This window comes from Alligator mississippiensis, chromosome 2, assembly GCF_030867095.1.
Source record: "Alligator mississippiensis isolate rAllMis1 chromosome 2, rAllMis1, whole genome shotgun sequence".
In the NCBI taxonomy this organism is placed as follows: domain Eukaryota; kingdom Metazoa; phylum Chordata; order Crocodylia; family Alligatoridae; genus Alligator; species Alligator mississippiensis.
The window spans coordinates 175,197,231-175,268,971 of record NC_081825.1 but is presented as its reverse complement, the minus strand read 5'-3'; the positions used below and the strand labels follow the sequence as shown (position 1 = coordinate 175,268,971).

General features: G+C 47.0%; 3 protein-coding genes and 1 pseudogene across 3 annotated transcripts; all 4 read right to left on the bottom strand.

The window, feature by feature from the left end:
• Positions 1–4,256: 4,256 nt before the first annotated feature.
• LOC102571911 (olfactory receptor 4S2-like) lies at positions 4,257–9,978 on the bottom strand. Its single transcript, XM_014594491.3, has 2 exons — positions 9,316–9,978; positions 4,257–5,420 (listed from the first exon to the last, which is right to left on the bottom strand). Exon 2 carries the CDS (start codon positions 5,375–5,377, stop codon positions 4,508–4,510), a length of 870 nt encoding a protein of 289 aa, XP_014449977.1. The 5' UTR covers positions 5,378–5,420; positions 9,316–9,978; the 3' UTR covers positions 4,257–4,507.
• Positions 9,979–28,626: 18,648 nt separating this feature from the next.
• LOC102572138 (olfactory receptor 4S2) lies at positions 28,627–38,826 on the bottom strand. The gene is made up of 3 exons (XM_006278496.3): positions 38,688–38,826; positions 34,064–34,198; positions 28,627–29,777 (listed from the first exon to the last, which is right to left on the bottom strand). The coding sequence occupies exon 3, from the start codon at positions 29,731–29,733 to the stop codon at positions 28,816–28,818; it is 918 nt and encodes a 305-aa protein (XP_006278558.1). The 5' UTR covers positions 29,734–29,777; positions 34,064–34,198; positions 38,688–38,826; the 3' UTR covers positions 28,627–28,815.
• A 12,307-nt stretch (positions 38,827–51,133) lies between these two features.
• Positions 51,134–52,069, bottom strand: LOC102574719 (olfactory receptor 4S2-like). The gene has a single exon (XM_014594485.1). The coding sequence runs from the start codon at positions 52,067–52,069 to the stop codon at positions 51,134–51,136; it is 936 nt and encodes a 311-aa protein (XP_014449971.1).
• A 13,506-nt stretch (positions 52,070–65,575) lies between these two features.
• Positions 65,576–66,517, bottom strand: LOC102574949 (olfactory receptor 4S2-like; annotated as a pseudogene).
• Positions 66,518–71,741: the final 5,224 nt, after the last annotated feature.

Sequence of the window (71,741 nt, the reverse complement as noted above, 5' to 3'; positions counted from 1 at the left end):
TCCCCCTCCATCTCTGACAGTGTGTGTGGGGGGGGGAATTAAATGGCTTTTAAAAAATGAAAAAAAGGAAATAGGTGTGGACAGAGTGGGGAGTGTGGCATTCATTCCATCTGCACCTGGATCTTGGGGAACCCCAGCTGTGGGAGGTTTACCTTCTGGAACACCAGCTGCTCCACCAAAACAGGATCCAAGCAGGTGCAGTGGGGTGTCACTACATCCACAGCAATGCTGAACACCCTTCCACTCAAAACACTGGTCGGTGGACAGGACAGGTGTTCATGGGGAACTGTGGCCAGATCCTGCCACATCTGGCTGTGGTTTGCCCAGCAGGCCAAGGGGTCACACAGCAGTGGCTCCATGTCCTTGGCAAGATAGGCAGCCACCAAGACCTGAGTACTACCTGCCTGATGGAGGGGTCTGGTGCCTCTGGACCCCACCATTGAAGCCATGCCCTTGGCCCATATTGACATCACCTGTGGTGAAGGAGGAAACTGGCTGGTGGATAGTGTGCTAGCATGGAACAGTGGATCCCCCTCTTTCACATCCCCCCATGAACACTGTGCTGCCTCCCTGACTCTCTTCACCAGCACCTCCATCCACTAGTTCAGGCTTTGGCTTCTGCATATGCTGTCCTGCACCCTCAGGTCACACATGGAGGCCAGCACATGGACCGTACTGGACTGCAAGGGATCCAACCACTTCCTGATGCCCCCCTTCAGCTGCCTGACCAGTGTTCAGATGCCTGGTGACAGTGGCTTGCCCCAGCCAGGAACATGGATCCCCTGGAACTTCTCCATTTGGTTCTGAAATTCCCTCACTACAGGAATCACCTGGCTAAGAAGGGCATCACCAGCGCTGAAGGCCTTGGTGGCCTTGAGGAAAGGCTTGAGGACCACCAAGATCTGGGAGATAGTATCCCACTCAGCTCCATTAAGGGGGCCACTGATTCCAATCTCCCCGAGCAAGGCCATCTCATGGATGGCCTTCTGTTGCTCCACCAGCCTTTTGAGCATCAGGTATGTGGAGTTCCACTGAGTCTCCACATCCTGCATGATTTTGTTCTGTGGGATGTTCAGCTCTGCTTGTTTGCCCTGCAGCATCTTGCCTCACTTGATGCTCTGCATGCCTCATACAGGGAGGGCACCACCATCCTGCTGAAGGTGGTGCATGTGGGCACTTGGTAGGCTAGGGCCATGAGCGCCATGAGCCACCTGACCTCTGGCCACTCAACTAAAGAGAAGTGCTGGCCATTCACAGCAAGCATCTCCCCAATTCACCTTTCCCTCACTGTTCCAAGTTGCTATGCCTCTGGTTTGGGGGCGGGGGGGATGGGGACTTTGGAGCGAGAGTGGGACATTCCTTTGGGCACACTCCCACTGGTGCCAGGCTGAGGAGGAGCAAGGGCAAGGGTGTAGTGCCTGAAGAGATGCATCAACATCCCCATGGTGCTCATGTGTTTTGTTCCCTTGCCCCAGCTGGTTTTGTTTCAGCAGTGCAGGCAGATAGCATATGTGGGATAATTTGCCAGCTCAAAATGATCCCAGACCACACTACCCGCTTGCTTCTGGGGTGCGGGTGCATGTATGGATGCTGTAACTTCCCACTCCTCAGCAGGCAAAGGCACAGCAACAGGAGGAACAGACTCAGTTGGCCTGCATACTGCTACCTCAGCCTCCTCTGAGCTGCCTTCTGGGGAAGGAGACCTGACTCTAGGGAAAACTTGAGGGGTATGGAGCACAAACTCAGATGATTCCTCCTCCTTCCCTAGAATTTCCCTTGCTAGGGCACTCAGATCCAGATCTAGCTCTTCCTTTGGCACTGGAAGGCTCAACATGGGAAGTGAAATGGGGGTGGAGGAGACTGTTACGCTGGTGCCTGTGCTGGTGCTGCTGCTCATTGTCATGGTGGGGGGGGGGGGGGTTTATGGCTTGTGCCCTTGGAGGGGATACAGACTCAGGCACAGGCGGTGGCACGGGCACTGCTCCCCTCTCCTTGCTGCTCTTGGAAGCCTCAGCCCTTCTAGTTGTAGGAAAGAGGTTGCATCTCAGTTTGTGTGTGTGTGGTGGGGGTGGATTTACACCTCTACCCCCTCTTCCACCCCTCCCTGAAGTCTTGCCAGATGCCTTTCCACCACACTTCACGGTGTGTTTCATAGTGTCTTGTTTTTATACAAATGTATAAATGTATCTACGTTCCTATATAAATTCTATAAGGTGTATAGTATATGCTGCAAGGGATAAATGTATAGACATAAAATATAAATGTATCTCCCTTCCTATTTAAATTAAATTCTATACTGTAATATCTAATATAATTATAAAATTGAAAAGAATAAATCAATGAGTATAATACTAAAATTAAAGGGTCTAGAAGCAAGCAAAAGGTATTTTGGAATCCCACTTGCTAGGCTAGCAAGTAGGAAATCATTCAAATCAATGCTAGCCTTTGTTGTCTAATGCTCCTGAGCTGCTGAAAGACACAGCTCAGTAACTGTCAGACCCTAAGGCAGAAAGCAGGCCAGTTCAAACAATGCTGCTTTTTTTGCTGTTTTCTCATCCCACCCTTACGCTGGGTGCAGCACAGGTAGGGGAAAGTCCCACCAGGCTGGAGCCATTTTGGCTGGAACAGGCAATGCCATTCTGGGCACTGGGGTAAATGCAGAGCCACCCTGCCTGCTCTCTGGGGGGGAACTGCACCTCCGGCTTCTAAAGGCACCTGAATCCTGGGTGGGCAGTGAGGCATCCTGCTGCCTGCAGTGCTGCATTGCTTGGACAGGAACCCCAGCCCAAGGAAGACACTAGCAGCAGAAACACCCCTGCTCCCACCCAGTCTCATCTGTTGGGGAGGGGCTTAGAGACAGGTGGTGCAGGGTGCTGTCCAGGAAGCCTGCAAAGGCATTCACCCAGCAAGTTGTGTTAAGGTGCATTAAAGTGTCCATGTGTAGAAACCTGACTAATGAGCCTTAAGGGGCATTGCCCTTAAAGTTTATTAAGCTTAATTGCAGGTTAATGAATGTGCAGACACACCCTTTTAGTCACAAGAAAATACACATTTAAAAGAACCTCACAAAGTGCATATTACTAAGCATTCAAAAAATAGAATGACAGATGGTAAATACAAGTACTATTCTGCTGCAGAGTAAAAAGCTCCACAGCAGCACACACGTAGATGCTGGCTGGTTCGGGCATAAAGGTGTTTCAATGTAGGGGGTGGGGAGTGCCAGCTAGTCCCATGCTGAAACTCCCTTTTGCCCCAGCCAGCTCCTTCACACCACCTTGAACCAAGGGTTACATCCCTGGCTGGCAGGCTGACCCCTGGGCCTCCTGCCATTGGGGCTGTTCCACCTGGGCTCCATGTGCTGTGCCTGAATAAACTGCAAAGCTTATTGCTCTGGAGTTAATTGCTCTCAGGTGAACACTCAAACAGCACACCTGGCAGCAATTAATTCCGGAGCAGTAAACTGCACAATTTATTCAAGCACTGTAATTACACACGCAGGCATACCCAAACATAATTTCACAGGCAAGGTCAGCAAGGTCAGTTCCCAAATCACTGCCCCAGGCAGCCCAGTTTGGGGAAAAGGTGATCAGCTCTCAGTGGTGAAAGAATAGGTTAGGGACTATTTAGAAATGCTGGATATGTCCATGGGGCCAGATGCAATGCATCAAAAGTGCTGAGAGAGTTGACTGATATGATTGAAGAGATGCTGGCCATTATCTTTGAAAACTCATGGCGATCAGGTGAGGTCTTGGATGATCAGAAAAAGGCAAATATAATGCCCTTAACTAACAAAGGGGAAAAGGAGGATCCAGGAAACTAGAGTCTCACCTCTGTTACTGGAAAAATCATGGAGTGGGTCCTCAAAGAATCTATTAGTAAGCATTTGGATTAGGGCCCACATAGATTAGGGCCCACTTTGCACAACCCTAATGCACATATCTTCATCTTGAGGCTACCCACGGGCCAACTTAAAAGGGTGTGTCAGACAAGGGCAATAGCTGACCTGTGACATAGCAATAAGGGTGTTTTGCAGGAAAGTAGAGAATTCAGGGCTGCAGGTCCAGGAAAAGAATATAAACCTACACATAAGTGTCATTTCTGGCACAGAGAAAACTATGTAGCTGACCAAATGGTATTTTATGTAGCCAGTAAAGAATGGAATGCCAACATTAGCATGCTCCATTATAATGATGATGCTAGTAATAATAACAGTAAATTTATCAAATTAAGTGAACAAAACATACAAAATAATCTACTTTTCATATTTAAATATTGCAAGCATTGTATTTAAAAAGGTGCACAGTAGCAATATTCATAGGAAACTTTTGTCAAGTTTTCACGGTAAAAGAAATAGACAGTAATATAAAAATGACTTTTCTCTGAAATGCTGGTGAAATCTAGTTCACCCATCAGTTTCTAATTGTACTATATTTACACCTTACAATTTTTATTGATCTTCTCAGTCCACTTTTTGGATCCACATTTTTCTCATGGCATTTTTAACTTCTTAATTTCTCAGGGTATAAATCAATGGGTTCAGCATAGGGGTGAAGACAGTGTAGAACACAGAGATTATCTTATCCTCTGAGAAAGTTGTTGATGGTCGTAAGTACATGAAGATACATGGCCCAAAAAATATAATTACTACCGTGATGTGTGAGGCACAAGTAGAGAGAGCTTTGAGGTGCCCTTCAGAAGTGTGTCTTCTCAAAGAGACTAAAATGACAACATATGATATAACTAACACAACAAAACAGGTCAAGGAAATCATCCCGGTATTAGCAACAGCAATGAAGCCAACAGTGTAGGTGTCAGTACAAGCCAGTTTCAGCAAAGGGTGTACATCACAGAGATAATGATCAATCTCATTAGGCCCACAGAAGGGGAGCTGGGTAGTCAGGAGAGTTTGTATAATGGAATGCAGAAAGCCCCCTGTCCAGGAACCCAACACCATCCAGCCACACACATGCCCAGTCATGATGGTCATGTAATAAAGTGGTTTGCATATAGCAATGTACCGATCATAAGCCATGACTGTGAGAAGGAACATCTCAGTACCACCAAGGAAATGGGCAAAGAAGAACTGTGTCAAACAACCAGAGAATGAGATGGTTTTCCTATCAACAAGGAAATCAGCAATCATTTTGGGAGCTATAACTGTAGAGTAGCAGATGTCCACAAAGGAAAGGTAGCTCAGAAAGAAATACATGGGAGAAATCAGACTCCGGCTGCCCTTGATAGTGATAATGATGAGGAGGTTTCCCACTATAGTAACTGCATAGAACAATGAAAACAACACAAAACAGATTTGTTCTGACTCTTGATGCTGAGTAAGCCCCAGTAAAATGAATTCAGACACATTATGTACAGGTGCCATGTGCTCAGTGCAGGAATCAGTATTCTACAAGATGTTAATTCACCTGCCAAGACACAAAATAAATAATAATCAGTCATCAGCTATTCCACAATGATGAGGGAAATATTGAGATTATTATTATGAAAGGAGGATATTTGTATTAAATACAGTGCTTTAGATTCTATGAGGATGATTAATTTACCTTACTTTTGAAAAAAAATGAACAATATAAACTCAATTAATTGGGAGGTCATTTCAGGATTCACTACTTTCTCTTTACTCAGAAAAGGGACTCTAGAAAGTCTTGGTGAAAAAAATCCACCTTGATTATCCTTTGACACCAACCTCTCCCTTGTGTTTCTTATATTCTATTAGTACATTTTCAACATCTTTTCAGGGCACCTAGGGATGAATTTTATTTCATTTATGCATGATAATGGATTGTCCACAACCCCCTAAGTGCACTTTTTGGCTCTGGATATGCAACCATGCACACCACCGCTGAGCTTCTTCAGTGAGGCTCCACTTTGGTCATTCAGGTATAAAGTTAAATAGAATTGTCCAGATACATACATAATGCTAGGTAAATCCTGTAATTTTAGTTGCAGAAAAAACAGGACCAGCAGGTGTTCAGTGTTAGAGGAGGGTCTTCCCATAGTTTAGACCAAACAGTCTTGCCAACTGAGTTGCCAATATAGGGAGATACGTAGGACCAGGGGAAGAGAGCAAGGCAGCAGGTTTGTCTCTTATCAAGATGGCTGCTGCCATAGATGAATAAGATGAAAAGGCCCTACTTTCTGGTGGGCACTTCTACCCAAGACACTATATTGCTATAGTGATCAGCTATGTTGCCATAGCTTATTACTACAGGATGTAGCGTCAGCAGCAAGGAACCATGATGCCAATGCTACTGTTCAGTAACTCATTGCTACTGCACAGCAGCATTGGAAATGATCTAGTAGTACCAGGGCTGTGAAGTAATAGTGCTTAAGTAAGCACTAAATGACTGCACAATAACAATTGCACAGTCCGGCACATGTATAGATGTGCCCAGTTTGAATGTTTAGTGCTAGAAACTTTCACATTTTTCACCAGCTATTTTATCTAATGAATTTTAAATGAAGAAAAATATAAAACTTCTGTTCAGGAGGAGAGGCTTAATTAATCACTCTGCCATGTTGCTTAGTTCACTTTACTTGATAGCTAGAAATACAGGTTCAACCCCCCCACCAGATTACTGCACCCTAGAGCCAATGTCTCCAGGCCTCTGAGCAAGTGATTTAACATCTAAGTAATAGGGATTAAACATAGAACATCCTGTCTCCTCCATTATTTCTGTTCTGGAAGGCATGGAAACAGAAGCCCCAAACTGTGTGTAATGGCAAAAGAAATGTTGTTTCAGTGCAGAAAATTAAATAGGATTTTGCCCATAGTCTGCAACACTGGGGTAGAGTGGGGTACCATCTCTCAGATCTTGGTGGTTCTCAAGCCCTTCGTCGAGGTCACCAAGACGTTCACCCCCCATGGTGAGGGGGAGAGTGGGGTGGAGCAGATGCTGCACAGCTGGGGTGGGGCAGGCATGGGACAAAGCTTCAGCTCATCTGGGAGGTGCAGGAAGGGTGGCTTCCACTGCTGTGTACACCCTGGAAGGGCAGCGGGGGTTATGCCCCAAGATCTGCGCAGGGTGGTGCAGGTGGGCTGCAGGAGCTTTGGCTTCGCTGGGCATTTCTCGGTGGTGGTTGGGCTCAGGGCAGGTAGTGGTGGTGCTGGGAGGGGGCTACGGGAGGGTGCCGCAGCCACCCCAATTTTCACTCTAGCCCCCCCATAACCCCCTTTCAGCACTGCCACTGCCCACCCCACATGCAGCCTCGGCTCAACCCCCACCTCCACCCACATACCAAGAAGAGCCAGGGCTGTGCCAGGCAAGCAACAGCAGTGCGGGAAGGGCACTGGGGGGGGAGGGGCTACAGCAAAATTTGTGGTGGCTGCAGCCCCCTCCCGTAGCCCTCACCCAGTGCCGCTGTCACCCACCCCATCCCAGCCCCCAATGAGAAGCCTGGCATAGCCCTGGCCTCAGCCCACAGCTGCAGCCTGCCCACTCTGCCCCACACAGATCTGGGGCACATGCCCCTCCTGTACCCTCCTGGGCTGTGCAAAGCTGTGGGAGCCATCCCCCTCCCCCACAACCCCTGGATGAGCCGTAGCTCTGTCCCACACCTACTCCACCCTAGCTGGGCAGTGCCTGCCCCAGCCCCTGCCCCACTCCCTCCCTAACCACAGGTGGCATTGACCTGTCCCCCCATACCTCTTCTCCCCCCACTCCCTTTCCACCACAACAGAACACACTTACCAGCTACACACACTACACCATGTAAAAGTGAATCCATACCATGTACAAAAATATAGGGTCACAATTAATTTTGCATAACTGAAACCATGCAAAAAGTACCATGTAAATTGAGGCCTGACTGTATTTTATAAAAATCATAAGAATATGTTCAGACCTGAATTTGGGGAGAACAAGTGCTTAGTTTCATCAAATAATATTTCTTATATTTCTGTGAATTGAAAGTAACAATAACAAAGACAACAACAATGGTAATGACAACTTCTTTTCTAGAAAAAGAAAACCCAATTATTTTTCTTTGACGTTCTAGAATTTCCATTGCCATAGCTCTGCTTTGAAACAAAACTAGTGCAGATTTTTAAACCCAAAAGCTTCCTAAGAATTTTTTTTCCCCAGCTATTTAAGTTGGTCTAATAAAAGATATCAGATTCACCCAAATAACCTTGTCTACCTATGGAATGTCCTGTGATTCTAGTAGGGCAATTATAAAAGTTTTTGGTGGGCCATAGAAGGAGAGGAGGAATTTTCCTTGACATCTTTTATGTATTCTGGGATATGGAAGGTGTAGAGATAGTTCTAGGCAGGGAACTGAAAACATCGTTGTGATCATTAGGGGATAGGGATGTTATTTGATGCATGAGGGGCTATGTGGGTTTGTCAATACTGACCCTGTCATCATCCTAAGGTGCCACATCTGCATTATGTCCATTCGTCCATAGCTGAGGGACTCCTATCCCTGTCCCTAACTGTTGGCCCTAGAAATGGTGGGAGAAATGGAAGGCTGCCCACCCTCACTCTAGCCATGACTTCCACCTGTGTCTGAGTTTGAGGGAAAGGGTTTAGTTTACATCAGCCTGACGAAAGTCCTGTGGATTAGGTCACTATGCTCAGAGAACTACAAAGATATCATCTAAAGTGGCCCACATCATGAAGATGAACTCTGAATTGGCTCTGCATTTCTCCAGGATTTTTAATTTAAATTTATTTTACTTGGCACTCTTCTAGCAAGAGAAAGCCACTTTAAACTGCCATTTGTCTGAAGTTACATTGAGTATACGGCTACTTAGTATAACCAGAAAAATGCAAGGTATCTGACAAATGCTTCACCTTATCAATATTTTCAATTTAATTGAATTTAATTAATTAAATTTCCTTTGTGCTAAAAAAAAAAAAAAAAAGGTTTGGGTGTTTTTATCACTAGACATGGATTGACATTTTTAATAATGAAAAAGAAAGCCCAAGGGAGAGATGGAGCAAGAAGAAGGCTATGAGGATGGACAGGTGGACATATATGTTTTTATAGTTTATGTGCCCATTTTTTTATTATTTGGATTAGCAAATATCATAAATTAGAATACTGAAAAATAAAGAATAGTGATTATTAAAGGATGGGGAAAAAGATTAAAACAGTTTTTCAGAGTCATAATTTAATTAAATTAATTCCAATGTGATGGATAAATAGAATCAGATTATACCAAAAGGCTTAAAAATAATTTCCCATTTGTTAAAATATGTGTGCATGAATGTGGCTGGTTGGGGAGGGAAGGGGAAGAAGAAATATTCAGGCATGCTAAATTAAAACAAAGATTGAACAAGCCATGATTATAGTTACCTGGAAGATGATAGTTTTTATATCGTCATAGCTTCAAAGTGTCTTGGTAGTGAAGTATTACCGTCTGATCAGTAGTAAGCACTACTGATGAATGACAAAGTTGTTCACTGCAGGATCAAATTCTCACTCCACTGCAGAAGTTACAATTTGTTAATTTACAAGTCTTGAGTTCAAATATCTCTTGCCCTCTGTCAGAATATGAGAGAAGTAATTGAGTAAAGCAGAGATGTCAGGTAGTGAAATCAGAATTGAGAATCTTTTAACATCAGTATCTCTCCCTGCTCAGAAAATCTCAGAGGCCATTTCTGCATTTAAAAGAAACTGATTGAAAAATACATTTCTGTCCTTCATTCTGGAAAAAGCTGACTGCCTCTCTTGGCTTTGCAGTTAAGACAGAAATAGTTAAAAGCAATCATGTAGAGGTAGCATGTCAGTCTCCTGGATAACGAGGTCCCAGAAGCATTTCAAAACTTGTCAGTTGGAACAACTTGAAGAATCAACTAAACTAGGCTGCCGTGGATATGTAATAGAGGCAAATTTTTAATACTCTGCTGAATTAGTTACTTTTCTCAACCTCACTCATTCCATTAGATGTAAGTCTCTTCTGCTTCTTTCATTTTTGCTGTAGGCTTGAGGCTTTTTATCCTGAGCATTACCCTGTTTATACCTGGTTTATTTTCCCAATGCCTTACTACAAAACAGGAAGTTCTTTAGTAACTTTGTAAATCTTCAGCAAGGGGGACTTGACCCATTTAGGAATGAGCAAATAGGTCTGCATAAATTGCCCTTTCTGAAAATCCATAGGCCTTTTTTTTTTTTTTTTTTAAGTGAATAAGTAACCCAGTGAGTCACATACGTGGCATTTGGCTACTTAGGTACATTTTGGATCCAGCTTCTCCCTGCACAGTTCATTTTGTGCCCTAACCACTTGAACTCCTTTGAGATCTTATCCCTTCATGTAAACTCTATGTAAGGTCCTGAAACCTTAGTCACAGGGAAAAGTGCATGTGTGCGAACGCACGCACGCATGCACACACACACACACACACACACACACTTCAGAACAATGGAGGAGAGTGTCTGAGTGAAACAGGCATAGCCCTATTAAGAAATGGTCCATGAGTTCTGGTCCTTCCTGCCCCATGAAAGAAGGTAATCCATTACAGCCAATAGCTAAATGTGATAACAGCAGGGACCTGAACCAAAGACCCCCTAATTTCTGGGAAATAAAGCGTTTATTTCACTGAGTTATCCCATCTTCTTTTTTCCTGGGCCAAGAGATCTTCCCCTTTTGTCTACCAAGTGGTTAAATTTTACCACTAGGAGTAGAGGAAGGTGCTTGGGGCAGTGTCTAAACTTTGCCCTAATGATTGAATTAGGATATATATGGTCAGAAGAGATAGAGGGACTCTAGCATCTAATTAGGTATCCCACTCCTTGGGCAAGGGTCTACAAGCAATGAACTTTTAGGCTAAAAAATTCTTTCCAAAATTATGTAAAATTTATCTGTCAAATGAAGGAAAGTATGATCCAAATAAAGAAAAGCAGGATCCAAAACACACACAATTCCACTCATGTAATAAAGGTTGTCTGCTTAAATGGGTGCATCTACATGAGACGCTTCAAGTGCAGTAGACTAATTCTGTGGCACATTAGCGCGGTGGGCAAAACCCATGCTAATGTGTTAATGCATGGAAGGTTTAGTCTACTGTGCATTAACATCACAAAAATGCCATTTGTTTGCACTAATGCACAGTAATGCTGATTCCAGGGTATTAAGTTACTACCTGTCATTACAGATACTAGATTCACCGTAATTATGTGGCATTAAGGAACATGTAAACGTGCCCACTGTTACTTATCCATATAGAGACATAGTCAATGTTGAGCCCCAGAATTTGATCTGTTGCCCAGTGAAAAAAGCCACTGGCAAATCTTCGAGTAGAATAAGGCCCATATTCACTAACAGGTGGCATTTAAGAGTGCTACCATTTCTGCTCTCAGTGGTAATGTGGTTTGGTCTTGGCACAATATCATGGCCTGTGACAGGGGCAAGATCCACTCATGGGTCTGTTTTTGGAAGCTTTTGACTGTACTGAAACACTGTGGGGTGGATTTCCACTTCATTATCTCCGGGAAACAGAAGCATCTGGATAGATGGGGGTCATGTACCCATACTGATCTCATAAAGTTCATGTTAGTGAAATGCACCTGGTGGTCCTTAATTGCCTGGGGTTCCAAGGAAAGGAATCCCTAACAGTTTATGGAAACTTAGGCATGGTAAGGGGGCATATAAAGGGTATTTGGGTCCCATTTATGGCCCTGACAGTTCAGGAAGTCCAATTGTTCAAACCCAGCAAGGACTTCTGCAGGTTTCTCAGCTAGATGAACCAAACTCCAGCTCTTCAATTATGGCTTCATACACTTTGTACATTGATGTTGTTACTGTTGTTTGGCACTGGTTGGCAGTGGAACAGAGGCTATTGAAAATGTACTGACATCCAAATCACCAGGGTCATATTTTTCTTGATGGATGGGGGCATGAACACCTGGCACTGTAGCAGGCGGGAAGTCCTAGGGGCAAAACTCCATGAATGTGCCACAGGACATCCTAAAATTCCAGAGCCACTGCTTGTCATCCCAGGTTCCAAGCATGAGCAACTTCCACCAGTCCAAGCTCACTGGTAGTGGTTGGCAGCAATGAGATAGCACATGATATCAGACTTGCACTTCTGTGACTTTTCAACAGTATCTTGTGCCTCTTGCAAATGGGCTTGAATGATGCCTTTACAGCAATTACATGGTCCTCAAAGTAGCAGCACATTAGAGAAGGAGCTTGCCCTATTGGTGCACAGAGCATCTGTGGATTACATAGGTGAGATCAAAGATATGCTCAGTTCTGCCATTCAGCATCTCCAGGAAGCTACTGGAGATCTGATTCCAGCTGGGACATTTAGCTAAGGAGGGATTAGAGATCTTGTTGCAACCCAAGAATGGATTGGAATTTGCATCTTCAGACAGACAATGCTTATGTTTTCCTCCAGACTCAGTTGTTTTTGGCTTTTGTTACAAATATGTAAAAAAGGTGCTCCAGCAAAGCATCTGAGGCACATGCTCACTGGCCCTCTAGCAGCTCCCTAACTTTAAATCCACATAGAATTCCACAGATCTAGAATGGGCTCAGTGTAAAATGTGATGAGGCCCTTTCTTCTGGGATCACCCATCTAGGCCCAGAAGTGTACATTGATATATTGGCAACTCAAGGGTCTTCATATGAACTTCCCAGGCCATTGCAGCCAAAACTGAACGGAGAGGACAATCCATCTTTGCTGCTTGTGTGGGCACAACATGGAAGGGGGAAGCCACAGGTTATAAGATCAACTCAACTGGCATAGAGTTTAGCACCATGCATCACCTTTGTCAGTGCAAAGAACCAGTTGTGTTCCACTTGTCAGCTAATACCTGCCTTAAGCTGGGCAGCCCTCAGTCAGTTAGGGGGTGGCCTGCCATGGTCTGCCTGCCTCATTTGGGTGCATAGGACTAGACCAAAAGTAAAAAAAAACAACCCAAAACAGATGGCAAATCAAGTACCAGGCAACAAGAAAAACTTTAAACCTTTTGGCTGGGAAGCTGGAATATCAGAATTATGTGTCCTGGCATGAATGCTAATTTAGTGATTATGAACAATGTCTGGAAGACCACATTGATTGCTTGACAGCTGCAAAAACATAACATCAACATTACAGCCATATGGGAGACAAGATTGGCTACCTCAGGCTACATTTGTGAGACCAACTACACCAGGGGTGGGCAATTGTTTCAGCTGGAGGGCCACTTAACAAGTTTTGGCAAGCTGTCAAGGGCCACAAGGGTAGCCCTGCCACTTGACAGGTGTCCAGCCCCTGGTTGCTATCTTGGAACTGGAAGTCCTGCCCCCTAACCCCTGACCTTTGCCATGTGAACTCTCTCCCCTTGCCCCCAGAAATACTCCTTTTGGCTAGGGTGTTTGCCATCTTGGAACTGGGGAAAAACATTTTAAAAGTCAACCAACATACATTAATTTGATTTAAAAAATATTTTTGTCCAGATTGTATGTGTTTGTGTAGTGTACATAGAGGTGATTACATAATAGCTTAAAATAAGTTTTACTTTTTGTATATTGTGTGGGGTATGGAGAGTTGGGGGGTATGGGTGGGTGGGTACAGGGTTTGTGGGGGGAAGTGGATGTATGTGGGTATGTGTGTATATGGGATGTGGGGAGGGTGTGAGTGTAGGGTTTGTGGGAGGGTGCATAGGTGTGGGGGGTGAGTGTGTGTGTGGATGTGTGGGGTGTGGGTGGGTATGGGGTTTTGGGGGGGATGTTTGTTGGGGAAGAGTGGCTGGGGGATTGTGGCATGTGTGAAGGGGGAAGGTGGCTGGTGGGTATGGCTACATGTGTATGGCAGTTATGGCCTGTGGCAGGCAGACACCCCCGTCGGTGTGTGGTCCCGGTAAGCAACAGGAATGGATGTGGTGGGACACCAGCAGGGAGAGTGGTGGAGCTGGCCTGGCTCCATAAAGCTCCTTCCAGCTCAGGCTCTACATTCCTTCCATCCAGCCCTGGGCCTCTGCTAAGCCTGGCCCCAGGGTACTGAAGTGGGCCCCGCACTCCTACTTGCTATCACTTTCCCCCCACCTGCCACCACTGCCACTTCCCCCATTTGCCTCTGCTGCCCTTCCCTGGCCACTTCCCATCCCGTGCTTCCTGCCCAGCACCACCACTCCCCCTGTGAGCACCTGCCAACCACTCCAACACCACACAGTTCCTGGCTGCATAGCCAGGACTGAAGAATGCAGCAGGAGCCATCCCAGCCCCATGGTTCCCATTTGGATCCTGCTGCTGCTGACCCTGGCCCAAAGGCTGCGCTCCCATCCACCCGCTTGCTGCCAGTTCTCCTCACTGTGTGCCACTGCTGCCCTTTCCTGGCTGCTTCCCTTCCCTTACTGTCCAGCCCACTGCCACCAATCCCACTTCCCCCTGCCCACCTGCTGGCCACACATGGTTCCTGGCTGCATGGCTGGGACAATAGGATAAACAGCAGGAGCAAGCCTGGACTGGCCCAGCGTTGCCCAGCCAGGCCTCTTCAGTTCCTGGCTGGTTCCTGCTGTGCCCTGTGATCCCACATGCAGCCAGGAACCACGTGGTGCAGAAGCCAGTCTGGGTTTCCCAGTAGCATACAGTTCCTGGCTGCGTGGTGGGACCACACAGTGCAGCAGGAGCCAGCCAGGAACCTCAGCCGATGAGCCAGGTTGGCTCCTGCTTTGCCAGCCATCCTCCTTGCCCCCTGGTTCCTCTACCTGTCCTTATCTCAGTTGCCCTCTCAGGAAGAGGAAGGGAAGGGGAACAGTCACAGGGTTCCAGTCCAGAAGCCTCTAGGCAGAAGGTTCTGGTTGGGGGCTGGGGATGGGGAAGATCTTGCTACTGCCACCGCTGGGTCCTGCCACCAGCTTCCCCTGGGTCCTGCTGCTGCTGGGGCCTTGTCATCTTTGATAGACATAAAGGGCCAGATAAATATTAATTTTCTAATTTTTTTAGGGGCACTGTGGACTGGATAGAATGGCCTGGTGGGCCAGATCTGACCCACATCCATATTTTACCTGTCCCTGAACTACACATTTTTTTCTGGGAAGTCTGGAGTGCAGAAGACACTTGCCAACATAGGGTCAGTTTCACAGTTCAAAGGCTAAGTTGAAACATGCCAGGGCAATGTTACAGAAAAAAGCCAGACACTGCACAAACCAGTATTGGACTGGCCTATGTCAAGAGGTACAATTTGCCTCAGACACAGGAAACCTGTAAGTCATGTATGCTGGCCTGAAGAAAGCCTTTGGCCTAACTTACTAAAGTCACTCCCCTCTAGTCCTGAGATGGCAAAGTAAAAATCACTGACAAGAGCAAGCAGATGTAACGCTAGGTCAAACATTACTTAGAGGTTTACTTCCAGAAAACAGACATTTCACAAGAGGCACTGGATCAACTTCCAGCTCCAAGTGTACTGACACAGCTAGACAAAAAACCTACAGCCAAAGAGCTTAGCAAGGCCATAAACTCTATATCACACTGACCCTCTTGTCACCAACCTTGGCAGGTGAGATAGGTAGAGAAATACGTACCTTTACAACATGGAGGTTAATAAGCATGTGATGGGCAGCTCGGGTCCATTAACAATATGTTGCCACTGAACATGCCCAGAACTTCAGAAACCTGAGGAATGTTAATGTTGCAAACTCAAGCACATATGCACTCTACACACTGACAAAATTTAAAAGGTGGTGAAATGATATAGCAGACCCTGATGACAAGGCCATCTTTAAAAGGCAGCCCTGCTTCCTGTTCCCTCCTCCCTGGCCATCTGTGTTTCTGACCAGAAGCAGCATGTGCAGAACAGGGGGAGCATATCGCATCTCTCATGCTGCATCCTCTGCTTCCCCATTCCATGGCTGCTCCAGCCCCTGCCTCTGGCAGCAATGCCAAGTGACCAGGGATCCTTCTGGCTGCTGCACTGGATCTGCTAGCTCACTGCACTGGTTGCAGGCTGGCCCACAGCCATCAGGGCCCTTCCACCTCCCCTACATGCAAAAGCCATCTGCCCAGTCCCATTGCACCATATCAGGGCTGCTGCCACTATGCAGCTGCCTCCTGGGCCCCATTTTGGTGGCCAAACCTTGGAAGAAACACTGACAATGGGCTCCAGGACTCCACCATTGGGGCTGTCTTTGCCCTCCAGGGTCTTGAGTCCCACTGCCTCTGGGCCTGCTGGGCCAGCCAGGAGTGGTGGCTGCACATTGTCCAGCACCCCTTGGAGAATCAACAGTTGCTGGAGGCATTCTGGCCAACCTGGGCCACCTGTCTGGACTTCCCTTAGCAGCTCTGCAAGTACCTGGAGTGACAGGTCACCACCATGAAGCAGCTACTCCCCACAGACACCTGGCTGGCCATTGCCCTGCTGAACCTGACCATGTCCACCCACCTCCACTATGTTAGTGACCTCTTCATCATGAGCAAGGTGACCACCAGGGAGGCTGTTACGGAGGTTTGTGATGCCCTCCAGAACATGTTGCAACACACGGAGCTCCATGTGCATGACCTCCATGGAGGAAGTGGTGGGATTCAGTGCCCTGGTATTCCTCCAGTGCATCAGGGTGCTGGATGGGATGCACATCCCCAACACCTGCCTGCCCCACAGTGAAAACCCCTACTAGAGCCAGAGGGACTTTCACTCCATTGTGCTCCAGGCCATTGTCGTCCTCTGTAGATTCATAGATTCATAGATGTTTGGGATGGAGGAACCTTAGCAGATTATCGAGTTCTATCCCCTGCACTGGAAAGGAAAAAAGTGCTGGGGTCAGATGACCTCAGCCAGGTGTATGTCTATCCTCCTCTTAAAGACCCCCAAGGAAAGGGAGAGCACCACCTCCCTTGGAAACCCATTCCACATTTTGGCAACCCTTACTGTAAAGAAGTTCTTCCTGATGTGTAACCTAAATCTGCGTGGGAAGGGCCTGGGGAAGTCAGGCTGCCTGCTGCCAGCACCCAGCAGTCCACCTGCCTGGCACCATGAACAGAGATGGGGGGCTTGGCCAGTGGCTGCCTGTGCCAGAGCCTGCCCAGCTAACTTAGCATGGTCCATGGGCACCCATGCACACACTACCCCTGGTCTGGGACTGGGCAGAGCACAGCTCCCTGGAATAAAGTATACTGTCTCAGAAATGTTGCAAAATCTCAGAAACCTCATTTTCTTCGTAGCTTTGCAGGTTCTGCAGCTGATTGTCGGAGAGAGGCACTAGCCAGTAGCTGGGATGCACTTTAAGGTCACCCTCAGCCTCAGTTAGGGCCTTCCACATGCACTGGATCCAGTAGTGGAGGAACCAGGGCTGGACCTGACTGTTAGACAGGCTGGTTCATAGATTCATAGATGTTAGGGTCAGAAGGGACCTCAATAGATCATCGAGTCCGACCCCCTGCATAAGCAGGAAAGAGTGCTCGGTCTAGATGACCCCAGCTAGATGCTCATCTAACCTCCTCTTGAAGACCCCCAGGATAGGGGAGAGCACCACCTCCCTTGGGAGCCTGTTGCAGACCCTGGCCACTCGAACTGTGAAGAAGTTCTTCCTAATGTCCAATCTAAATCTGCTCTCTGCTAGCTTGTGGCCATTATTTCTTGTAACCCCCAGGGGCGCCTTGGTGAATAAATACTCACCAATTCCCTTCTGTGCCCCCGTGATGAACTTATAGGCAGCTACAAGGTTGCCTCTCAACCTTCTCTTGCGGAGGCTGAAAAGGTCCAGTTTCTCTAGTCTCTCCTCGTAGGGCTTGGCCTGCAGGCCCTTAACCATACGAGTGGCCCTTCTCTGGACCCTCTCCAGGTTATCCGCATCCCTCTTGAATTGCGGCGCCCAGAATTGCACGCAGTACTCCAACTGCGGTCTGACCAGCGCCCGATAGAGGGGAAGTATCACCTCCTTGGACCTATTCGTCATGCATCTGCTGATGCACGATAAAGTGCCATTGGCTTTTTTGATGGCTTCGTCACACTGCCGACTCATGTTCATCTTGGAGTCCACTAGGACTCCAAGATCCCTTTCCACTTCCATGCCACCCAGCAGGTCATTCCCTAGGCTGTAGGTGTGCTGGACATTCTTCCTCCCTAGGTGCAGCACTTTGCATTTCTCCTTGTTGAACTGCATCCTGTTGTTTTCTGCCCACTTGTCCAACCTGTCCAGATCTGCTTGCAGCTGTTCCCTGCCCTCCGGCGTGTCCACATCTCCCCATAGCTTTGTGTCATCTGCAAACCTGGACAGAGTACATTTCACTCCCTCGTCCAAGTCACTGATGAAGACATTAAAGAGTATCGGTCCAAGGACCAAGCCCTGAGGGACCCCACTGCCCACACCCTTCCAGGTCGAAACCGACCCATCCACCACGACTCTCTGGGTGCGACCCTCCAGCCAATTCGCCACCCACCGGACTGTGTAGTCATCCAAGTCACAGCCTCTTAACTTGTTCACCAGTATGGGGTGGGATACCGTATCGAAGGCCTTCCTGAAGTCTAAGTATACGACATCCACCCCTCCTCCTGTGTCCAGGTGTTTCGTAACCTGGTCATAAAAAGAAACTAGATTGGTCAGGCATGATCTGCCTGCCACGAACCCGTGCTGATTTCCCCTCAGCATAATTTGTCATGCCGGGCTCTCACAAATGTGAGCCTTGATAATTTTTTCAAAGACTTTGCCAAGAATGGAGGTGAGACTGACTGGCCTATAGTTGCTCGGGTCCTCCTTCCTCCCCTTTTTGAAAATGGGGACCACGTTGGCCCTTTTCCAGTCCTCCGGGACTTGGCCCGTGCACCACGAGCGTTCAAATATTCCCGCCAGTGGCTCTGCAATGATGTCGGCCAGTGCCTTCAGCACCCTTGGATGGAGCTCATCCGGGCCTGCCAACTTAAAGGCATCCAGTTCTTCCAAAAGACTCTGCACCATCTCAGGGTCTACGCATGGTAGTCTGGCACCTTGCTGCTGCCTCTCTACAACCCCAGTGAGAGACTTGTCATGTCCCTCACTTAGGAACACTGAGGCAAAGAACTCATTGAGGAGTTCAGCCTTGTCCCCCCTGTCCATCACCAATTGCTTCTGCCCATTTAGCAGGGGTCCTATTCCTCCCTGGGCCTTTCTTTTACTCCCTATATATCTAAAAAACAATTTCTTGTTGTCTTTTACTTGGGTTGCCATCCTCAGCTCCATGGTAGCTTTGGCCTGTCTAACTGCCTCCCTACAAGCACGAGCAGAGGAGGTATATTCACCTTTGGTGATCTCTCCCTGTTTCCACTTTTTATGTGCTCCCCTTTTGTCCCTTAGGCTGCTCTGGATTTCTCTGGTCAGCCAGGGAAGCCTCCTGGCCCCTTTCCCTCTTTTGCCTCACTCGGGGATCGTCTTGCTTTGTGCCCGAAGGATCGTTTCCTTAAGGCACAGCCACCCTTCTTGGGCTTCCATCTCTTCAAATCTCCTACTCTGCAGTGCGTCCTTGACTAATCGCCTGAGTTCATTGAAATCAGATGTCCTAAAGTCTAGTACTTTCACCCTACTAGTTATCTTACCCACTCGCCGTCTTATGGTGAATTCTATTATTAGGTGGTCATGGTTGCCACACAGCAGGTGGCAGACATGTGGGCCTAGCATGGAGAGAACATAACATATGGGTCAGAGAGGGAGGGGGAAGACCAGGATTCCTGGGACAGGCTCCTAACCCTCAAGGAGAGGCATTTGGAGGCCGATGAATGTCAGGCTGCCATGGAAGCCAGGGTAGTGGAGGTCATGGATGAGGACTGCAGGGTGATAGACACCATTCTGTCCCTGGTGGTAGCTTTTGTCCTTCTCATTGCCCAGAAGCAAGCCCCTAAGTGGCTTTTGGCTGATGTGCAACCGCACCTCCATCAACCAGGTGCCCCTGCCCTGGCTCCCACCCTGGGTCCCCTGCCAGCTAGTTCCTGCATCTAGGCCATGCCCCCCAACTTTCCTTGGTGCTCAGTGGCCCTGGAGCAGGAACTGCCTGCAGCAGGGACAGCACCATGCTTGGGTCCTGCTAGCCTGGCCAACTGGCTGAAGGTAGGGGAGTCAGACATATCAGCAGAGCAACTCCTGCCATCAGGGCCCCACTTGATGACCTAGCTCTGGAGTTGACACTCATGGTGGTGTGGCCATAGGCCAGGGTGCTGGGCACTTTTCTCCAGGCATACTCCCCACCTCCCAGTGCCCCCAAGACACTGACCTCCACTCCAGGAGGGCACACAGAATGCACACTGTACATATGCTGCACAGGGAAGAGGGTACTTTTCTGGGGAAAACAGGAGGGGTTTGTGGTTCAGGATGGAGTGGGGGGGGCTTTGTCATGGGGGAGGGGATGGGAAGGACTCTGCTGTTGGTGGGGCGCATGGTGTGCTTGTGGAGGGCTGTAATGTGATTTTCTGAGAACTGCCCACAGTGAGCATGGTGCTGGGGATGCATGGTGAGGCTGGGGTATATGAGTAGTCATCGAGGTGGCCTACAGCAGGGAGTGCAGGAGAAGGTGGTTAGCCAACACCTCTTACACCCAGTTCCCTGGCCCCTACTTTGAGGTCAACAGCTCATCCTGGGTTTCAGTGGGGAGGGGAGGAGTGGGTACTGTTGCTATCAGTGTCACCACAGCTGGAACCTCCAGTGACAGACTTCTTTGGCCTGTTGTACCTCGTCTGCCCAGAGCTCATGGAAAGATCCCTCTCGGCTGCGCAGATATTATGAAGCTCACACGCTCCAAAGATGACCCAGGGAATGCTGTCCTCAGTGACCTTGATCTGGGGAGTGAGGGTGCACTAGCATCTCTTCAGGTGGCTGAAGGTGAACTCCACTAGTGCATAAGTCTGGAGTCTAGCTAGTGCTGGAGGTCAGGCACCCCTGGCACAGGTAACACACTCTCTCCACCAAAGTTGGCAGAGCAGAGTTCTTGAACACGCCATCATCATGGGTGCTACCCACCTAGCCAGCCCTCATATTGGTAAAGGCACAGCAGTAGTCAATGAAAGCCTGAAGCACAATGGAATGGAAACCAAACCAGCTGTCATAGGGGTGGTCACTTCCAGGTGGGCAAGTGACAGGGATGTGGGTCTGGTTTAGGGTTCTGATGCATTGGAAGAAAGCCCAGAGTATGGAACCTTGCCACCACCTCCAGAGGGTTGTGCACCTGGAGCCCAGTGTGTGCTAGCACATCCTGGAGGGCTCCACAGACCTCCAGGATGGCAACCTGGGTGGTCAGATTTCTTCATACACACCCCAAACCCATTCTTCAAATGTTAGAATGAAACACTACTGATAAAGAGATTCACAGAGAAATAGTTTTTCTCTTTATCAGTTTCCTGCAAGCGTCCTTCACATCCTTGATCTTCAAGCTTTAGATCAGGAGGTTGAACATGGGAATGACCACTGTGTAGATCAGTGAGGCTTTTTTGTCTGTGTCCATGGGATAACTGGAAGAAGGTCAAAAGTATATGAAGAGGAGTGTCCCATGGAACATAGTGACAGCCATCAGGTGGGAGGGACAGGTGGCAAAGGCTTTGAGCCTGCCTTCAGTGTAACAGATCCTCAGCATAACTACAATTATCAGTGTGTAGGAAGTGAAGATTGTGAAGATGTTACTAGCTTCAACCAAGCTGCCAAAAGTGAATAGCAGCATCTCAATGAGGCAGGTATCTGAGTAGGAGATTGCTAATAGTGTAGTGAGATCACAGGAGAAATGGTTGGTGGCATTCTTCTTGCAGAAGGTAGAATAAGTATGTATGAGAGAGCTTACAATTCCCCTGAGTTATACCCTAGAGACCAGACAGATACAGAGAAAAATGAACATTGTAGCAGTATAAATCAGTGGGTTGCAATAGCCACAGAAGGGTCATATGCCACTATAGCCAACAGGAAGGATTCTGTGTCTACAAAGGAATGGAACACATGGAACTGAAGAACACATCAAGTGTAAAAAATGGCTATCCTTGTTGCTAGGAAATGCAGCAGCATTTTTTTGGCCAGAGCTGAGGAGTCGTAGGCATGTACAATGGAAAAAGTTGCTAGGGAAGAAGTAGATGGGAATGTGAAGGCAGTGTTCACTCCAGATTAGCATGACCATCCCAAGGTTCCCCGACAGCAATACTGGCAATACTGTGGATGATCCAAAACACCACAAATAAGGTGACTTTCAGCTGTCTGTCATCCATAAGCCTGAGGAGAATGGATTCTGTCATCATGGTGCCATTTTCTTGGGCCATTTCCAGAGTTAGGGGCTTTATCTACTGATAGGATGAGATGGGTAGTGAATCTCTGAACTGTATGGTGAGGTTACTATCCTATAAGTGGTAGAAGAGAGCTCATAATTGAACCAATAAGTCCTCTGGGACTTAAAAATAACAAATACTTCAATGTGGAAGCATGACAGGAGGTCAGAGAGAGTCACTGTGGCCTTGAAGATGCAATACCAGTCCTCAATGGCCATGTCCAGACAAGAGCGCACATGCATCTTGCAGCATCTCAAAGCCCTTTGAGACACTGCAAGAAGCATGTGCAGGAATGTGAAAACATTCCCTGTGGGGGGCATAATTAGACCCCTGGATGTCCAGGGGTAAAAATAAAAACAGAGCAGAAAAAAGCGGGGCAGGGCATGGTACTGGACCATGCCCTGAGGCCGGCAGAGGCTGGGTCCTCCACACAGATGCTCTGGTACCAGCCACAGAGTCTCTATGGCTGGTCCTCACCCTGGTGCTGAAGCACTCTGCCTGCCCATAGGGCAGGGAGCATGCCAACCACAGGGAAGTGGACCTGGGGTCCAGTGACAATAAGTAAGGGGCAGGGGGGTTGGAAGAGGGGGGAGGAGACCATGGGGGAGGAGACCCTGCCCTGCCTTGCCCCACCCCCACCAATTGGGCCTAGGAGGACATGCTTTGACAGTTCAATGCAAGCCAGCACACCCAAAACAACTTCTGGGCAATAGCTGCCTAGGTGGCCAGGCAGGGGGCACACACGGCAGTGGTGGTCAACTTTGCAGCCACAGTCTACTGGCAGATGGCCCAAAGGGGCAGATGTCTCTACTGCTGTACAGTCCCAAGCCGGGCCTTGCAGGTGCACAGCAGGTCACAGCCAGGCAACAGCCCCCAATGCCGCACTGCTGCAGTGGGTAAAGGGTGTAGGGAATTTTCAGGGCTGCTTCAGCAGTCCAGCTGGCACAAGGTGTAGTGTCCCCAGGTTACAATTGGCTGGACCACAGAAGCTCCTGAAAGCAAGTAGCCCTGAGCTACTTGACAGGGCAGCTTTTTGTACTGATGGGGCCAGGACAGGTACTGGCCCCCGGCTCTAGTTCCCTCCTGGCTGCAGATCCAGGAGGCTCTGGGCAGGGTTATTTTGCTCCAAGTAGCACAATTTGTCCCACACCAAAGTGCATGTCTGGGCATGTATGCTGAGGCAAAAAGCACCGGCTCAAATTTGCACCCCTTCTATTTGAGCTGCTGCAAGCACACATGTTTGCATGTGTGGTTGTGCCCAATGGTTCTAATGTAGACCCCATCATTAACCTTCTATGACTAAGGAACAGCAGTTTATTTGGGGTGAAGGGTAGGGGAGAGAAATGGGTGGCAAATGGGGTTTCAGCACTGGGAGTTGATTTAGAGTGGGGCATCAGACTTACAGTCTGGGGGGGCTTGTGCACTGGCTACTGCAGCTTCAGTCTTTCCCCTGGATGGAGCATCCTGAGCCCTCACTGTCATAGTAATAGCAATGGCACTAGCAGCTGCTGCCAGGGAGAAGAGGGCATGAGCTGTGTGCAGACTCCCCACTCACTTCCTGTCTTTTTTCTCTTTACAGCCTTTGGTTCTGTTTTGCATCTGGACTGCAATCCCTTCCGGTCAGGGCATGATGCCTACTTTAATGAGACCATGAATTTCCTTGAGATTTTTTTTTTTTTTATTGTAATCCTTTAGTTGTAATCCCCATAATCATAAAAAAAAAGCAATTAAACATTTCCTGTTTCAGAATATAAATAATATTGTTCTTCTTAATTTGCTGGCCCATATAGAAACAGCTTATTTTGACCAACATTTGCAAATGATTCAGTATAAATTATTACTGAGAGGGCTTTTCAAAAACATTTAGCAGTAGGTTATACCCTAACTGAAGTCAATTTCCTTAATTTATGAAGGAGCAGAGATAAGTCAGTACCAAGCAATTTTGGAAAACTACTTAATACAATTGTACTGATTAATTGTACATTCTACTATGTCTATATTGAGTCCATGAGTTTCTAAGGTAGTACTATACAACAATACTATACAATAGTATTATAGTAATAAATAGTACCATTTAGTAGGGCTGTGTGAATCTTTGGTCACTGATTCGATTTGACAGAGATTTGGCCCTATTTGGTGGCCAAATCTCCAAATCTGAATTGAATCAGGAGACCCTTTAATGTTTCTGAATTGAATTGGAACCCTCCGAATCAATTCAGAGAGACACGCTTGGCAGCAGACCCAGAAGTGGACCAGAAGCAGTTCTGGTCCACTTCCGGGTTCACCAGGGAGTGTGCAACCCCCCCTCCCCCACACTTCTGTGGAAAGTTCCATCTGCCCCACCATCACAGAGTTCACGAGCCGTGCCTGGTACCATGAGGTATGTAGAAAAAACATTTAAAGCTGTGTCTATGGCCGAATCATTGATTCTGTGAATCAGCATCGAATCTTCAGATTCAGATTCGGCTGAATCGAATTGGGACAGTGATCCGAATCAACTAATTGAATCACTGTCCCTGATATGGGCCAAATCTGAATCCAGATCGAATATTCCCCATTTTGTACACCCCTACTATTTAATACTATATATCTATATTGAGTCCATGCATTTCTGTATCCAGGAGGTTGATGAAGTGAAATTCATAGGCTCATCTGTGAAAAGTGGTTTCTAAATTCCCTTTGAGGATCAGGCCTGAGAGATTGGAGAAAGGTAGTTGGGTATTCTTGTCTTTGATACATTTTTGGTGTGTGCTTATTCTGGGGTGCAGTTGTTGCTTGCTGTCTTCTATGTATTTGCCATCAGGGCACTTGGTGCCCTAATGGAGATATGTATTGTGAAGATATCTCCATACTGGAGATATTGTTGGCAGGTTTTGCATGTCTTCTCATGGCATGGCCTGGATGCATTCAGTGTGTTTTGGGCTGTAGGAAGTTGGCTTCTGGTGATAAGGTTAGCGAGCTTCAGTGCTTGTTTGAATTTGCAAACCTCTTTTCACAGATGAGCCTATTAACTGCACTTCATCAACCTCTTAGGTACAGAAACTCACGGACTCAATATAGACATAGGAATTCTGACAAAATACAACCTGCCAGACATCTAACTCCCCAGGTACCTCTCCACTTTTACTTGCTACATCCCCCCTCCCCCAACCTGTCTGTCATCCCCTGATGACTATTTCCATTTGCACAGACTAGCTTTCTTGCCTGCATTGCATGCCAGCCTCTGGCTTCTTTACTATTCCTTCCATCCAGGAACAGCACACACATCAATTGCAGGTGCTTCCTCAGCCTGACGAAGGGTTTTTAAACCGAAAGCTTGCTAAGATATATTTCTCCAACTATTCAGTTGGTCTACTAGAAGGTATCAGATTGACCCAAAGAACCTTGTCTCTCATGTCCTTAGACCAACACAGCTACCACCTACACCCTGAGCACCTGCCCCCAGTCAACTGACTGGAAGGTTGCAAGGCCCTGACGACATCTAAGCCCCAAGACTGGGGCTGGTAGGAAGTGTTCTCTGGCAGCTGCTGAAGAAGCAGCACCTGCAGGGAGGAAAGAAAGGCTCTGTGACTGTTTGGCTGCCTGAAATGTTAGTGCTATTGTGCTGCTTACCTGTTGTTATTTAAGGTGATGGACTAGACTGAGGCTGTAGGGGAGGAAGAGACCTCATTGTGTAGCAAAACCCCCAGTTTTTCTTTTTTAATACACACACACACACACACACACACACACACACACACGATAGAGATGCATTCCCTTCCCTTCCCCAATTATTTCTGTCTTTTTTTTCTCTCCCTCTCTATTCCCTATAGACAAGCATAAGCAAGCTCAGACTTAGGATAAGCTTTAACATTTTATTTTGGTAGCAAGTTTTTGGTTTTGGATACCCACTGTTTTATATTGTATTATTATTAGGTTTATATTGATTTTTACTGTTGTATATTGTACTATTATCATTTTCATATTTATTTTTATTGTTTCATATGGATATTGTATGGTTTAGGCCAGTGTTTGTAAGTGAACCAAAGTCATGTCAAGTTTCCATTTTATATGTCAAGCCTCCATCTTGTGTTCTTTGCCCGGGCATCCCCTGTGTCGCAACTGTATGATTCATGTACCCCTCCCATGTAAATTGGTTCCTGGATGAATAACAGTGATTGGGAATGATTGAAATACAATGGTAGCAGGCCTCTTCTGTATGGCCTGTAATGACCAAGCCATCACCTCACATTGATTCATCCAGGAACCGTGGACTCACCCAGGAACAGAGGCAAGAACCCAGTATTCGAAAGACAAAAGACCCTGCAGAACCAGCAACTCTACCATTGTATTGCACCATTACAGACACCCGAAACTGCACATCCCTGCATGGAGCACACATGCTCAGTATGGCAGGAGCTGACCCTTGCCTGGGCATGCCTCCTGTCACTAGGGTCACACAAGGTCTGCCCCTATAAAAGGGGGTAATGAAGACAGACCCAGTGGGATGCCCTCTCCATCTGGACCAGCACCATGCCACACCACCTATCCACCCAGAGGCCCTGCCAGCGACCCCCCTCTGGACAACACCTACTGGACAAGGACCCTTTTCCAGCCTGGATAGGTAACTATCACGCCCCACCCTGTCTTCAACTAAGGATGTGGACTCTGCTTCTCTTCCCTACCTGGACTCCAACCCTTCCACTGAGTCTCTTTCTCATGCTGCCATTGTGAGTGCTTGTGTGTGTGAGTGTGTGTGTGTGCGTGTGTGTGTGTGTGAACCAATAACTTCATGGGGCTATGTAGTGTGTTGTCTGTTTAATAAAACTGTTATTTGGACCCCTAAGTTGGGTTTTGCTTTACTGTGGCTTGGCCTTGCTCCAATCTCTGCTCCTCACCCCTCTAATTTCTGTCTCATTTCTCCCTCTCCTGCTTCTGGCTCACTGCCACCTCCAACACCTGTCCTGAGCTCCTCTCTGTCTCCAAACCCCCTGTTTCTTTGCCACTGTCTTATCCCCACTGCCTTTTCCTTTTGCTCTGAGCAACCAGGTTTCTGCCTCAGTTTCTTTCCTAGCTGTCTCCTCCTTGCCACCACTTATCTGTGCCCCCCCCCATAAATATCTCAGCTGTCTGCCTCAGTTTCCAGCCCCAGTCTACCTTAAGTAAATCCAAGCCTCATTTCCTCAGCCGGCTTTGCTGTAGTCCATCGGTTCTAATCCTGGTTCTGTCAACTTTCGCTCCCTACACTTAAACTCTCTTTCTCACCTCAACCTTTCCCCAATATCCCAGGTACCCCAAGCACACACATACACACCGTACCATCCAAGTTAGGAACTTACCTGTGTGTATGTGTAGGTGGGTTGTATATGTATGAACTGCTCAGTGTGTGTGTATATATATATATGTAATTGAGTGCATGATATATGAATTAGTGATCTGTGTCTAATTTTTGGTGTGTATAGTGTATGTGCTTGAATTGGTGATAGGTATGCATGTGCCTAGGCTGGTTTGGATGTGTATGTGCCTGAGCTGGTAGCGTGTATGTGTATGCACCTAATTGATTTGTGTGTTTGTATATGTGCAATTGTGTCACACCCTCCTGTCTAACAGCGCGATATTGAGATCCTGAGAGTTAGCCTGACCCCACAGGGCAACAATTGGAGCACACCACCGTGTCATGTAGAGGCCCCAGCACCACTGAGGGTCTGCCTTAGCACACACAAAGTCACACACGTTGCAAGTTTTGCTTGTCAGCAGCTTGAGGTGCAGTTTCCCAGAAACCCCTGCACCTATCTCCTTGAAACTTGGCAAGCTTCATGGCCTCATCTGGGGCTACCATGCTTGCTCTTTTCACACCACTGTGCCTTCATATGTATAAGTGACATAAGTATTGTTCTGAACAGTTTGAAGTATACCCACCCTGCTGTTTTCATTCCAATCAGGAAAGAAATGACAAAGTTACAGGCATTTTCATGATTCCCCATTATAGCTTACGGGTGAAACGTTGAAATGGGTTGAAACAGCTTTGAAACAGAGAAACAGTTTCAACAAAATGAAATGGAACAGTGCTTCAAAACAGCAAAACAAAACACTGTGCCTTCAAAATGATGAAACAGAAGTAGAAACAGAATGGTGCAGTTTTGCACAGCCCTAATGCACATATCTCCTTCCTGCGGCTGGACAGGGTCCAACTTCTAAAGGTATATCAGAAAAAAGACCTGAGCAATAGCTGGCCTGTGGCATAGGAATAAAAGTGTATGGCTGGAGAGTACAGAATTAAGGGCTGCAGGTATAAGAGAAGACTATTAACCTGCACATGTGTGTCATTTCTGGCATAGAAAAAACTATGTAGCTGACTAAATGGTATCGTTATGTAGCCAGGAAGGATTGGAATGCCACCATTAGCATGCTCCATTGTAATGCTGATGCTAATAATAATGGCAGTAAATTAATCAAATTAAGTGAGCAAAACACACAAAATAATCTGCTTTTCATATTTAAATATTGCAAGCATTGTATTTAAAAAGGTGCACAGTAGCAATATTCATAGGAAACTTTTGTACAGTTTTCACAATAAAAGAAATGGACAGTAATATAAAAATGACGTTTCTCTAAAATGCTGGTGAAATCTAGTTCACCCATCAGTATCTAAATGTACTATATTTACAGCTTACAATTTTTATTGATTTTCTCAGTCCACTTTTTGGATCCACATTTTTCTCATGGCATTTTTCACCTCTTCATTTCTCAGGGTATAAATCAATGGATTCAGCATAGGGGTGACAACAGTGTAAAACACAGAGACTGACTTATCTTCTGAGAGGGTTGTTGTTGGTCGTAAGTAGATGAACATGCAGGGCCCAAAACATATAATCACTACAGTGATGTGGGAGGCACAAGTGGAGAGAGCTTTGAGGCGGCCTTTAGTAGTACGCCTTCTCAAAGAGAATAAGATGACAACATATGATGTAACTAACACAACAAAACTGGTAAAGGAAATCATCCCAGTGTTAGCAACAACAATGATGCCAATAATGTAGGTGTCAGTACAAGCCAGTTTCAGCAAAGGGTGCACATCACAGAGATAGTGGTCAATCTCATTAGGCCCACAAAATGGAAGATGAGTGGTTAGGAGAGTCTGTATAATAGAATGAACAAAGCCTCCTGTCCAGCAACCCAACACCAACCAGCCACACACACGTCCACTCATGATGGTCATGTAATGAAGCGGTTTGCAAATGGCAATATACCTATCATAAGCCATTATTGTGAGGAGAAATACCTCAGTACCACCAAGGAAATGGCCAAAGAAGAGCTGTGTCATACAACCAGCGAATGAGATGGTTTTCCTCTCAACAAGAAAGTCTGCAATCATTTTGGGAGCTATAGCTGTAGAGTAGCTGATGTCCACAAAGGAAAGGTAGCTTAGAAAGAAATACATGGGGGAAATAAGACTCTGGCTGCTCTTGATAGTGATAATGATGAGGAGGTTTCCCACTATAGTAACTGCATAGAACAATGAAAACAGCACAAAACAGATTTGTTCTGACTCCTGATGCTGAGTAAGTCCCAATAAAATGAATTCAGACACATTATTTGCAGGTTCCATGTGGTCAGTGAAGGTAATCAATATTCATCAAGATGTTAATTCACCTGCCAAGATACAAAATAAAGCAAGTACTAAATGACTGCACAATAACAACTACACAGCCTGGCGCATGTATATATGCACCGAGTATGAATCTTTGGTGCTAAAAACTTTTCCATTATTTTCAATCCATTTTATCTAATGAATAGTAAATGCAGAGAAGTACAAAGCTTCTGCTGAAGAAGGGAGGCTTAATTAAGCACTGTGCCTTGGTACTTGATGAACTTTACTAGGTAGCTAGAGATACAGGTCTACCCCTCCTCAAGATTACTGTAGCCTAGAGTCTGTGTTTAATGCTCCCTGGGCAAGTGCTTTAACTGCTAAGTAATAGGGATTAAACACAGAATGTCCTGTCTCCTCCAGTATTTTTGTTCTGGCAGGCATGGAAACAGAAGCCCCAAAGTGTGTGTAATGGCAAAAATTTGCTGTTTCAGTGCAGAAAATTAAATAGGATATTGCCTATAGTTTGCAACACTGGGATGGTTTTATTTCTAGGACAGTGGTCCCCAACTGGTTGGTCCCGATTGGAAAGTCAATTGTGGAGCTTCTTTTAATTGATCCTGGGCTGAAGGGGCTGATCAGTTTAGGGGAGGGAAAGAGAAGTGGCCAGATTGAGGCTACTGTGGTGAGGGAGGGATGGTGCGGTCCATCCAGGAGCAGGGGAAGGTAAATGCTGCCCCAGCCCGGCTGGGTGTTGGGAGGATTGGAGTCTAGGGGGGTCATCCAGGGGCAGGAGGCCTCCCAACACTGGGAACACCCTGGCAGAGGACCTGGGTCATGTCCCCCTCCATCTCACATGGGTTTGGAGGCGGTGTAGGCAGCTGCCACTGCACCTCAATCCTCACTTCAGCTGGCCACATGCAGGTGTGGCTCAGCTGGGTGGTGGGACACACATGGCATGTGGCCTGTCCCCAGCTAGCTGCAATGGGGCTCAGGTGAAAAGGCCAGCCTGTAATGGCAGCTGCCTCCACCACACACAGATGGGGCAGCATGTGCCCCCACCCCCCAACACACAAGGCAGCATGGGCAGCTGCAGCAGCAGTGAGGGAGGTAGTGGGGCTGGAGTGGGGGCAGGCCCTGCATCCAGGGCAGAGTGGGATGGAGCTGCAAGTGGCTCATCTGGGGGGGGGGCGTGAGGAGGAGGGGGCAAGCACCCCAGGAGTGTACAGGGGTGCATGGCCCCAGATCTGCATGCGGGGTGGGGTGGGATGGGATGCAGCTTGGGGATGCAGCCATGCTCTTCCTGGTGGGGAGGCTGGTGTGCCAGGAAGGGTCTGCCTCATGGCAGCAGCAGCATTGGAAGTGGTGCCATGGGGGGAGGGAGGGGCACTGCAGGCACCCAAAAATTCACTGTAGACCCCCCAACACTCACTCCCAGTGCTGCTGCCACTCACCCCAAACCCAGTGCAGACCAGCCTCTCCTGGGAACAGCCCAGTACAGCCTTTTCCTCCCCCTTCCCCTCCCCCACTGATGGCATGGGGGGCAATGTGCCTGGGATCTGCACAGGGCAGGACAACTGCTGCTGTGAGCTGGGGTTAGGAGGCTGTGCTGGGTGGTTCCCAGCGGAGGCTGTGGTGTGCTCAGGATGGGCAGCAGCAACACTGGGAGTGGGGGATGGGGGGGCTACAGTGAATTTTCGGATGGCTGCAACCCCCCCACCCCTGACCTCCATGGCCCTGCTCCCAGGGGCACTATCACTGCCATGGGCAAATCTCTTCTCAACAGGCAAGCCCTACTCCCGGGAAGAGCCTGGCCACTGCCTACCACTGCAGCCTGCCCCACCCCACTCTGCGTGCAGATCCAGAGGCACACACCCCCTGTGCCCTCCTGGGATTCATGCTACCCTCCCCATTTCCCCTGGGTGAGCTGCTTGTGGCTCTGTCCCACCCCATTCTGGCTGCAAGGCCTGCCCCTGCTCCAGCCCCACTCCCTCCCTCACCGCTGTTGGGTGGGGCAGATCAAGGCACCAGTGGTGAGAGAGGTAGTGGAGCTAGGGCTGGGGTCTCCATCTGCCATGCCCCCCCACCATGGCCCTTTCTCCTCCACTGGCCCTTCCCAAACAGACTTACGTCCTGGGGGTCACACCCTCAAGTAATTTTTTCTCCCTCTGCCTCAACCTGCGCCCCGCTCCTTCCCTCCCTACAGACTTACCTAATGGGGGCGGAGGGTTGGGATATCTTGGGTTGCTTTTAAATGCCAAAGGAGATCTCCTACTTTAAAAAGTTGGAGACCACTGATCTAGGTAATGAGTGATGTATTTCAGCCTTGCACTAAGATATATAAATACCAGTTTTGTCCTCTGAAGTATTAATTTATACATAAAAAAATAAGAATGAAGTATCTGTTTAAAGAGCCAAAGCCTGAACATTGCTCCCTTATTATTGTTATTTGAAAAGTAGGATGCCCTCTGTCATTCCCATTAACTTTATAATGATTTGAAGTGACTTTTCTCATAGCAAACCCAATTATCAGTCAACAGAAAAATAACAATAATAAAAAAAAATTATTACTTAACACCCAAGTCTGAGAAGGCAAGCATATTTTCAGACAAAATTATTTAAAGTTTGTGATCTGCTGAGATATAAGGATATATAATTTATTTCTTTAAACCAAAAATGTACTCATTTTCATGGTGCACTGTTTTTTAAATATGACAGAATTTACATGATAGGGACATTGTTTGGCCAACACTTATTTATTTTCAGTAATGTTCGACTATATTTTTCTGCTAATGCAAAATCCAAATTCAAGAACATCAAAATATTTCATGAATTGGTTTCAGTTTTGTTGAAGTGTTTTCTGAAATAAACAAATGCATAAATAAATAAAAAAAATATTTTTTTTCATTCTGGCTTTGTTAAAAGAATGAAAAATATTTTTTTATATGTTATATATATATTTGACTTGAAACAATTTGTCACATATTTTAGAAAAGCCTTAAGAATATGTTCAAAACAGAATTTTGGGAGAACAAGTTCTTAATTTCATCGAATAATAGTTCTCACATATCTGTTAATTGAAAGTAACAATACAAAAGATAACGACAATAGCAGTTATTACAGCTGCTTTTCTAGAAAAAAAAATGAAACATATTTTTCTTTGACTGTTTAGACTGTCCTTGCTATTGCTCTGAGTTTAAACATAACTAGTGCATATGGAATGTCCTGTGATACCAATAGGGCAATTATAGAAGTTTTTGGTGAGGCATAGAAGGAGAGCAGGAATATCCCTTGACCTCCTTTATGCATTCTGGGATATGGAAGGTGTAGAGATAATTCTAGCTGGGGAACTGAAAACAACAGTGTGATCATCAGGGGATAGGGATGTTATTTGCTGTATGAGGGGCTATGTGGGTTTGTCTATACTGACTCTATCATCATCCTAAATTGCCACATCTGTATGATGGCCATTCATCCATAGCTGAGGAACCCCTATCCCTGCCCCTGACTATTGACCCTAGAAATGGTGGGAGAGATGGTTAGCTCCCCAACCTCACTCTAGCCGCTGCTTCCATCTGTGTCTGAGTTTGAGGACAAAGGTTGAGGTGACGTCAGTCTGACAAAAGTCCTCTGGATTGGGTCACTATGCTCAGAGAGCTAGAAAGATATTATCGCAAGTGGCTCACATTGCAAAGATGAACAGAAATTAATTATACATTTCTCCAGTTTGGGGTGGGGGTTTTTTTGGAATTCTTCCTGGAAGGAATAGCTGCTATATTATCACTTGTCTGAAGTTACATTGAGTATATGGTTACTTAGTATAACCAGAAAATACAAGTTATCTGACAAATGCTTCACCTTATAAATATTTTCAATGTAATTAAATTTAATGAATTAAATTTCCTTCATCCAAAATAAAGTTTTTTATGAATGACATTTTTAACTGTGAAAAATAAAGCCTGAGGGAGAGGGAGAGCAAGAAGAAGTGCATGAGGATGGATAGGTATACAGGCAGATAGATTATAGATGTTTTTATAGTTTATGGGCCCATTTTTATGACTTGGATTGGTATAAATTATAAATTAGAATATGGAGAAAAAAGCAATAGTGATTATTAAGGATGAGGGGAAAAGAAGGAAACTGTTTTCCAGAGTCATATTTTAATTCATTTATTTCCATTGAAAATGGATTGATTGATAGAATCAGATTATATCAAAGCGGGTAAAAATAATTTCCCATTTCTTGAAATATGTGTACATGAATGTGGCTGCTTAGGGAGGGAAGGAAAAGAAGAAAATATTCAGACATGCTAGATTAAAAGAAAGATTGAAGAAGCAATTATTATAGTTACCTGAAAGATGATACGTTTTATACCATCACAGCTTCCAAGTGCCTTGGTAGTGAAGCATTCCAGTCTGATCATTAGAAAGCACTAACTAAGAGACTGACAAAAGTTGTTCACTGCAGTTCAGATATCTCTTGCCCTCTGTCAAAATGTGAGAGAAGTAAATAAGTAAAGTGGAGATGTGGGGTAGTGAAATCATCACAGATTAATCCTTTCAAATCTGCATGTCTCCCTGCTCAGAAAGTCTGAAGACATTTCTGCATTTGAAAGAAACTGATCAAAGAACTCGTTTCTGTCCTTCATTCTGGGAAAAGCTGATTGTCTCTCTTGGCTTTGCAGTTAAGATAGCAATGGCTGAAATTAATCACACAGATGAAGTATGTCATTGTCCTGGATAATGAGTTCCCACAAGCATTTCCAAACTTATTGCTTGGAATATCTTGATGAAGAAGCAACTAAACTAGGCTGCTTTGGATATGTAATAGAGGTAATCTGTTAATAATCTGCTACATTAGTTACTTTCCTCAACCTCACACTTTCATTTAGATGTCAGTCCCTTCAGCTTCTTACATTTTCATTGTAGGTTTAAGGCTTTTTATCTTGAGCAATACCCTGTTTATACCAGGTTTATTTTCCCAACATCTTCTTACAAAACACGAAGTTCTTTAGCAACTTTGTAAATCTTCAGCAAAGGGAACTTTATCCATTTTGTAATGAATACATAGATCTGCATAAATTGTCCTTTGTGAAAATCCATAATCATATTCTTTTATGATTATGGATAGGATAATCATAACATGATCCTATGTGTTTAGGGAGAGAAGGGAGGGAACCAGATAGGATTTTTACAGAACTACCTCCTGAGGTTCTGGTTAAATTTCACACCCGACCTGCTTGTTTTTGGTCACCCCATCCGTGACCCCCCCAAGTCCCGGGACCTCCTGGTCAACCTCCTCCTGTCCCATACCAAGTGGGCCCTGTACATGACCAGGAAGGAGGTTCTGGCCAGGAAGGTGCCTGGGGACTTCAAGGCCACATTCCTCTCACTTGTCCATCAACGTTGCTGGGTAGAGAACCAGTGGACAGTATTCACCAGCTCCTTGAAAGCCTTTGAGGACTGGTGGGCGTGGCCTGTGGGGCTCTGCTCAATGTCCCCCTCAGGCACACTTATTTTCATGTTTTGTAACTTTGGCCCAGACAACACTCTTATCCTGTTTTTTGTTTTAGTTGTCTCAAGAGTTTAGTTGTACTACTCATTCATTAGCCCCAGAAGGGGCTACTAGTTATCCAGGTGGGCCTTAAGGCCCACTCTAATTGGGTATACAAATAGACTGGAGCTTCTGGGGCTTGGCCACCTGGTACCTAGGGACACTACTCCGTATGCCAGATGGACTGCTGAAGCAACCATGGGAGTTCCCTGTACCCTCTACTCACTGCAGCAGTCTGACAGTGGGAGCTGCTGCCTGACTGTAACCTGCTGCCATCTGCAACATCATGTGGCCCCAATGCTGCATGCCTGCCAGACCCAGATGGGGACTGCATGGCCACTAGAGGCATCTGAACCTCTGGGCCAGCTGCCAGTGGGCTGTGGCTGCACAGTTGGCCCTTGTGCGGCACTACTGCCATGTGCGCCACCACCCAGCAATCTGGGCAGCTATCTCCTACAAGATGTTCTTAGTATGGTGGCTTGCTTTGAACTGTCAAAGCATGTCCTCCTGGTCCCAACTGGCTAGGAGGTCATCCACCTCCAGCTGGGTCCTAGGTGCCAGCTCTGAGCAGGCTCCTCTGCCTGGGTCCTGCCACTTGCCTCATTAGCAGGAATTCTGGTGTTCCCTATTTGAAAACTGCAAAATCCCTGATAAAGTAATCCCAAAGTCACTCTTTAAAATACCCCAAAATCCATGTTCTTCCACAATTAAAACAAAAAACCTCTCTCTCTCTATCTATATATCTATAGTTCTAGATCTAGATCTATAGATATATACATAGAGAGAGCATGTAAGAGAGAAACAGAGAGAGAGAGAGATCAAATCAGTTGGGCAAAATTTTTATTGATATATTTACAACTTTAAAGCAATTTGGAAGTCTACCAGTGCCTCTATCATCATAATAAAATCAATTCTAAATATCTATACAGTTTGGCATTTACTTTTGGCTTTTTTTGTCATAGAAAAATCAAAGCTGCCCCTACCCCCTTCACTCACCAGAATGTGCAGTGCTAAGCAGCACTGATATACCAGTGCCTTGCCCCTGCCCTTGCCCCTCACACTTGAGCCACAGCCTGCCTCCAGCTCCTGTTCCCTCTCTTGACCCACAGGAGTAGTTTGTGGGGGTTGCTTGGAATTGTGGGTTTTATGGCTGGATTGTGGGGGGACTGTGGGTGTGGGGGCTAGTTGAGGGGCTGCTCAGGAGGAGTGGGCCCCCTGCTTCCTGCAGGGGACAGCCCTTCCACACAGTTCATGGACTTCCCCCCATGGCAGCCACAGCTCCCCCGCACAGGCCCACAGCTCCCCCCACTGGAGCTACAGCCCTTCACCAGGGTCCCACAGCCCCTCCAGCAGGGTTCCAATGCCCCTAAACAGGGAGCAGGGGCCAAAGTCCCCCAATTGGGGCCACATGCCCCCCTGCAGGGCCCATGAGGCCTCCCCAGCTCCTCCTGCTTGCTCCGCCACCCAGTCCCCACTCCCCACTCACTCCCCCAGGCCCCTGATCACTCCCCCAGTTCCCTGATCACTCCCCGGTCACAGCCCTTGATTGCTTCTCCACCCAGTTCCAGCCCCCACCTGGCCTCCCACCCAGCCCCTGCATCCCCACACTCACCGGCTGCAGCAGCAGCCATCAGGGCCACTCCGGGCCTCATGTAACAGCTCCCCACATGATTTGGGGGGCAGTGGGGATTAGCCCGAGCCACCTGGCACACACACTGCTACTGCTGCATTGCAGGAGTGCGGCCCAGCTCGTCAGGGCTCAGCATGGTGCTGTGCACTGTTGGGCAGCTCAGGACTGCTGTGGCTGTCACCTGGGGCTCAATATCACTCATTTCGACAGGGCTTTATCATTAAGATGCACCCCAAGAGAACAAGTCAGTGCTTTGTGGGAAGTTGCCATTTTGGAAGGACTCAAAGGGTGTCTATATACAAGCCGAGAGGCTGTATTTACAGAATGTCAGAGCAGACTCAATTAAGTGAGTCTGTTGGATCCTCCATGTCTCATGTATCAGTGTCATTTTACTGCAAAAGGGTGGCAGGGGAACTTTAACTAAAACAACAAGTTTTTCAACAAGTGTTACATAAAGCACCTCCACTGGTATTTTGCAGTGCAAGGATGATGATACTCGAGACACTCCAGATGTTTTAATTAGAGTCTTCTACTTTCAAACCCAAACACTGTCATGTTCATTTGTCTACATCATGAGAAAGGTGTAACATAAGCCATACGTATGGTTGCATTTTGTGACCTCACCAGCCCATGAATACCATCCATGCCATGACTGAGCATGGAAAGGGATTAAATCCTATTTCACTTTATGTGCTCAGTGGCAAGAAGGAGACTGTGCAAGTGCATGCTTTAGTAATCTATGAATAGATTTGGATTCTTTTTTTTTTCTCACTTTAGGGCTAAATAGAATCACCTCAAAGACAGTCCAAATACTGCAGTGTAAGGGCAGCATCGACTACCCACACCTGCCATGTTTAGGCTCCTTCTTGTGGCTTTTCTAGGACAGAAACCCTCACTTACCTCATGGTTTTGAGTTGACTGCATTTTCATGGATTTACATTTATGTTCTGTGTCTATGTGGTGTAGTTTAATAGCAGTAAAGTATACAAGGACTGACACATGTCTGGGATAGCACTGACTTACTTGAAAGCATGAACATTAGAAAAAAACCCCCCATATAAGGCTATTCTTTGTCCACATACCTGGGATTCAGGCTTTTATTTAAGATGAAGTTGAAAGTTGCATGGTGATTTAGAAGCCTAAGAACATAATAGTAGGGTTGGAGTGTGGTTTTCTAGACCATTTTGGCTACAAAATGAGAAGGAAGGGATTTTAGGGACAGGTTTATTGGACCAGGTGAAGAGCTGGAAGAGATTTAATTGTATTAGAAAATGTTAAGAGGCATGTGTGGTGGGCCAGTAGGGGGAGCCCCCTACATCTGCCCACCTTCCGGACTCCACGTCTCTCTCCAGGGGTGCCTAAGCCCTGGCAGACCCCCTTTTGAGCCCCACCGCAGAGTCCGGGGGTAACGTGTGCTACCACCACCCTGAGAAGGGACTGTCTGGGTCCTGTGTCCTTGGGGAAACACAGGCCTAATAGTTCTATGGGTACTCGACCCAGTACAAGAACTTGTAGCACTTCCCCAAGTCGGGAGAAAAAAAGGATAGTCTCCCTTAGTCCGCAGACCCTGGGGGCCTCCTGGGCATAATTAAATCCACCCCCAAAGAGTCTCCCACACTAGGTACAACGGAGAACTTTATTGGTTATAGAGAGTAGGGTTAGAATAGGGTACAGGGTAGAGCAATGTCAGAGAAATCCCATAGAGCAAGCTCCTGTAGCTGGGGTAGCCTTTGACCTCGCATCTGAGTTACTGCAAGCTATATATCTAGTTGGATTCAGTTAGCTTACTCACAAGTATCATCCAGAGGCAGTTGGAGAATCCCTCTGGAGGCAAGCAGTTCCTTGATCATGAGTTTTGAGATAGAGAGCAAGTTTCAGATGGTACAGCTCTTCTTTGTTCCTGAGTATCCCTCATGGCTGCTGCCCCCTTCTCCTGGCAGTCCTTAACTTATATAGCCCTTGTGACCTCATTTACCTGGTCCAATGGAGGTGAGCACCTATTGGCTGTCAGTCAACCAATACATCACCAGTTGCTGGGCAGAGTCTAGCCCACCAGGAAGGAAGTCCCTCACTCAGGTATGTGATACTAGTCACGGAGGCAGAGAGAGCAGGTTTCCCCCTCCCTCAGGAATGTATCCAGCTCCGGTTACCTAGAGAGATAGGGTAAGGACGTGTCTCTGTGCTGGGCCCATCCTTATTAAATTGTCACAGAGCAGAGACTTTGGGGAGAGACAAAGGTGGCTTTCTGCCACACTTCCCTCCACTCCTTTAAAATCTTGGACATGTTACCTTTACAGAGCTATGTGTATGAGCTTGTGTCATTTGGAAGGGTTGCCTTTCACACCTAAAGAGAGATTGCACAACACATAATATGGGTCATAACAATATTACACATCAAACATGGAAGCACATTAAGGAACTCCCACATCAGATCTTGGTCAGGTGGGTCTGAGTCTGTCCGACCCACTACCCAGAGTCTTTTCGTGACAGGGCATTCACTATCACATTCTGGCTTCCCTTGATACATTCAACAGTGAAGCTGAACTCCTGAAGCTGCCAGGCCCATTGTTGAAGCTTGGTGTTGGTGTTTTGAATTGTCTGCAACCATTGCAGTGGGGCATGGTCTGATAGGATGGTGAACTGCTGCGCCCACAAATAGGGCCTTAGCTTGTTCAGTGCCCAGATGGTTGTCAAACACTCCTTCTCGATGGATGACAGGTTCCGCTCCTGAGGGATTAACTTCTGGTTTAAGTACACCACAGGGTGCTGTGTCTCTTGCTGCTCTTGTAGGATTACAGCTCCTAGTCCTGAGTCAGAGGCATCAGTGGCTACGTAGAAGGGTTTATCATGGAGCGGTGCCTTCAGGATCGGTTGTTTGATCAGGGTAGCCTTTAGGGTGTCAAATGCTTCTTGGCACCCCTGCTTCCAGACCACTGGATCAGGGCTGCCCTTCTTGGTCAGCTCATGCAGGGGAGCTGCTGTTGCTCCAAATCCAGGGACAAACCGCCTGTAATATCCAGCCAGGCCAAGGCAGGCTCTGACTTCCTTCTTGGTTTTTGGAGGCGGCCAGTCTTTAATGGCCTCAATCTTGTCCCACAAGGGAGCAATATGACCTCCACCCACAGGATGTCTCAAATATACCACTTCAGATAGAGCCCACTGGCACTTTTTGGCCTTCACAGTAAGACCAGCTTGTTTGATCTTACCTAACATGGTGGTCAGATGAATCAGGTGCAATTCAAAGTCCTGACTGAAAATGGCTATGTCATCAATGTAAGCCATGGCAAACTGCTTACATCCTTGTAACAGGTTATTAATCATTCTTTGAAAAGATGCAGGAGAATTGCGCATACCCAAAGGTAAAACTGTAAACTCATATAGTCCGACAGGTGAAGTAAAGGCAGACTTGGCTATGGCATCAAGATCCAGTGCCATTTGCCAGAATCCTTTGGACAGATTGAGAGCAGAGATAACCTTGGCTGTGCCCAGGCAATCAAGTAAAGTGTCCATCCTGGGCATAGGGTAAGCATCAGGGGTGGTAATAGCATTTAGCTGCCAGTATTCCACACAGAACCAGACGGACCCATCCTGCTTCCGGCTGAGTACCACTGGGCTGGCCCAGGGACTCAGTGAGGGCCGGATTACCCCTAACCCTTTCATCTCTACGATCTCTTGCATTATTTCTTGCTTCACCTTCTCATTAATGGGTTAAGGTCTGGACTGGATAGGGCGATGTCTGCCCATGTCTATATAGTGCACTGCTAGGTCTGTTTTACCTGGTTTGTTGGAGAACACTGTCCCAAAGTCTTTGAGCGCTGCGAGCAGCTTGTCCTTGTCCTGGAAGGGCAGATGGTCCAGCAGGTGGAGTTCCTCTATTCCTGCCTCTCCATCCCAGTCACTGTACATGACCGGCTCCTCTGGATCCTCAGGTGATCCTTCTACTGAGGAAATCCAGAATACCGCATTACTTCTATTAAAGTATGGTTTAAGCATGTTCACATGAACTGTCTTAGGCTTTTTCCCACTCTTGGCCACTACATAGGTCACATCTTCCAGCTCATCCAGGATGACATGAGGACCTTCCCAAGCTGCTTGCAGCTTGTCTGTCTTTAGTGGCAGGAAAACCATGACCTTATTACCTCGTTCAAAGGTACATAAGTGAGCCTTTTCATCATACCAGGTGCTTTGCTTCTCCTGGGCCTGTCCCAGGGAGTCTCGTGCCACCTTCATCATGTCAGTTAGCTTCTTACAAAAGCTGAGCATGTATTCTACCACAGAGGTCTTAGTGGAAGAGATTTTCCCTTCCCACTCTTCTCTCACCAAATCGAGAGGACCCCTAACTTGCTTCCCGAACATCAACTCAAATGGTGAGAACCCAGTGGACTCCTGGGGCACCTCCCAATAGGCAAAGAGCAAATGCAGAAGTTTCTCATCCCAGTCATTGGGGTTAGAGTCCATATAGGCCTTTAGCATACCTTTCAAGGTCCCCATTGAACCTTTCTATAAGCCCATTTATCTGAGGGTGGTAGGCTGTGTTCCTGAGGTGTTTCACCCCACAGCACTCCCACAGGCACTTCATCACCTCCACCAGGAAGTTTCCACCTAAGTCAGTCAGGATCTCAGAGGGAAAACCCAGCTGGAAGAAGATCTTGGTTAGGGCGTCAGCAACTACAGGTGCCTTGGTGGAGGTCGAGGCAACTGCCTCCGGGTACTGAGTTGCGAAATCCACTAGAGTCAGGATATATTTCTTCCCTCTATGAGTCTTATGCCTCAGAGGGCCCACAATGTCTATACCCACTCTTTGGAAGGGTTGATCAATGATAGGGATGTGCTGTAGAGGAGCCTCTCTCTTGTCCCAACTTTTGCCCGTCCGCTGGCACGTCTTGAAAGATCTGCAGTAGTCTGTTACATTAAGGGCAATTCTGGGCCAATAAAAGTTCACCTGCAGCCGCTGGCGTGTCCGTTCCCTGCCTATGTGACCAGCACATGGTAAATAGTGAGCCATGGAAAGCAATTGTTGTCTGAACTTACAAGGTACTATGAGCTGGCGACGGGGTTCCCAGGTCTCGGCATGGTTCTTTGGTACCCACAACTGATAGAGAAGTCCCTTATCCCAAATCACCTGTTCCTTCTTATCTGGGGTGAACTCTGTCTCTTGCTCCTGAGCCATCTGCTAGAGTTCCTCCAAGGGGACTCCGCCAGTGGGGTCCGCCAGAACCTCCTGCTTGAACTCCTCTTGCCCAGCTAAACAATCAACAGAGAGTTATGGTGCTCCTGTAAGGAGTGCACCTGCACCCTCAGGGATGTCCTTTAATTTCTCCCCAAGAGTCTCAGTTTCCTCTGCCACTGACTGACCAGACTCCTCCCCGGGATTGTCACAACCCAATCTTGAGGTCACTGGTTTCCTCAATGGCCAGGGGCTGATTGCAGTCAGAGGGAGTCAGAGTCTCTCCTTCCTCCCCCTCTGCCTTAGTAGCCAATTGGGTGACCAGGCCCTGGGAAGTTTCCACTCTTCCTGCCTTAGCCTTTCTGCTTTGTTGACGAGTCACCACATTAACCCAGTAGGACTCTAGCTCTAAGAGGTGACCCTCCTCCCTGTGCAGGTATTCTAGCTCCATAATATCGCATCACACCAGGATGGGAACAGGAGTCCCTTCCAGCACACCCAGTTGTATGCACATCCCGCAACCACTCCACTTGATGGGGGGATGTGTTACAGGTACCTCAAATGGCAGGGACCCCACCCCTTGAATGGTAAGGGTCCTTCGTGGGATTATATCTACAGGTGAAACAAGGTTGGCATTAATTAATGACACACTGGACCCTGTGTCCAGTTCCCCAACAAGTGTTGTCCCATTTACCGTTATCTTAGTCTGGTGGAAGGCCGTCACCTCCTCTGGGTTTTTAATCCTGTAGCAACAGGCACGCCCCTCAGAGTGGCTCAGGTATCCCTCCTCACTACTTACAGCTGTTGCATGCCTGATGGGCTTGGGTTTGTTGCTTAGCTTTGGGCAGTTGGGCTTGATGTGGCCTGGCTCCCTGCAGTTATAGCACCACCTCTTTTCCGAATTGGGTGGTTTGCCCGAATGTGGGGCCGCCTTGCACTCAACAGGAGGTGGCCCTCTTTCCCCTTTTGGACCTGGCCCTCCCTTCCCTACTCTTTGGAACCCTTTCTGTTCCTTCCCAAAGTAGGGAGAATTCTTGTCTGGTCCCTCACAATTTAGTAACAGCTGATCCGCAATTTCAGTGGCCTCTTGGATGGTTTTGGGGGCCCTGTCTTTGACTAGGGTTTTAATCTCCCTCAGGCAGCAGTAATAAAATTGGTCCAGCGCCATGAGGTGTAGCACCTTCTCTAAATTGTCAGCCTTGGCTCTTTCTGCCCATTTAAGGAGTGCATCCCACACCAGGGCCGCAAAATTGGCCATTGTATTCTTGAGTTGTGGGCAGATATTCTGGAATTTCTTCCGGAAATAATCCAGTCCTAACTTGAACCTTGAAGACACAGCATTTTTAAAAGCATCATAGTTATCGCTGATTCTGAAGGCAGGCTGTTCAGCACCACAGACATGTCGCCCTCAACCAGAGCAGCCATGTGTTTCATGAACTTTCCTTTTGGCAAATTCCATCGGTGTGCTTGGTTTTTGAAGATGCTTAGGAACACTTCTGGATCATCTCTGTCTTTGTAGTGAGAGAAGATTGGGGTGTTCAGTCTGGGGGATGCATCTTGTGCGGGCTGGGCACCTTCGGTGTTAGCATTTGCTGCATTTGAATTACTGCAAGCTCATGCTCACACTGTTCCTTCTCGTGCTTCATCCTTTTCAAAGCTAGCTCATGCTGACACTGCTCCTTCTCGTGCTCCAGCTCCATCCTTTTCAACTCTAGCTCCTCACGCTGACACTGGGCCTCCCACTCCTCACGCTGGTGCTAGGCCTCCAGCTCCAAACTCTTCAACTCTAGCTCATACTTGCACTTGCTCTCTCACTCCTCAGCTTCTAGCCACATCTGGTACCTCCAGCGCCCCACCGCAGGCGGGGCGCTGGCAGAGAGCTCCAGACTTGGTTTGTGGGGATGTGATTCTGGGAAGGACTCAGGAGTTGGCGTGTATGAATTTCATAGATTTCATAGATTTCATAGACATTAGGGCTGGAAGGGACCTCGGAAGATCATCGAGTCCAGCCCCCCGCCCAAAGGGCAGGACGTCAGCTGGGGTCATAGGATCCCAGCAAGATAAGCATCCAGTTTCATCTTGAAGGTGTTCAATGAAGGCGCTTGAACAACCTACGGTGGCAGGCTGTTCCAGACCTTGGGGGCTCGGACAGTAAAGAAATTCTTCCTTATGTCCAGCCCGAAACGATCTTGTAGCAGTTTGTGACCATTCGTCCTCGTCATCCCTTGGGGCGCTCTGGTGAACAAACGTTCCCCTAGATACTGGTGGTCACCCCTGATAAACTTGTAGGTGGCCATCAGATCACCCCTGAGCCTGCGCTTTTCCAGGCTAAAGAGCCCCAGGGCTCTCAGCCTGTCATCGTAGGGTCTGCTTCCCTGACCTCTGATCATGCGCGTGGCTCTTCTCTAGACTCTCTCAAGCTTCTCCACATCCTTTTTGAATTGTGGAGCCCAAAACTGGACGCAGTACTCCAGCTGCGGCCTCACTAAGGCCCAGTACAGGGGGAGAATGACGTCCCGGGATTTGCTTGAGAAGCATCTATGGATGCAAGCCAGCGTTTTGATCGCTTTACTAGCCACAGCATCGCATTGCAGGCTCATGTTCATCTTGTGGTCAATGATGACCCCCAAGTCTCTTTCTTCCATAGTGCTAACCAACATAGCACTGCCGAGCCTATAAGGATGCTGCAGGTTTTTTTTCCCAAGGTGGAGAACCTTGCATTTATTGGCGTTGAACACCATCAGATTCTCATCCGCCCACTTGCTGAGCCTGTCCAGGTCAGCCTGGATCATCCGCCTGTCTTCTGGCGTGGATGCTTTGCCCCAAAGTTTGGTGTCATCGGTGAACTTGGCCAGTCCGCTTCTGACTCCAGTGTCCACATCATTAATGAAGATGTTGAACAGTATGGATCCAAGGACAGAGCCCTGGGGGACCCCACTGGTCACAGGACACCACGATGAGTGACTTCCATCAATTACTACCCTCTGGGTCCGACCCCGGAGCCAATTTTCCAGCCAGTGGATCGTGGGGGACCCAAGGCGACAATTGGCCAGTTTCTCCAAGAGACGATCATGGGACACCAGATCGAAGGCTTTTTTGAAGTCAAGATATATGACATCAATCTCATCTCCCTTGTCCAGGTGATAGGTCACCTGGTCGTAGAAGGAAATGAGATTGGTCAAGCAAGACCTACCCGCAACAAACCCGTGCTGGCTATCCCTTAAGATGTTGGCGTCAGCCAGTCCATTAAGGATGGCCTCCTTAATAAACTTTTCTAAGATCTTCCCCGGGATAGAAGTCAGGCTGATGGGCCTATAGTTAGCCAGATCCACTTTCCTCCCTTCCTTGAAGATAGGCACCACGTTGGCCTTCTTCCAGTCTTCGGGCACTACACCAGAGCGCCAAGAGTTTTCAAAGATCCGCGCTAGAGGCTGGGCTATGATGCTCGCCAGCTCCTTGAGTACCCTGGGGTGAAGATTGTCAGGGCCGTCTGACTTGAAGGTATCCAACTTCTCAAGATGTTCCTTCACAAAGTCAGCATTAATGGAGGGCAGGGGATCACCCTCACCCGGACTTCCCGGCCCTGTAGCGGGCACGGGCGTCCCATGGGGCTGATGAAAGAGCGACGCAAAGTACCTATTTAATAGGTTGGCTTTTTCCTGGGCGTCAGTTGTCAGTTGCCCCATCTGGTTCAGCAGGGGTCCAACGTTGCCCCTGCATTTCCTCCGGCTCCCCACATATCTGAAAAAGGACTTTTTATTGTCCTTGATGCTCAAAGCTAGTTGGAGTTCAGTTGCAGCCTTGGCTTTCCTGGTCTGCTGCCTACAGGACCGGACCAGTGCAGAATAATCCTCCTTGGAGGTGACTCCCATACTCCATCCTTTGTAGGCCTTTCTTTTTAGCCTCAGGAGGTCTGCTAGGTCCCTGGAGAGCCAGGGGGGCTGCTGTCCCCTCTTGCTGCCTTTCCTCCGAGATGGAATAGACTTAGTTTGTGCATTGAGGATCGCTCCCTTGAGGAGCAACCACTCTTCTTGAACTCCCCTCTCCCTGTGGTCACAGTCCCTTAGGGCCTCACTGACAAGCTTCCTGAGCTTGTCAAAGTCGGCTTTCCTGAAGTCAAGGACTTGCGTGTTGCTGACTGACTTGCCAGCTTTTCGGCGGATGGTGAAGGTGATCAGCTCATGGTCGCTGTCACCCAGCTTCCCATCGATCACTAGGTCGCCGACTAGGTCCTCCCCAGTAGCCAGCACCAGGTCGAGCAGCGCTTTGCCTCTCGTTGGCCCATAGACTTCTTGAGTCAGGTAGAGGTCATCCACGCACGAGAGGAAGCTCTGCGACCGCTCAGATTTTGCTGAGCGATCCTCCCATGAGATGTCTGGGTAATTGAAGTCACCCATGACAACCATGGTCCTGGAGCAAGCTGCCTCAGCCAGTTCCTGGGCAAACTCCTGGTCTAGCTCAGGACTTTGGGTGAGAGGTCTGTAATAGACTCCCACCATTGTATCCCCTGTGCCGTGTTCCCCACGGATTTTAACCCAGAGGGTCTCCAGCCGTCCACCCTGGTCACCAATATCGGCTTGCAGGGACGCGTAGCTTTCCTTAACATAGAGAGCTACACCCCCGCCCCTTTTCTCTACACGATCCCTCCTGTACAGGGTATAGCCATCTATCCCCATGGTCCAGTCATGGGTGGAGTCCCACCAGGTCTCCGTGATCCCTATGACATCATAATTGTTTGTACTGAGCAGGAGGATGAGCTCCTCCTGCTTATTCCCCAAACTCCTGGCATTTGTGTACAGGCAGGCAAGTGCCCCCTGGGGGGCTCCTTCCTTGCCCACAGATTTTACCAGGGCTGGGGCTGGGGTGGGCTCCCTTGAGTGCCGTGGTCCGCTGGCTTTGCAAGGATTGTTCAGCAGGCCAGCAGTGGCGGTAGTCCCCCCGTGCCCCAGCGGGCTTAGTTTAAAGCCCGGTGGAGCAGGTCAGCCAGTCTGGCTGAGAAGAGCCTCCTCCCTAGGGGAGAGAGGTGGAGACCATCTCTTCCCAGCAGCTCGCTGCCTCTCTCGCCAAAGAGCGGGCTGTGGTCATGAAAGCCAAAACCTTCCTGACGACACCAGCGCCGCAGTCTTTGGTTGACCACATAGATCCTCCTGTCCCTTCTCAGCCCATAGCCTGAGACTGGGAGGATCGACGAGAACACCACCTGTGCCCCCAGACCCTTAAGCCCTGCTCCCAAATCCCTGTAGCGCCTCATGACCTGGCTGGGAGTGCTCCGAGCCGTGTCATTGGTGCCCACATGAATAAGGAGCATGGGATAGTGGTCTGTGGGTTTGAGGAGCTTGGGGATCCTCTCTGCAATGTCCCGGATGCGGGCCCCTGGGAAGCAGCAGACTTGCTGGGCTAAGGGGTCAGGGTGGCAGATTGGCCCCTCCGTCCCCCTCAGGAGGGAGTCTCCCACAACAAACACCTTACGTTTTGTCTTGGGGAGAGCAGGGGCAGGAGCTGCACTTGGGCCCATGTTGCCTGTGGGGGCCGGCAACTCAGCAGGCTCTGCTGGGGCAGCAAGAGGTGCATACCTGTTGCTCAGTTGTGGTGGGGGTGGGGCCTTGGTGCGGCGGGCCTTAGGGCCCTTGACCACCTTGGTCCATGCCCCTGGCTGGACACAGCAGGAGGTCCCAGAGTCCTCCTCTGGCCTGGAGGGAGACTGTGATCTACCCTCTGCCTCCCGGGGGAGAAGGGCCTGGCAGTAGGAGTCTATCTCCTGCTCGCAGTCCTTGATGGCACGCAGTCTGTGGACTGTGGCCTGGAGCTCCTCCAGCTGGCGTGCCAGAGACCCCAAAAGGGAGCAGACCCCGCAAGGGGAGGTCGCCATGCTCCCAGGCCCCAGAGCCTGAAAAAGGGACAGGCAGCCCCCACAGCCGAGAGCCAGGGGCTCCGTCTGCGTGGAGCCCAGAACCAGGGGCTCCGTCTGGGTGGCCGTCTCTGAGGTGCCAGAGGGGGGGGCCGCGGAGCCCGAGGGGACCCTCGGGGTGCCGCGCGTGCCCATCCATGTCATGCCTCTGGTAGGCTGGCTACGGCTGGGACTGTCTACCCTGGGGGGTGCACAGGCAGGGTCTGGCACCCTCCCGCACGCCCTCCCGCGCGAACTCTGCGCTAACTCACGCGCTGGCAGAGAAACGCACCTGTTTGCGCAGCCTGTTCGTGCGGCTCCGGTCGCGTGGCTCCCTGGGGGGCTGGGCGAAGTAGGGGCCTGGGCGGGGCTTGACCTGGCCCGGCTCCACTCAGCTGCCGCCTCCCACACACACACTAAGGGGGTTAGCCCCTTCTCTCCATGGGCCCCGCTTACCCCGGCTGCGCTGGGGGTCAGTGGGGGGCTCCGCGGCTGCTGGAGGGTAGCTCTGTGGCTGAGTCATTGTCACAAAGGAGTTTAATCAGCTCTTCCTTCTTCAGCCCTTACTTCACATGAAGGCCTCTCTCTTTCACCAGCTCTTTCAAGTGGGCCACCGTCATGTGGTCATACTTGTCAACCATCCTAGCTATCTACACTGTCCAGTTGACCCGATACTGAACGGATAATTCTTTGCTCAAGGGTTTTCAGTGACTCTATTCCTTTTCCCAATTTATGCCTCTCATACAGCAGGGTATTCGGATCCCACTACTGCCTCCACGTGTGGCAGGCCAGTAGGGGGAGCTCCTGCATTGAGCCTCCCACCTCATTACGCCCGTCCACCTTCCAGACTCTCTCCAGGGGTGCCTAAGCCCTGGCAGACCCCCTTTCGTACGCCACTTTAGAGTCCGGGGGTAATGTGTGCTACCACCACCCTGAGAAGGGACTGTCTGGGTCCTGTGTCCTTGGGGAAACACAGGCCTAATAATCCTATGGGTACTCGACCCAATACAAGAACTCAGAGCACTTCCTCAAGTCGGGGGCCAAAAAGGATAGTCTCCCTTAGTCTGCAGACCCTGGGGGCCTCCTGGGAATATTTAAACCCACCCCTCAATAAGTCTCCCACACTAGGTGCAAAGGAGAAATTTATTGGTTACAGAGGGTAGGGTTAGAATAGGGTACAGGGTAAAGCAATATCAGAGAAATCCCATAGAGCAAACTCCTGTGGCTGGAGTAGCCTTTGATCTTGCATCTGAGTTACTGCAAGCTATATATCTAGTTGGATCTCAGTTAGCTTACTCACAAGTATCATCCAGAGGCAGCTGGAGAATCCCTCTGGAGGCAGGCAGTTCCTTGATCATGAGTTTTGAGAGAGAGAGCAAGTTTCAGATGGTACAGCTCTTCTTTGTTCCTGAGTATCCCTCATGGCTGCTGCTCCCTCCTCCTGGCAGTCCTTAACTTATATAGCCCTTGTGACCTCATTTACCTGGTCCAATGGAGGTCAGCACCTGTTGGCTATCAGCCAGCCAATTTGAAATGCATCACTAGTTGCCAGGCAGACTCTAGCCCACCAGGAAGGAAGCTCCTCACTCAGGTATGTGATACTAGTCACGGAGGCAGAGAGAGCAGGTTTCCCCCTCCCTCAGGAATGTATCCAGCTCAGGTTACCGAGAGAGATAGGGTAAGGATGTCTTTCTCTGCTGGGCCCATCGTTATCAAATTGTCACAGAGCAGAGTCTTTGGGGAGAGACAAAGGTGGCTTTCTGCTACAGCATGAAACAAAAATGACAAAGCCATAAGGAAAATACAAAGTGCCCAAGTGAGGGACTAACATAGGAGGGGTAGGGATGAGGAGGGGAACACAGCTAGGTTACGTATCTTTAATGTTAGCCAATTAAGCTGGGGGATGGGCAGGGTGGAGGAAGGGGAGGGAGGGGGTTGCAATGCTGAAAGGAAAAGAAGATAGATGTACACAAACCTGTGCAATAGTCCACAATGGTGGAGGGGAATAGGTTGAAGAAGTTACTCAGTCCATAGAGTCCTATCGCAGGGCTCCTTTTTGGGTGGAGTGGACTGGTCCATGTTTGAAGACATCTCTCATGGTCCATTAGGTGTAGAGGGGGGTTCAGACGGTTCCCTCTGGGTTCAGTCTGGTGGCGGTCATTCTGGCAGTGTTGGTGTACTAGCACTGGCCCATGATGTGCCCAACATAGATGTCGCGGGACCAGCAGATGGTGTTGGACACCATGAGTCACCCCATCAGCTTGGTGTAGTGGTGGGAGATGCGGCAGTCACGCAGGACACTTTCATTTCTGGGGTCCCAGGCTCCGAGCTCTCCCATGATGAGTGCATCCACTGTCACATCGTAGCCACAGTTCCGCAGGATGTCAGCCAGTGGGGTATACTTCTTTCACTTGTGAACCCAGGCATTGGTGAAGGCTTGGTGCTGGTTCTCGAAGGGGATGGTCAAATCTACTATCACAATCTTCTTGGCCTCCTCATTGGTGATGATGAGGTCAAGGTGCATCTGGCTCTCACAACCTGGGATGGCATGGTTCATAGAGATCTCCTGCACTGTGGCCGTATTACACAAGGTTTGGGCACAAAGTGAGGGAAAGTCAGGAAAGGCACTTTATTCTCTAAAAGCCTATACAGCATCTCCTCGAGCTACACACCTGGCTGAAAGATGTCACCAAAATACCTTTGCTTCCTTCATAAGGACTTTATGACAATTATGGATTGTAAGATTAAAATTGAATTGTGCCTCTAATTTTTGCAAACTTGTTCCTGTGATAACAATAGTTACTGTAGGACATTGAGAGAAACAAAAATACAATTGTCATCGTCTGGGCTATATATGTCTGCAGCAAAATAATAGTCACTTTCAAGAAATGCTACTAGGCTAATCAAAACAAAACAAAACAGAACAAAAAATCCAAGAACATGAATCCAACACAATTGTAATATTTGAACAACCATAGAAAAGCTTTCCATACTTCAGTCAGCCTTAAATATTGCAAATATTCTATTTAATTGTAAAGAATTTAAGTAGCAGTGAGACGAAAAGCACTGGGAATCCTCACTGTATGTTAATTGCCCAGGGGAGTAAAATCTTTTTTCTCCAAAATCCAAACTCAATGTTATTATTTCAACACCAGTTGGTAGAAGGAGCATCATTGGATACATCTCATTTTTCATTTCCTCTGGAAGTTACTCTTGTGCTCCATAAATTTCTAATAGCATTTTTCACCTCCTTGTTTCTCAGGGTATAGATTAATGGATTCAATATGGGAGTGATAATGGTGTAGAACACAGTGACCATCTTATCCTCTGAGTAAGTGGTAGCTGGGCGTAGGTAAATGAAGATGCAAGGTCCAAAATATATAATCACTACAGTGATGTGGGAAGTACAGGTGGAAAGGGCTTTGCGATGCCCTTCAGAAGAATGAGTTCTCAAAGAGATTAAGATGACAAGATAGGATACCATTAGCACAACAAAACAAATCAGGGACATCATCCCACTATTGGCAATAACCATGATGCTAACAATATACGTGTCACTACATGCCAGTTGCATCAAAGCGTACACGTCACAGCCAAAGTGATCGATCTCATTGAGCCCACAGAAGGAGAGCTGACTTGTCAGAAGAGTCTGTACAATGGAATGTAGAAAGCTTCCCACTGAGGAAGCTATAACCAGCCAGCCACACACACGTCTAGTCATGATAGTTGTGTAATGGAGAGGTTTGCAGATAGCAATGCAACGGTCGTATGCCATAACTGTGAGAAGGAACATCTCTGTGCCACCAAAGAAATGGGAGAAAAACAGCTGTGCCATGCAACCAGTGAAGGAGATTGTTTTCTTCTCTGTCAGGAGGTCTGCCATCAGTTTGGGGGCTGTGGAGGAAGAAAGGCACATGTCTACAAAAGACAGGTAGCTCAGGAAGAAATACATGGGGGACTTCAGACTTTCACTGTTTTTGATAGTGACAATGATAAGAAAGTTTCCGAGTATGTTCACAATGTAGATAAGTAAAAACAGAACAAAAAAGAATCGTTCTAACACCTGATTCTGTGAGAGTCCCAATAAGATGAATTCTGTCACGTTCTGTGTAGCCTCCATGTATTAGCAAGGAAAATAAATGCTGAATGACAAAGGATTATTTCACCTGTTGTGACACAAAAATAAGAACACAAAAGTAATTTGAAGGGGAATCTTCTGCCTCCCTGATTGCACCTCGTTAGTCATCAACTAAAGTACAGTTACTCTCTTTTTAGGGATATTTTATAGATTGTAGTATTTTGATTTAAGCTCTTTTATTTTTTGTTAATATTAACTATTGGCAGGTATTCTGGAAATTAATTAACAGTGCCTTCCAGCTTATATATCTAGATACAGTTTAGCAAGGCAAAATAGGAAAGTCCACTTGCCTATTTCAAATACTTTATTTTCTCCATTACTTGAGCTTCTTCTTGCTGGAGTCCTAGGCAAGAATGTAAAACCCTTAGGTAACACAGGATGAACAGTATTTACAAGCAACTAAAAATGGATTTTTTTTCCATAGAAAATTTGAATTTCCTTTTGCTTCTTCATATAAGCACTATCTATTTGTGTGATAGAAAACTGCTTCAGAGAGTAGAATGCTAAAAAAATTAGAGCTGTCATTTTTCATAGTGTGTAGTTGATTTGCTAGCAAGGATCTTTGAGTAGATGTGATATCTTTTATTACACCGAGCAGGTGGGAAAAAAGTTATTGGCAAGGTTTCGGGCACAGTCACCCCTCTTCAGGTATAGGAAGTTTTTGCTGTTTTATATATATATATATATATATATATTTATATATATATATATATTAATTTTTCAAGTGGCATGGTTACTAATACTTATTTTTATCTTTCTGATGTTGTGCAGTATGGTTTTAGGCTAAGACAAAGTACATAATAATAACTACTACTACAACAATAATAAAAAACAAGAACAGATAGGACCTAACATATAACTCGTTATAAAGGATAGTCCCTAACTGTTGAAAATAAATACAAGGTGACTTAGCAAATTATTAATTATACAAACTGTATTAAAGGGAGATGTATAAATTTGCTTTAGAAGATTTCATCATACTCAATTAAATTCTGAACCACAGGCAGACTTAGAATGACCTGAAATCCTTAAATAAAGAAAAAAAGTATTTTATTTGACATGTGTGCATGTGGGAGAGAGGAAAAAAAACCCATGAAGTACTAAGGCAAGCTGAAAAAATCTTTTAATCTCATTCATTCATAGTTTCCAATACTTGCCTGGAGATGATGGACTTTACTTCTTAATCCTCCCACTGTCAGTAGGACACTCAGGTCTGAACAGTACTAAGTACCCAAAAAACGATAAGGATGATTTTGTATATGACTCCCCGCACTTCTTCTCTCCTACCCCACTGGCAATATACATTGTACTATTTATTGTTTCTAAATTTAATCTAAAGCCCGTTGTTCATAAACCTACTATTCATATCATCCTTGCTGTAAGTAAGAACCATGTTAGTAAATTAGAGATGTATTTTGATGTCAGAACTCTTGAATCTTTTCAGACAAAGTCTCCCTCCTCCTCAGAGGATGCATCTGCGTCTTGAACAGGATCTTATCTAAGACTTTACATCCAAACTTCTCTTTCTAGAGTCTAGGTTACAAAAGGAACTTTGAGAAAGCTGTTTTCTCCCTTCACTGAGAGAATGAATGCATAAGAGAACATCCTATAATGGTAGCACATCAACCCCCCGATGATGAGCCTCCCAGAGGAATTAAAGGCTTCTCAGTAGGAAATTGTTAATTAAAAATCACCTGATGTAGCTTACTTTAGGCATGAGCTTAGGTAAACTTTCAGTGTTGCTTTCAGCTTCAGTCCCCTTTAGCTTCTTACAGTTTCTCCTTTTAAAGTAGATACAAATGCCTCCATGATCTCACCCAGAGATGGACCTACAAATTTGAGGTCATCCAAATGGCAATCACTTGTTCAGATTTGACCCATTGTCCTGTCACCTACCTACTTAATAAGGGTTTGAAAAATGTTGTGTGTCAGGATATCTGGGATCTGAACCTAGAACTTTTATTCCCTCAGTAGCGTATGCCCATTATTAGACATCTTGTATAAAAAAGGCATTAAACTGGATTAAGTCTACTAGGAGCAATGGATTGCAGGCCATTCAGCAGATTAACTTTAGAATGATAACTGCCTTGCTACAAGACACTTGCTTCTGACTCTTGGCTTCTGGCCTTATTGGCCCTGGCCTTGGGCTCCAGACCTTGTAACTCAGCTTCTGGCTGCATGAGACTGCATCCTGATCTTGACTTGTCTCCTGGCTGTGTGACTCCTGCTGCAAGTCCAGGGTTTATCAGTGGATCATACTCAACACATTTGGCAGTCTCTTGTTCATAAATACCTTACCTCACAACCTTGCTTGGACCACAGTTGTAACCAGAACTGCTATAATCTTCTATTTAGTAGCGCTGTTTGAAATGGCTGTGTTTCAATTTGGTTTCAGATTCAGCCATTTCGGAGGACAGTGATTTGTTTTGGTGTTTCAGATCACTGTCCTGTTTCATAGTTTCATAGTTGTCAGGGTCGGAAGGGACCTGAGCAGATCATCCAGTCTGTCCCCTGCCATGGCAGGAAAGAGTACTGGGGTCAAACAACCCCGGCTAGGTGTTCGTCTAACCTCCTCTTGAAGACCCCCAGGGTAGGAGCGGGTACCACTTCCCTTGGAAGTTGGTTCCAGATCCTAGCTGCCCTGACAGTGAAGTAGCACCTCCTGATATCTAGCCTAAATCGACCCTCTGCTAGCTTGTGACCATTATTTCTAGTCACTCCTGGTAGCACTTGGGGGAACACGGACCCCCCCCCCCCCAGTGCCTGCTGGTCCCCTCTGACTAGTTTGTAACAGGCCACTAGATCCCCCTCAGCCTTCTCTTGTGGAGGTTGAACAGGTTCAGGTCCCTTAGCCTCTATTCGTAGGGCCTGCCCTGCTGCCCCCTGATTATGCGAGTGGCCCTCCTCTGTACCCGCTCCATGTTGTCCACATCCCTCCTGAAGTGCGACGCCCAGAACTGGATGCAGTACTCCAGCTGCGGCCTGACCAGTGTCACATAGAGGGGGAGGATCACCTCCTTGGATCTGCTTGAGATGTATCTGTGGATGCATGACAAAGTACGGCTGGCCTTCCTGATTGCGTCCCCACACTGTCGGCCCATGTTCATTTTGGCATCAATAATGACTCCAAGATCCTTTTCTGCCTTTGTGCTGACGAGAAGGGAGTTCCTCAGCCTGTAAGTATGCTGTTGGTTCTTCCCCCCCCAGGTGCAGTACCTTGCACTTGTCAGTGTTGAAACCCATCCTGTTCTCATCTGCCCACCCCTGTTTCATTTCAGCTGAATCTGTTTTGGAGATTTGGTTCTGCTGAGTCTCCTCCAAATCTGTTTCAAATGGGCTGCAAGGCAAGCATTGAACAGCCCCACCCAGCCAGGTGAGGCTTGGGGCCAGGGGCTGCAGGGCCCAAGCAGAGAGCAGGAAGGGTCCATGGGTGGCTAATTTGGGGGAGGGGGAGGGCCACTGCCCTCCATGCAGGTGAGGAGACCCTCATGCAGATCTCTGATCCCTGTCATACCAGGTCGCAAGGCAGGGAAGCAGTGCAGAGTGGTGAGCAAGCCAGCTGGTCCCTGCCACATGACTCTGCTCCACAGGGAGCAGAGATGCACACTGGGGGTCTCCTCACCGCAATTGCCCACTCCATGCTGCCCCAAATCTCTGCTCCCAGCAGAGCCAGGTCACACAACAGGGACCAACACTGTCCTGCCATGTAACCTGGCTCTGCAGGGATAAGAGATCCATGCTGGGATCTCTTTGCTGCCCACCCCATGCAGCCCCACCAGTCCCCAGCCATCTCCTGGCTGCACATACTTCCCTGCACAGCCTGGGGCTGACTGGGAACTGTCCTGGTCAGGGGCAGGTCTGAGCCAATTGCAGGCTGGGTGGGGAGCTGTCCATATGCAAGGAGCTCTCAACCCCTGCTCCGTGATTGCAATTGCAATTGTGGAGTGGTGGCTGGGAAGCTTGCTCCCAGCCGTTGCTCTGCAATCATGATCCGGGACCGGGAGCAGAAAGCTCCCTCCTGCTGGGGCAGGAGGACATTGTCCCCACCTGGGCATACAAGTTAGGGCTGGGGAACTTGTTCCTTGCCTAGCTTTGTGAGTTTGCTCCCCTCCCAGCTCCACACTTGCAGCTCCTGAGCCTCCTCCAGCACAAAGCTCCCAGCATCTGCTTTGCAACCACTTGTGGGAGATGCTAATCTCTGAGCCTGAGTTCTGTCGCTGGGGGCTTGGGCTGAGGGGCTTTTATCTCTCAGCAGTGCCTCCATGATCATGGGGCCACTGCTGGGAGATGCTTATCTACCAGCCTGAGCTACGGTTATGGAGCTAAGTTTGGGAGACCCTTATCTCCTACCCTGAGCCCCTGACCATGGAGCTCAGGCTGGGAAATAAGCACCTCCCAGCAGCAGCTCCATGGTCATGGAGATGGTACTGGGAAACAAGGGTCTCCCATCCCTCACTTCCCAAACATGATGGTGGAGCAGGGGCTGGCATATAAGTATGTTGCAGCCCCCACTCTCCAGTTGTGATTTCAGAGTGGGGGGCTTAGAGGTCCCTGCTGCCAGTGCAGGGGGACATAGTACCTGCCCTGTTTCCTCTGGTGGAGCCCACCCCAGCAGCTGGCAGCTCCCAGGGATAGGGAGCAATCTCCTGCCCCCTAGTGGATGGCTGACTGAGAGCAGATTTTGATCCTGCTCAGGCATCTATACTTAGCACTATACTAGCATTAGTAATGCTGAGTACATTTGCTAACTGTGTTTGCAGGTAGCAAATTTACTCAGTATTGAGTACATTAAATGTGAAGTAAGCATGTGCATGTGTAGATGCACATGCTTGCTTCACAGTGAACTATGCTAATGTGAAGTTAAGCATCTCATGTAGAAGCACCCACTGTGCAGTAGGTTACTGCACAGTAAATCTAGGCTGGAGTAAATGCATGTATAGAATTGCCCCATGAGTTACATTGTTGGTTGCACAATGGCCCAGCTCCAACAGGAGGTCATGTTCTTCAGTAAAAGTGAGTATAGCTTCTATATCTTCTGCTACATTTAGAACTATTGGGTAGGTATTAAATATGCTTTTGTCATGCTTTTTAGTAGGCCTGTGAAAGTTGGCAGCAATCTGATCCAGCTTCGGATCTGGCCACTTCAGATGGCCGCGATCCGATCTAGAGCTCCGGATTGGTTTGCTGCTTCGATCTGGCAAAACGGCGCTGAAGCTTCGGAGCCACCTCGGAGATACAGCTATAGGTTATAATGGGGGGTGAATGAAAAATCTGTAACTTTGTTATTTTAGCTCTGATTTGGCTGCAGCTTACAGGGGTAGTAGCCCCTTCAGAGACCATGAAGCCTGCCAAGTTTCAAGATCAGTGTAGGGGTTTGGGGGGAACTGCACCTCAAATCCTTGAAAGCAAAACTCCTATCACGTCTATGTGTTACACCACAGGGGGCTGAAAACTGCAGGAGTAGTAGCCACTGGTGAGGCCACAAAGCCTGCCAAGTTTCAAGAAGATCGGTGCAGAGGTTTGGGGGGAACTGCACCTCAAACTGCTGACAGCCAAAACTCGTCATGTGGGTGGGTGCTTGGGCGACAGCGTCTGTCCTGGGGCACAGGGGGGTTAAATATAGTGCAGGCCTGAGTGCTGGGCCCTGCCAGGCCATGAAGCATGCCAGCTGTGTGTCTCTTGTTGGGGGAGAATGTCGCCCGGGGCCCTGCACCACAAGCTGCTGGCAGGCAAAACTCGTCATATGGGTGGGTGCAATTGTGTGTGTGTGTTAAGGTGTGCCCTTCCTGGTGCTGGGGCCTCTGCACAACACAGCAGTGTGCCCCACTGAGGCCTCCTCCTCCCCTACAGCCTCACGCCTGGTCCTCTACTTTATGTGACAACAGGTACAATAACTTAGCTGGCTCAACACCAGTAGCATCAGCAGCTGCATCATAGGTTCCCAAACCAAACTGTCACAGTCTGTCATTTTATAAAGGAATTGACAGCAAGAAGTGAAGATGTGTTGTGTTGGACATATGATATTATTGATGGTGTGTGATGGCCTATCTTGTGTTTTTATGTCTATATGTGTATTATGAAAAAAAAGGAGTACTTAAAAAAAATGTATCTTTGGAAGCTTTAGGGTTGAAAACCCCTTTGTCAGGCTGAGGAAGTACATGAAGTTCGTCCTGGATGGAAGGAATAGTAAAGAAGCCAGAGGCTGGCCTGGTGCACAATGCAGGCAAGAAAGCCAGTCAGTGAAAATGGAAATGGAGGCATCAGGGGGTGAGGGACAGGCTGGGGTTGGGGGCAGGGGGGAAAGGGGGATGTAGCAGCTCAGGTAAAAGTGCAGAGGTGCCTGGGGTGTCAGATGTCTGGCAGGTCACAGTGTGCCAGAACTCCACTGTGTAGATTGAGTCCATGAGTTTCTGTACTTACTGCCTAGGAGGCTGATGAAGTGCAGTTCATAGGCCCAGCTCTGAAAAGTGGTTTGTACATTCAAACAAGCATCAAACCTCATCACCAGAACTGAAGCCAACTTCCTACAGCTCAAAACACAAAACCTGTCAACTATCTCCAGTATCCCCACAAACTGCATATCAGAGTCTATCAAAGACAACAAAACCCAACTACCTGTGGGGGCACATTCCTCACCAAAAAAACACTCTGCCTCCAGTCTCTCAGGCTGATCCTGAGAGGGAACAAATTACAATGCAAACCACTTTTCAGAGCTGGGCCTATGAACTGTACTTCTTCAGCCTCCTAGGTAGTAGGTACAGAAACTCATGAACTCAGTATACACAGTGGAGTTCTGGCACACTGTGACCTGCTGGACATCTGATATCCCAGGCACCTCTGCACTTTTACCTGTGTTGCTACATCCTCCTTTCCCCGTTACTCCCCACCTAGCCTGTTCCTCACCCCCTGATGCCTCCATTTCCATTTTCATTGACTGGCTTTCTTGCCTGCATGTGTGCCAGGCCAGCCTCTGGCTTCTTTACTATTCCTTCCATCCAGGATGAACTGGAAGTACTTCCTCAGCCTGACAAAGGGGTTTTCAACCGTAAACCTTCCAAAGATACATTTTTTTAAATACTCCTTTTTTCTCATAATACACACAAAGACTTTAAAACACAAGCTAAGCCATCACACACCATGAATAGTTTCATAGTTTCATAGTAGCTAGGGTCAGGAGGGACCTGAACAGATCATCTAGCCTGACCCCCTGCCACAGGCAGGAATGAATGCTGGGTTCACAAGACGCCAGACAGGTGATCATCCAACCTCCTCTTCAATTTGCCCAAGGTAGGGGCGAGGACCACTTCCCTGGGAAGTTGGTTCCAGATTTTGGCCACCCTAACTATAAAATATTGCCTTCTGATCTCTAACCTAAACCTATTCTCCATCAGCTTATGACCATTGTTCCTTGTCACCCCAAGTGGTGCTGGGGAGAAAAGGGCTCTGCCTATTTGCTGATGATCCCCCCTGATGAGTTTGTAGGCAGCCACCAGGTCCCCCCTCAGCCTCCTCTTGCTGAGGCTGAACAGGTTCAGGTCCTTCAGTCTCTCCTCATAGGGCCTGTCCTGCTGCCCTCTCACCAAGCAGGTGGCCCTCCTCTCCTCTCCAGGCTGGCCACTCCCTTTTGAAGTGTGGCGCCCAGTACTGGACTCAGTACTCCAACTCTAATAACATCATATGTCTAACACAACACAACACAACACAACATCTTTACTTCTTGCTGTCAATTCCTTTATAAAATGATAGGCTCTGTGACATTTCAGTTTGGGTACTTTTGATGCAGCTGCTGATGCTACTGGTGTTGAGCCAGCTAAGTTATTGTACCTGTTGTCACATAAAGCAGAGGACCGGGCATGAGGCTGTAGGGGAGGAGGAGGCCTCAGTGGAGCACACTGCCGTGTTGTGCAGAGGCCACAGCACCAGGAAGGACGCACCTTAACACACACACAGTGTCACCCACCCACATCATGTGTTTTGCCTGTCAGCAGCTTGGGGTGCAGGGCCCCAAACGACAGAATCCCACAGTGAGACACACACAGCTGGCAGGCTTTGTGGCCTGGCAGGGCCCAGCACTCACTCAGGCCTGCTCTAGGACACATAGCTGGGAGGCGTTGTGGCCTCGGTAAGAGCTACCACCCCTGCAGTTTTCAGCCTGCTGCGCCTTAACGCACACAGGGTCATTTGTGTCACAAGTTTTACCTGTCAGCAGCTTGGGGTGCAGTTCCCCCCCAACCCCTGCATGAATCTTCTTGAAACTTGGCAGGCATTGTGGCTTCGGTAAGAGCCACCAGCCCAGCAGGTTTCAGCCCCCTGTGTTGTAACATAGATGTGACAGGAGCTTTGCTTTTAAGTATTTGGGGTACAGTTCCCCCCAACAGCTGCACTGATCTTCTTGAAACTTGGCAGGCTTTGTGGCCTCAGTAAGAGCTACCAGCCCTGCAGCTTTTAGGCCCCTGTGGTGTAATACACAGCCGTGACATGAGTTTGGCTTTCAACAATTTGGGGTACAGTTCCTCCCAAACTCCTACACCAATTTTCTTGAAACCTGGTAGGCTTTGTGCTCTTAGCCAAAGCTATCATCCCTGCAAGTTTCATCCAAATCATACAAAAAACAACAAAGTTATAGATCTTCCATTGATCCCCCATTATACCCTATGGTCGGATCTCCAAGGCGGCTCTGAAGCTTCAGAGCTGCTTCGGCTGGATCGAGTTGGAAACCCAGTCCAGAGCTCCAGATCGGATCGTGGCCATCCAAAGCATCCAGATCCAAAGCCGGATCGGATCACTAACGACTCACACGGCCCTACTGAATACTATCCAAACACCAATCCAAGATTGTACCCTGTGCAGAACTCAGACATAGGATGCAGGAGGCCTGGACAAGACCTCACAGCCTGATCAACCAGTGATATCACATTCATTATATTTTGGGGTGGTGAGCATGTTGTATTGCTTTTGGCTAACTAGAATAATAGTATTGTAACTGTTGTAGTTATTTTGCTTTTGATTTAGAATTGTAACTGTTAGAGTTTAATACATTTGCTTATAGTTAAGACAACCATGTCCTAGTCTCCATACTTGGTACAAGACCCATAATAGCAACATTAGACGTAACACATTTGTAGCACACATCTCTCAGGCTGGCCATCCCAGTATCACAAATTCAATTATTGTTATGTAATACTTGACTCCTAGTCTTGGACCAGGACCCCATTATGTTAAAATAAATAAACAAACAAATAAACAAATAACAAGACAGCCCCTGCACATGAGAGCTCACAACCTAATATTTAGACAGTAAACAAAGGGGGACAACCATAAAAACAATGAGAAGGGAAGGAAGCACATGATAACAATGAAGAGGTGTATAGGTCCAACAGTGAACATGGTGATTCTCACCACTTTATTTAGATAATAAAGAAACATTTGTTTGCCCACTACAGATAAAGATTTCATGGAGACTGGTCTTTGTTTTCTTTATTTCCTGTGATTTATTGCACACAGTGCTTAACAGATTGAGAGATATTGTAGGCATTTGTGGCTCTCAGGGACTATGTTCGAAACAAGACAAGAAGTCATTTGACTCCACTGATCAGTCAATATGCATTGCAGGTACCTGTTCGTGCTTGCTCCACTGAAAATATATGTATGCATTGCCGTTCCATCTAAGGATCCCTGTTTTTTTAGTACAAGATTTAGTAGCCAGAAAGAAGTCCCGTGCAAATGCTCATAGAGGTCCCTTCTATGCAATAGCATTTGCAATCTTAGCAAAGTACAGGGGCTACCACTAGGCACTAGTCCCCACTCATGGCTCAAGGGCACTGCATTGTTTGTGAGAATATCATACAATTCTCATGTTCCTAGGAAATTAAAAGTTAAAAACCAATGCTGACATAGAGAACAAAGCAAGATACTACCTGCAGCAAATTTCTTGTTTAGCATCATTTCCCATGGGCCACTTCAGCGGGAGTTACTTAACAGCAAGAGATCATAGGAGTTACAAAGACAACTGATTCACTGAGGCCTGACTGTAACCCAATTAAAATCAGTCAAGGACAGAACTCCAGGTTGTGAACGTGGGTCACACAAAGGAGCTAAAACTTGAGGCAGGGGGGTTTTCTTGCACAGGACAAAATCTAATATTAGAGGATGAAAGGAAATGATGTAGGGCCACAAGAATAGCAAGCAGGGTTGAATAGTAAATAGGGAGCAGGAACAGCAAGGAACAAGCATCAATAAGGAAGAGGAAGAAGTGTTGGAAAAATAGGAAAAGGAAAGGAATGCAAGATTAAGGACTAAATTGAAACGTTGCAAGTTCCCATGAATAAGGAGTGGTGCACACCCAGACTGAACCAGGTATAGCTTCAAGGCAGATAAGTGATTTAGTCCCTCCTGTACTGCCCTCTACTTCTGGGATGCAGGAAGTGACTTCATGTCTTTTCATAGTGACAGTTACTGCACCCAGCAGTACACCCAGCCACGTAGTGATGAGGAGTGGAACCATGGGGTAGCCCAGATCCTTTACTAAACACCCGCAGCCACATGTTTTTGATGGCTTACAATTTTCTAAATTTCAGGTGGGAATAGGAAGAGAAATAGTCTGAGTGGAGACTGTTGATATATTGTATATATGTCTGGTTAATAGGTGATAGTGCTTCATCAAGCTGTTGCAATGTCACAATATCATCACATAATCATGTGTTATGCAGTGCTACAGGCTCTGTGTCATGATGATTCCTCATGCTTCCATGCAAGTTCCAAAATGGAGAAACCTTAGGAAGGGTAAAGCCAAAAAAGTAGGCTTCTCTTTTCTACTAATTCAAGACTATCTAGTGACAACATCAAGTTTTGTACCTAGATCATTAACATAATTGAGATATCTCAGTCATGCTCCTATGGGACGTACCTCCACCTCAACAACCAGACCACGCTAAGCTAGCACACTTCTTGGACTAATCTTCTCAGTCTTCACAGGGAGACACAAGTACTAGAATGAAAATAAGCTTAGTTCCATGGCAGGTGCTGAAAATGTTATCAGGGTGTTCATGGTGTGCGGGCCGGGGGCAAGCCGGGCCCGTCTTTGCACACGCGGATTGTGGCCAGCAGCCTGGGCACGCGGGGCCAGAGAAAACCACGGGGCGGCAAGGCACGCGCGAGCTAGAATTAGTTACGGAGGCGTAGTGGTTGATTGAAAAGATTATTTACTTACACCCAAGATGGTCGCGGTGTAGGCTGGACAGTTTTCCAGGTGCAGCTCTGCTTAAATCCTCATTGGAGGGCTCTGACAAACTCGGTTCTTTGGCCCCAGAGTTGTTAAGGCTCCACGGGTTCGGCAATTCTTTCCTCACGGAGTGGCTGAATCTCCGTGGGTTTTGTTCAGTTCCCAGGTCCCCAGAGCTGTTAAGACTCCGTGGGTTCAAAAATTGGGTATATAGGATAGGGATACGTCTAGGATTGCGCTCAGCAACGGGGAGAGGCCAGAGGGTGTTTAGACCTCTGTTGCCTGCTTAAGAGAGGCGCATTGGGTCCGCAAGGGTCCACATTGCTTAGAGATCTTCACACAGCACGAAGTCTCCTCCTCCTGGCAAGTTCTGTATCTCTCCAGGTTTCCTCTCTCTCCGGTTTGGGCGGAAACTACCCAAGCCTTTTGTACAGCTAGTAAGCCAATAGCTAGCCGCCACGTATGCCTACATTTAGAACTGGCCAATAATGTGGCGCGAATCTAAATACAAATGGCAGGAACTCCTTTGCACCATGCATCTCTGAGATGCAAAAGAAATGCACCATGCAAAGAAGCTGCAAATTGGCAGGAAATCCCCCGTTGCACCAGAGTTCTCTCCCGCAGCAGAGAACTCTACCGTGCAAGGAAACTGTAATTTTAACAGGAACATAATTTAGTGTTGCCGAAGCACACACAAACAACAAATCACAACTTTGGGTTGTGACACATGGAAGAGCTCAGTGGGTAGAGCTGAGCAAAACTTTTTTAGAGACTAAACTACTTATGGAAAAAAATGTTCTTGGTCATCCCTGATCTATTACCAATATGGTGTCAAAACCATTTTGGAACTTAATGATTACAGATTTAACCATTGAGAAAGGTATCTTGGAAGAGTCATGTAGCACACTGGTTATGTAAAGACACTGAGATGTGTTCAAATGCCATTTCTACTTGATTCAAAGCAGAGCACTGAAACAAAGCCCTGTATTCCTCAGGAGACTGCCCAATCAAGCTAATGGGTCTTCTAGGATGGGTTTCTGTTCATCGATCCTGAAGCAACCAGAGATTTCATGAAAGCTTTTGAAAGTGAACTAAAATAAAAGAATGAAAATGACCCCAAAATGCAGAGGTCTGTGCCCTTACCTAGGTGACAGGACAATTGGGTTCCCCCACCCATATATGTGAACAGTGAAGTATTTTAGAAAAACTGGAGCAGTTTCAATAAGAGAGACATGAAGGCCATCAGTCCAGAATATACCATAGCTCCCTTCTTCCCTGGAAGTCCAAAGAGCTTGTAAATACACTTGCTCTTACTCAGGCAGCAAATTTGCACCTAATTTTTCCAGTCAAGGTGTGTACTAACTACACTTAACTATACAATAAAGGAGAAATACTATATTTTCTGTTATAGGAATTTAGACCTTTGTGGGCGGGGGCGGGTGGGGGGATCATTTTTTAAAATAATGCCGAAAAAAAATCTAAACACATTTTTTTCCATGTTGAATAAAATATTTTGCTCAAGATTAAATATGTTGCTTTCATGTTTTTAAAATTCCAAAATGATCTCATTTTACAGTGCCCAGAGTTGATATATATTTCTTTTAATTTGGACAACCAGTTGAGAAATCACTTATTCACAGGGTCTGACTCCTGATCTGCTTAGATTTCTCATATTCTAGAGCACTAACACACACATGCATGTGTGGGGGGGAAGGGGAGAGGGAGGTGGATGAGAAAGAGAGACATGACAGTGGACTGGATTTCTCATTAAATAGCTATGTTAGTGTTATTAAGTGTTAGAAAAGTGCTTCTGAAACAACTGACCTATGACATAGCAATAAGAGTGCTTTGCTGGAATGTAGAATAGCCAGGGCTGCAAGTCCAGCAGTAGAATATCAGTCTGTTCATAAGTGTCATTTCTGGCACATAAACAACTACGTGGATGACTAAATGGTATTCTTAGGTAGCCAGGAAAGAAAAAAGTCCCACCCTCACTGTACTCCATTGTAATAATGATGCTAATAATTATGATAGTAAATTAATCAAATTAAGTGAACAAAACATACAGAAGTGTTAATTTTCACATAGATTTAAATATGGCAAGCATTCCTATTAAAAGAGGTGCACAGCAGCAGTATTCATACAAATGTTTGTGACATTCACTGAAAAACTAATAGCCAGTAACATGAAAATCTCTTTTCTTTAAAATATTGGTGAAAACTAGTTTACCCAGTTTCTAAAAGACCTATTCTCAAACCTAACAATTTTCATTTATTGTCTAAGTCAACTTTTTGGATCCACATTTTTCTCATGGCATTTTTCACCTCTTCATTTCTCAGTGTATAAATTAGTGGATGCAGCACAGGGGTGAAGACAGTGTAGAACACACAGACAGTTTTATCCTCTGGAAAGGTTATTGATGGTCATAAGTACATGAAGATACATGGCCCAAAATATAAAACCACTACAGTGATGTGCGAGGCACAAGTGGAGAGAGCTTTGAGGCGCCCTTCAGTAGTACACCTTCTCAAAGAGACTAAGATGACAAAATATGATGTAACTAACACAACAAAACAGGTCAAGGAAAGCATCCCCGTATTAGCAACAACCATGAGGCCAATAATGTAGGTGTCAGTACAAGCCAGTTTCAGCAAAGGGTGCACATCACAGAGATAGTGATCAATCTCATTAGGCCCACAGAATGGGAGCTGAGTGGTCAGGAGAGTCTGTACAATGGAATGCAGAAAGCCCCCTGTCCAGGAACCCAACACCATCCAGCCACAGACATGCCCAGTCATGATTGTCATGTAATGAAGCGGCTTGCAGATAGCAATGTACCGATCGTAAGCCATGACTGTGAGGAGGAACATCTCAGTACCACCAAGGAAATGACCGAAGAATAGTTGTGTCATACAAGCAGCGAATGAGATGGTTTTCCTCTCAACTAGGAAGTCTCTAATCATTTTGGGAGCTATAGATGTCGAGTAGCAGATGTCCACAAAGGAAAGGTAGCTTAGAAAGAAATACATGGGGGAAATCAGACTTTTGCTGCTCTTGATAGTGATAATGATGAGGAGGTTTCCCACTACAGTAACTGCATAGAACAATGAAAACAGCACAGAACAGATTTGTTCTGACTCCTGATTCTGAGTAAGTCCCAGTAAAACAAATTCAGACACATTATGGGCAGGTTCCATGTGGTCAGTGCATATAATCAGTATTCAGCAAGATGCTAATTCAGCTGCCAAGACATAAAATAGAGAAATGAACAGTAAGCAGCTATTCAGCAACGATGAGGAAAATACTGAGATCATTATTACAAAAGGAGGATTTTTGTATTGATTAGCTTGCTTTAGATTCTATAACAATGGTAAGTTTAACTTTATGTTTTTAAATGAAGGAAAAATATAGACTCAATGAATTGGGATGGTAGTTTCAGAATTCACTGCATTTCTTATATTTTATTAGTACAATTTCAATTAAAAATTCTTAAGGGCATCTGATGATGAATCCTATTTAATTTTATGTATGAAAATGTCATGTCCACAGCCACCAGAAAGAATGAAGTAAAGTTATTGCTACATCACTACAACAGATTCAAGAACACCAAAACATTTCATGAATTGGTGTAAATTCTGGTAAAGTGTTTGCTGAAATAAGCAAATGCATACATAAATACATAAATAAAATTAATACAATTAATTGTGCATTTGGACTTTGTTAAAATAATGAAACATTTTGTCTTTTTACTTATATATTTGGACATGAAACAATTTATCACTTATTTTATAAAAGCGTTAAGAATAAATTTAAAGCTGAATTCAGGGAGAACAAGTGCTTAGATTGGCCAAGTAATATTTATGACATTAAACAACAACAATAATGGTAATTATAACTTCTTTTGTAGTAGAAAAAACACGATTCTATTTATTTAACTTTCTAGAATTTCCATTATTGCTATAGCTCTGCTTTTCAACACATATGAGTGCATATTGAAAGTCCTGTGATACCAGTAGGGCAATATAGAAGTTTTTGGTGAGGTATAGAAGGAGAGCAGGAATATCCCTTGACCTCTTTTATGCATTCAGGTATATGGAAGATGTAGAAATTGTTCCAGCTGGGGAAGTGAAAAGAACAGTTTCATCAGCAGGGGAGGGGGGTGTAATTTGATGTATGAGGCTCTGCAGATCTGTTTGTATACTGACCCTAGCATCATCCTAAGGTGCCACATCTGCACTATTGCACTATGGCCCTTCATCCATAGCTGAGGGCCTGCCCCTGACTGCTGACCCTAGGAGAAGTGGGAGAGGTGGCTAGCTGCTCAGCTTCGCTCTAGCCACAACTTTCATCTGTGCCTGGGTGTGAGGACAACTGTTTAGGTTACATCAGTCTGACAAATTTCTCATTTAAAGTGGCCCACATTGCAAAGATGAACTCTAAATTAGTTCTGCATTTCTCCAGTATGACTTTTTTTTTTTTTTTTTTGTGCTCTTCTAGGAAGGGAAAGCAGTGATAAACTACCATTTGTTTGGATAGTTACATTGGTTATATGGCTATTTGGAATAATCAGAAAAATGCAAGGTATCTGACAAATGGCTTACCCTACAAGTGTGAGGATGTATAGATGGATAGGCAGACAGACAGGCATGTCTATCTATCTATCTATCTATCTATCTATCTATCTATCTATCTATCTATCTATCTATCTATCCTGACTTTATATAAACATGCCTGTCTGTCTGCCTATCCATCCTCATACCTGTGTAGATTATATATATTATAACTATATATAGTTTATATGCCCATTTTTATGACTTGGCTTGACATATATTGTAAGTCATAATACTAAAAAATAAACAGCAGTGACTATTAAAGGATGGGGGAAATGTATGGAAATAGTTTTTTCAGAGTCATACTTTAATTCAGTTAATTCCCATGTGATTGACTGATTGATAGATTGAGAGAATCAGATTATACCAAAGGCCTTAAAAATCATTTTCCATTTGTTGAACTATGCATACAGGAATGTGGCTGGTTGGGGAGAGAAGAAGAAAAAAAAATATTCAGACATGCTAGGTTAAAAGAAAGATTGAAGAAGCCATTATTATAGTTACCTGGAAGATGATACGTTTTATACCATCACAGCTTCCAGGTGCCTTGGTAGTGAAGCATTCCAGTCAGATCAGCAGTAAGCACTCACAGAATGACAAAGGTTGTTCACTTCAAGATCAAATTCTCACTCCACTGCAGATGCTACAGTTTGTTAATTTTACCTAACCACCCATGTTTACAAGCCTTGAGTTCAGATATCTTTTCCCCTCTGTCAAAATGTGAGAGGAGTAAATGAGTAAAGTGGAGAGGTGGGGTTGTGAAATCAGAATTGAGGAATCCTTTCACATCTGCATCTTTCCCTGCTCAGAAAGTCTCAGAGACCTTTCCTGCTTCTAAAAGAAACTATCAAAGAACCTGATTCTGTCCTTCATTTTGGGAAAAGCTGCCTGTCTCTTTTGCCTGTGCACTTACAACTGAAGTAACTTATAACATTTGTGTAGAGGTATCATGTCATTTCCCTGGATAATGAGTTCCCAGAAGCATTTTGAAGCTTCTCAGTTGCAAAGAATTGGTGAATCAGGGTTACCATATTTCCAGTTTCAGAAAAGAGCACACGTCACAGGAGAGGTAATGGGCAGGAGGGGTGGAGGTGGGGTGGGGCAAAGATATGTCTGTGCTCTGCCCCTGCCCCTCACTCTCAAGACACAGCCTCCCTGCCAGCCCTGAGCTGCCTCTCACTCCTGGCCCACAGTACCCTGCCCCACAGACCATGCTGGCACCCCCAGTCCCAACCCACAGCTCCCCTGTCCCAGCTGATACCACTCATTCTTGACCTGCAGCTCCCTGACACTGCTTGTGCCCTGTGCTCCCAACCCACAGCCCCTGCTCCCACAGTGCCCCTCACTACCAAACCACAGCCCCCACCCCAGCCCTGCTGGTGTCTCTCACTCCTGACCTGTGGCCCCTTTCCACCCAGCCCCACTGCCCACATAGCTCTGCCCCCAAAGAACTGCCCCTGCCCCCTTCTCCCTTTGGACCACCAGGTACCTCCCCCACCTGCCCAGCCTGCTGCAGCCCTAGCACCTAGATAGTGCACATACACACATCCCCCCTCCCCGACAATCCCCAGCCCTGGCCCTCCAGACCCCCTCCCCATAGACTTACCTGACTGCAGCTGCTGGGGTGCACATACAGACCCACATGATACCCTTGCCTCCAACTCCCCACCCCCCTCAACAGCCCCAAACAGCTCTGTGCTGGGGCACGCCTGGAAGTGCTGGGAAAAAAATCTTTGATGCTGAGCAGAACAAAATCCAGACATTTGTTGATATTTAAAAAAGCCACCCAGATGAAGATGAAAGGACCCAAAAAGAGTCAGGGAAACCTCAAATGTATGGAAAACCTAGATGAATAAGCAACTAAAATAGGCTGCTTTGGATATGGAATACAGGCAAACTTTTAATACTGTGCTACATTGGTTAATATTCTTAACCTCACATGTTCAGTTAGATGTCAGTCCCTTCAGCTTCTCACATTTCCATTGTAGGTTTGATGCTTTTTACCCTGAGCAATACACAGTTTATATTTTATTTAATTTCCTGATACCTTCCTACAAAATAGGGCTTCCATCTACACACGCATTCAATCTGAGATCAATTTATTTGGGAGTAAACTACTTTCAAGTAAATGCTCCCATGCAGGTGTCTACACATGCAGAGATGTGGAAACAGATTTCCTATTCCCATGAGAATACTACTGTCATTTCTTGTGGCCCTGCAATGGGCTTCTGCTGCCAAATGGGGACAGATTGAGGCTTTGGTCACACCTGTCAGAAGCCAGCAGTCATCTTGAAAAGCTAGCCTCACTCCCTGTTCCCTGGCAGATGTGTTTTTGTAGTTTGTGTGCCCATTTTTTATGACTTGGAGGATGTGTCTACATGTTGCCCTACAGCTTTTGGAAGTACTAAAGCATAGCACAATAACTGCCCATACTGTGCTATATGTATGGCACATAGCTACCTTTAGCAATTACTTTGCTGTAGCAGTGCATTATAATGGGGGAGTGTGCTGATACGGCAAAATAGCCACTGTTTAGACATCTGTGGATGCTATGTCGCCATAGTGAGTTGCTACGGCAACATAGTGTCACATGTAGAAGCACCCAGATTGACATGTGTTATAAATCATAAAACTGAAAACTAAGCAACAATGATTATGAAAGCATTGGGGAAAAAAACATATAAATAGTTTTTTCAGATTCATACTTTAATTAAATATCAGTGTGATGCATTGATTAAGAGAATCAGATTATAACAAACAGCTTAAAAATCATTTTTCATTTGTTGAAGCGTGTGTGTGTATGAATGTGGCTGGTTGGGGAGGAAAGAAGAAGAACAAACTATTCAGACATGCTAGTGTAGCCCGAGTGTACATGAGTTGGTACTCCCTTCTCCAACTGAGGGAATTATTGGCAGGGTGGTGTGCTGTGGAGGGACACAACAGCCCAGTGGCCACCTCCATCCCCTATAGAGTTAGGCCCAGTCAATCAATTACTTAACGTATGCAAATTTATTATTACAACAAAACCATTAAAGGGTAAGGACATAAATTATATGTATATGTACAAATTGACAAAACAGTATACCCTATACCACACACACACACACACACACACACACACACACACACAATTAGTTAAAAATACAGATGGACCATAGAGCAACCCAGAACAAAGGATATTGATCGGGCAATCTTATAATTATATTAATATACAATCTATTACTTCAACTTATTCACATAAACTATAAGGCACAGTCTACAAGTTTAACCAGAAATCCTTAGACTACCTGGGTGCCCTCCAGGACAGGGGCCCCACTCCCAAGGTACCACTACAGGAAAGAGTGGGGGGGGGGAAAGAAAAGAGAGCGAGGCCTCAAAGACTCCTAAGCTCCCCCGCTGTCACCCAGGAGCAGCCCACATGGTGCCCCCTTGCAACACTGGGGGGTCCTTCCCTGTTAGAACCCTCTCTCCAGGGTAAATTAGTACTCCACAGCCCTGGAGGGTTGCCTCCCATTCTCCAGGTCGAGCTCTGTTCCCCACCAGGCTTTCCTGCTGCCTGACTCTGCTGCTGCCGGCCTGGCATAGGGCCACATGCACCACTGCATGCAGTGGGCGCTTCACCTTGTGCTAGGGGTTGGAGGCCCAGACAGCCTTGTGCAGTACCAGGGCTTGGTTTGTCCCAGACCCTCTGGGCAGCGTCATCTGCACTGAGCTGCTGTCCCAAGCCACCTTGAGTGGCTCCCAGGGTCTCTCACCCTCCGTGCAGCACCTCCTGCACCGAGCTCCCAGCCTCGTGTTGAGGGTTGTGGACCTAAGCCACCTC

Coding starts and splice junctions, on each gene's coding strand:
- LOC102571911 (XM_014594491.3), bottom strand. CDS start 5,377: ATGGCACCTGTACATAATGTGTCTGAATTCATTTTACTGGGGCTTACT.
- LOC102574719 (XM_014594485.1), bottom strand. CDS start 52,069: ATGGAGGCTACACAGAACGTGACAGAATTCATCTTATTGGGACTCTCA.
- LOC102572138 (XM_006278496.3), bottom strand. CDS start 29,733: ATGGAACCTGCAAATAATGTGTCTGAATTCATTTTATTGGGACTTACT.